General features: G+C 38.5%; 1 protein-coding gene across 1 annotated transcript; it reads left to right on the top strand.

Moving 5' to 3' along the window:
- The first annotated feature begins 25,947 nt into the window (after window positions 1-25,947).
- On the top strand, window positions 25,948-26,286 carry LOC149157778 (uncharacterized). Its single transcript, XM_089433786.1, has one exon. The coding sequence runs from the start codon at window positions 25,948-25,950 to the stop codon at window positions 26,284-26,286; it is 339 nt and encodes a 112-aa protein (XP_089289912.1).
- The last annotated feature ends 45,803 nt before the right edge of the window (window positions 26,287-72,089 follow it).

Here is a 72,089-nt window from a genome sequence, read left to right on the forward strand (position 1 = left end):
AGAGACGGATGCGAATGGAGTGGCAGAGAGTGCTGCAGTGTCGGAGTCTCGAGACAGCGCCAGGCTAGTAGGTTGCAACAGTGCGAGAGGCACGGGAGTGTTGCACCAGTGCAGGATGGCACAGAAAGATGGGCAACGATGTGAGATGTAGGGAGTTGTTGTAGCAACGTAGAGGTCAATAGAGGGAGAACTTGTTAGTGGCAGAGGGAGCTTCAACATCGGGAGTGTTTCTAGCCTGACAGGGATGTCAGAGTTGGGTGGATCAATTACTTACTTATCAGTAACTGAGTTGTAGTGAAGTAGTAGTATGCAGTAGCACGATGCAACATGATGAGAGGAGATGCAGTGTTGGGAGGATGGGCCAGGAGCATCACAGATGCAGAGGGAGTTGTCGTACAGATGTAGCAGTGGCAGTGGCAGGGCCATGGGCAGCAGTACATGATGTAATAGTGCAGAGGATGTTGGGCGAGGAGGCCTTGCATCAGCACAGGGACCGTGCCAGATGATCAGGGTAATGCTTAGTGTGGATTATTACTAGAGCATAGTCCTTGCTAAGAGGGAGTGTTGATTTGGGGTAGCATCGGATGTGCTCTAGCCATGGAAATTGGTGGAGAGGCTAAAGCACATGAGATCTCCAAGATTATAACCAGTTTGGGAGATATTAAAATAATTAATATTTTTAATGGAGTTCCTAAGTATAAACTTAGGAAAAATAAAATATTAATATAAAACTAGAAAAGAAGGCTCCAAAAGTCATGGATCAAGCCAAACCTAATTTTAGCCATTGATTAGAGATTTAATCTCGACCGTTGATGGACCAATGAGAAAATTATAAAAGGAGGCTTGAGGGTCACTTGGAGAACACACTAGGGTGATCAATCATTCATTTTCTAGAGCGGCGTTACTAAGCAAAAGTGAATCAGTGATCAGCAGTGAGGGGTAATGAGTACGAGGCAGAGAGGTAGGGACAATACTAGGAGACCAACACAAAAGCAGAGAGATCTAGAGTAGCAGTCAGTCTAGGCTACAGAAAGCCCAGCAGAGGCAGCGTAGAGCCCAGAGAGACTGTGTCATCCATGCAGAGGGTAGAGGGAGTGACGCAGAGGCTCCCAGAGGCTGCGTAGTGCCTAAGAGGGCTGACACAGAGAGTCTTGGGGCTGACCCACGTCAGTAGGAGGCTGATGTAGAGGCTAGAAGGCCTAGCACTGAGCTTCAGTTGTGTTGGAGAGGGTTTATGTGGGACAAGTGTTCTGAATACCTATTTCTAGATATAGAGGTATTTTTGCCATATATTTTTCTCTGTCAGGTGAGTTGGTTTAGGCACCCAGTTGTACTCTGATAAACTGCATAATAATATAACTCTCTCAATAGCTACACTAGTTTTCCTGTATTGGGTTTTTCTGGGGGCATTGGTCCAAAAATAACGGTGTCACTTGTGTGCTTATTTTCTTTCAGTTGATGATTTGTAGATGTTGATACTGTACTTGTGTTTATTTCAGTATTTACAAGGGAAATAACTTATTAAGTAATTAAAAAAGTAGGAAGAAATAAACTAGATAGTACAAGAAGAATTTCTAACAGGTTAAACTTAGAAATTCCAACAAATTCAATCTTTGACACAAGCCAAGAAACTACGAGATCTATGCAGTATCATCTAAGTACTTCATTAAATATATCAACATGGTATTGAAATATATTAAATAATAACATCACATATATGAAAATAGTGAATTATTTGCATTAATATAATTGGAAGGAGATTACAACCATAAGTAGCAGTTGATCTTATAGAAGAGCTCCTCCAAGTTGTTGACTTGTCCTTTCCTTGTCACAATATGCACCTCCAATCACCCTAAATGCATGAGATGATAACCACTCACCACAACAGCATAAGGGCATAATCACTCTCCAAAAGCCAACCAAAAACTAACTAGGTGCTTGTGGAATGAGGTAAATATATAGGAAGGAGAGGTAGTTCATGAATTCTTATCCATTTACCAATCTAGGCTTGATATCCACCTTTGATGGAGGGATAGGATCAAAGGATAAGTGGTGAAAACTCCAAAGTAGGGAAGGATAGGTTCTGAATGTTTTATCCAAGGTAAGTAGTTATTAAAAACTTCTGGAAACTCCTAGAAAGGGAAGCTTCTGGAATCCCGATCATTCTCCCAGATTTCTAGAACCAACGCAGGTGCAAAAGGGAGAAACTTGCTGGTGACCAATGTAGGGCACAATGGAAAAACATGTAGGTTATCACACCCCAGTAGGCATATAGGGAGCATTGATCCTAAAACTAGCTTAGATGATGCAATTTAGGGCTGAAATTCTAAGGGATTAAGGGAACATGCTTAGGGATTTGTGCAAGATGGTGACAAGGGGGAATAGGTTGTTGATTGATCCCATTAGGAGGCTCACTGATCAGATGTGAAAAAATTACCTATAATATAATGCCCCTTAAAGCGCAAAGTCAAAGATAATGACTGAAGTGCTTTACTTGTGACAAGTCGGGATCAAGGACAATTGACGAGCTTCATCTATTATAATACATTTACAACATGACATCTTTGTTCGTTGAGGGAGGCATACCCATACTCATCTAATAAGCTAACATAACATGTATAATAATCAAAATATGTGTCCATATATACATTTGGTGGACCCATGACTAGATGATTGTCTATATGATCACGACCATCATACATTGTGATCTTTATATAACTCCTGAAATCGCAGCCTGGATGGCAGAAACTAGATCTGGGGTCTTCTATCTCGTTCACATGACCAACCAATATACGAGTCTAACCATGTGAATCAATGAGATCGAGTCGAACATGGTAGACACCATCTAATTACTAGCCAATGATGTAAGTCATTAACAGATGTGAGAGAAACCACCGATGATGTTAATGGATCTCAAGGTACTATAATAAAATCTGTATGGTGTGAATAAATGAGTTGATGTCGAACACCACACGTAATCTTTTGGTCGAAGGAAATTTATGTAAAATTGTTAGAACGAGGAAAATTTCCATTAATGTATGCAAGCACAATGGTACCAAAGGTGTATTTCTAAGTCAACTTCCTCGATGATGTGCTGATGTCGGCAAGAAGTGACCTGTCGTACAAGGGCCTTGATGTATCCCCCATCAATGAAACAAAATGAGTATAATGATTAAGACAAAATGATTAGAATGATGCTGACATGGAACTGGATCACGAAAGACAGACATGAAATGAAGGCCTAAGAGTATTGTAGCAAAGATCAATTGAATGAATTCTCTTGAACACACTGGCGACACTGAATGGAGTTGGCAGCACTGACCCAAATCTAAAATGGACGCTTTGAAAATGGTACGATAAACAAAAGATAAGCAGATTACCCAACCCAATAGCCACAAAGATGAAGTGGAAGAGTGTCGTGTTTAAGAGTGACTCGCTGCCATTAGAAAAATGGAATCCCTTGTTTTCCCAATTTTCCCAACCATATTGGTAAGTACCTCTTTATTTTTTAACAAGCTTGAGGAGGATAACATATGCTTGATTTGTAATTCCATCCTTCGAATTAATCCCTTCGAGTATATTTAATGAACAATGAGAAGGAGAGGTTTGGTCTTGTCATGTTTGATAAGCCCATCATTGTTTGATGTTTTAATGAGTCCAACAAAGGTAAAACTCGACTTCTTTTTCATCTTTAGAGAGTTTGAAAAAGAGGCAAAAAAGAAAACTCCAGATGTCCCTTTTCGTAGATAGTCTCTCAAGTTCGAAAAGGTACAAAAAAATACTCAAGAGATCCTCTTATCCATGTTCGACTAAGGTATTGCTTTTTTTTAGTTAGTGTATCTTAGTGCAGAAAAGGGTTAAACTTATACTAAGTAGATTTCCTTTCATTTACTTTTACGAGTTCGACAATACAAGTGCTCAACAATCTTTTCATATTTTGGGAGTATGAAAAGAGCTGAAAGAAGACTCCACATGGAGGAATGAGTGGTATAAAAGGATAGAAACTGGTTCCGGTCATGATGGAACTGCCCAAAACACACAAAGGTCAAAGATGTTGGCTAACAAGACCACTCATTTTAGCGGTTCCTCAGGAAAGGGTAAAGAACCAAGTGAAAGAGTATGATCGGAAAAGCAGATGGTGACAATGGAATGAGAAAAACAAGGCTCATCTAGAAAAAGACAGGCTGATAAAAATGGAAATCATGAGGGATAGGATGAGAATGGTTTCATTTTTACAGAAGCTTGAAATATGGGAAACTATGCTTGAAATTCATTTCAATTTTACGTAAGCTTGAAACATGGAAACTTGCTTTGAAAGTGGTTTCTTTTTTAAACAAGCTTGAAACATGGGAAAAAATATGCTTGAAATAAGTTTGCATGCTCCTAGCATAATGACTCAATTCTAAGGACATGCCCCAAAGCTTCATTCCATGCACCTAAGTAGACTATGGGGTACTAATAGGTGGATGGAATGAAGGTTCATTTACGAGATCAAGTGAAAGACTCGACTGGGAATTTATGAGATCTAATCAAAGACTCTAACTAAAATGGGATCTGTTTCATTTTTTAATGAGCTTGACATGGGAAAAGAACTCTGCTCATAGGAACCTATTTCATTTTTTAACGAGGTTGGCATAGTAAAAGAACTATCCTCATAAGAGCTTGTTTCATTTTTTAATGAGCTTGACACAAGAAAAGGAACTCTACTCTAAGGACCTTGTTTCATTTTTTAACGAGCTTGGCACAAGAAAAAGAAGTCTACTATGATTTTATCATGGCCTCCAAGAGACCATGGCTTCCAAGAGGTTCTCATCATATGGGAGAACAACGCTTTGAAAGGGATATATATCAAGGGATCCAACGGAAAGTTCAAACTCTAATGCCCCGAGTAAAGGATGCACTACATCATCAACTAGACTATTAGTAGACACGAGCATGGAACAGGTTGCCACATAATTAACCTGTGGCGAGGAAGACACCAGTTGCATATAAGGACCATTTAGGGAAGTTGGATGATTGGGAGTCAAATTAGGACCAAAAAATGATAGTTGGTCAATGGTCACGATTCTTCCTCCACGTGGGAAACAAATCACATGAAAGAGTGAAGAGACAAGAGCTCCCATGACATACACATAGTCACGCCCAAGGACTAAATTAAAATCCAAAGGTCCTTGGACTACCATCACATCGATATAAACAATATTTCCACCCAAAGTAATAGTAAACTTAAGAAGGATCCTTAATGGTTGACTGGTTCCTCTGTTAAAAGCCAACAGATTCTGGGTAATGGGCACAAGCTGTGGAGAACCTAAATCTTTCCAAGTAGTTGAGGAAAAAATACTAACATATGCATCTTCATCTATGATTGTGTTAGGTTCGACCACATTATAAGCTTGTACCATGATATGGAAGGGCATGTAAGGAGGAAGAATATATCCAGTCAGTTGAATCCAATCAAAGGAAGTGACCATACTACTTGGAGCAGGGACTGTAGGAATGGGATGATTGCCCCCTTGTTCCAAGAGAATGGGAGGATTTCCCCCTTGTGCCGAGGGAATGGGAGGATTCCCCCCTGTGCCATTGGAATGGGAGGAATGCCCCCTAGTTAATTGGAATCTGAAGAAACAAGAAGTACCTGAGCGGTACGAAGTTCAATCTCTACGGGAAAGGTAGGATCAACTAAAGGTGGAATCAATTCAACCATTTTCTCAACCAATGGCTATCTAGGAATAGACTCATGGGATTCACGTTCAAAGAGAGTGAGGTTGATTGAGTTTAGATTTGGATCAATCACTTCATCAACTAGTGGAGGATTGGGAGAAAGCTTCTGGTAACCAACTGGAAGTTGTGGTTGAGAAGCTGTAAGGTTTTCCAACATTTTGGAGGCTTCATCCATATAAGGACAAAGGTGAATATGATTATTCCCTTCACATAACTTTTAGGGAAATTTGACTTTACCCTTTTTCCTGTGGACCTTACTATCGTTAGTTGATGGTTTATCGTATGCATGATCTCTAGAGGCCGATGACAAAGGTCGATGTGAGCTTGTAGACCACACTTCTAATACCTTAGGAATACTAGGACAATCTCTAAGAAGGTGGTCACCCTTACATAACATGCAAAGGAATTTAACTTTGCAGGGTTGATTGGAAGGTTTCTCCATACTAGTTGCATTCATAGCAATGGTTGCTTGGTTGCCCCCTTGCTTATTTTGCTTCTTCTTCTTCTTCTTCCTTTTCTTCTTCTTCTTAGCTTCCTAGTTACTAGAATCAAGAATTTCACCAAGCGAAGAGGAAGAAAGGGATGAAGAAACAATAGGTGAAGAAGGAAAAGGGTTAACTTTAGGATCAACATGAGGTTGATGTTGTTCAGGTGGAGGAGAAGTTAGTTGAGAAGTAGTTTGGACATTCAGAACCATAGGGGTCGAAAATAACCAAACTGGTAAACCAATTGTAAATCCAGGAAGGGACAACGTTGCAATATAAGGAGCACCAATATTTATAAAAGAAGGAAAAGGACCAAGATTCACGTCAGAGGGGTTCCGTTGATTAGTAGACTCCAAAAATGTTGCCATTAGTCTCAACCTAAGATCCACGAAGAAGTTGTTCCACAGGGAGAATGTTTTTCCACGGTCAATTAATTGATTTTAGAAATTAGAAACGCAAACAAAATAAAGGGGTAATTAGGCATAAAGTTTTACCAAGCAACTATGAACTGAAATATACACCTTGGTGAACCAAGGACTTAACATATGTGTAGGCAATCTCCACGAATGTTGTGTTCGGTGTATCACAGTATACCAGGCAGTCGACTTGGTTACCTATGGATGGATAGCAACCTTAAGGGACTCCCAAAATATACTCGATGGTACGTGGGAGTGCAGTCCGTAGTAGTGTTGTCTAATGCATAATCGTTCAATGAGAGCGTTCCCATATACTTATCATGTGTGGAGCACCATTCGATATACCCAAAGGTATGCGGAGAACGATCCTATACACTTACGTACATGGAACATGATTTCACCCCCAGGATACAATGCTGATAAACAACGAAAACTCCTACATTTAACGATGCCAAAACACATCTCTAGTCTAGACCTCTATGTGTTCTATTAAGTTTCAAATGCTCCTTAAGTTAATTGAGATGAATTTTAATGTTGATCTTGGATTATGTTTCAGTTTCAAGGCTCAAAAAATCGATGTCACTTGAACATACCTATGATGCAACTGATATGATAAAAAGAACTCCTTTCAATTTCGATGAAAGTTATCTAGTGTAGGGAAGAGGTGCAAACAATGATGTAACAATCGAATATGCACCCAACAAGAGCTTCCTAACTAGATCTTTCAATTTCACTATTCCAATTAAATTCAAAGGATTAAAAGATGCCAAACCATCCAATGTAGTCTATGCACGTTTCCCCTGAAAACTATGAAAATGTAATTTATGCACAATTTCCTTTCCAACTGTGAAAACGAGAATTCTAACTATGCAACTGTGATCAATCTAAGATAATTCATCAAAACAAACGCAAGAAGATTCCAATGAAATCAAACATAATCTTGATTTCATGAATAGAGGACTCAAACTAAAATTGGGTGAAATTTCCAAAAATCAAAAGAGATGTCACTCAAAGGCAATTAACACTCATACACAATTCACCCCCCTGCCCCCCCCCCCCCCACGATTGAAGGGGGATTTTTTTTGCGTCAATGAAAGCAAAATATGAAATTCTGCACTAGGGAATCCCAATTTCACAAAAAAAACCCTAGATGAAAATGCAAGATTTGTTCTTTTCACCACACTTAATTTTCAAAATGAAGAAAAATAAGATTCAAAGTCTAATCACTGATTCAAATGCACTTTTAAGAATGAGGACTAGAACAACAATTAATCTAAGTAATCAACAATCAAACTAAATCAGTTTGCAAGTGGCCAAATGATAAGAAGAAAGAAAAATCAAAACCAGTTCTTACCAAGGCAATCAAACACACATGCAAACCAAATGGAGGCTTTAGAGAGACTACAAGGCACTCAAGACTCAAGGAAGTTCAGCTGGAAGTAGGCTGACCAAAGAGAGGATCAAGAACCAAGGAAAAATCTGTGTAAAAATAGGGACAATCACTGGTGTAGAAGAGGCCCCAGTGCATTGCAACGCTGGTATAGAGTGGGCATGGGTGAGGTGCAACGCTCTATTAGAGGCACATGGGGTGCGTTGGGCCTGGGAAAGAGGATTCTGACACAAAAATTGCAAAAGAGGCTTAATGAAATCACTTCCTAGGTGATGAGCACCAATATCGCAGTAAGAATGTTGCAACTCCTAGGGCTTCCAACTTTACTTCATTAACTGGGGTTCGTATAAACTTGGAGGTGATTTTGTTGTATACACAGTAGATGCAATGGTCCACTCTTGTCACTTTCGACTGCGGCGATAGAACATTAGGGTTTTTCAAACCAGTCTTCTATTGACTAGAAGGAGTCTGACTACCAAATGGCAAGGGGAAAATTATTCTTAATGCAAAAAGGGAAATTTGCATACCCTAGGAAATGAAAGTGCTAAATTGGAAGGTTCTATAAAGTGACATGAAATCATCTAGCTAAGCATCTACACATTTTTCTTGCAAAAGCGGCCTAAATTAACCTTTTATATAACATCTAGTTATATGGACTAACTGAGCATGGAATTTTATCTAATAACTACTATGACTGTTGGATGCATGTGCTAACTTAGAAATTACAGAAAAGACCCTTTTTTATTTTCAGTTTTATGAATGCAAATGCTAATTTAACCAATTTGTTCTTTGGTAGGGGAGACATCTATGGGGGAACAGGTTTGGAATAGTGTCAAGGGTATGGAAGCCAAGTGGAGGCCTAACCTAAGCTCAAATGACCATTTATGCTCAATTTGGGCTTGAATGAAACTACTACAGGGTTTCTTGTAGTACTAAAGGATGTCCTAGTTCTACTACAAGATGCCCTGTTTTACTACAGGAAATAGGATGAAAGCTTATAAGGAGGTAGGAAAGGTAGAATGAAGTGTGGGAAAGGTGTCTAATGGGGAAATAAGGCATAGAGGAGGTGCACACTACCCAAGGCTCAGTCAAATGCTTCAAGATGGTTGGACTTGCTCAAGGAAAATGTCCACTTTGATTACAAAACAAGAATTCAGATTAGGGTTTGGTGGACTTTGGTAGCGTAGGTGGAGAAGAATTGGGTGAGGCAAATGAGATTAGGTCTTCCTGTAGATCAAAATCTCCTACAACAACATACACTCTTTTCTTCATTTATGCACAACTTCATTTATACATGGAAAAGATGAGTTGAATGTAGGAAAAACAAAGTTATTAATAGCTAATGGCTAAGTTTATGAATGGAAGTGCTTCTAAACCATAGAAAACTCAAGAGATCAAAATGAAAATTGCAGATACTTCTAAGAAATTTAGAGACAGTGATCTATTCAACAAGAAATCCTAAGTTATGCAGTGATCACACAATAAATATGTTTTTGGGTTGTGTGAATGGAACCCTCAACCCATGATCCCATAAGGGAGATGAGGCAAAGGCCACTATCACAAGATTTTCTGAAGTGTTTACTGTCACTATTGTACCACTGATATATCTATCCACAAATGGAAGCAAACTAAGTAATCATCCAAATAATTGCAGATTAAACAAAATCAAAATCACTTTAGCAACTCACTACGAAAGTAATCTAAGCATACATGTATAGAAAGAGGAACCTCTCCTGCTAGGGTTGGACCCTAACCCAAGATATTCAACCCTCTGAGTCAACTCAATTCTGAATCAAGGTATTTTTTTTCATTTTCATTAAAATATAAAAAATACATAAGAGTTATCAGTCACAATGTCTTAGCTCGAAAATGCCTCTTGGCTACAACAAAAAAAATCCAAATCCTAATGAGGCTCTAGGCCTTCTTATTTATCCCACTAAAGCTACCAACAAATTAAATTTAGGGAGGCTTGGCTCCCAACTCGAGATCAACTTGTCTTCAACTATCACTAGCTTGGCTAGCAATGACCTCGATGGCTTGGCTACTTGTGTCTCCGAGTTGATGAGATCTGGTGGAGGAATCTTCGAGTAAGTGAGGAGTTAAGGAGGGAGATCCAATCTCCTAAAATACCTCTTGCTTGTCTACTTTGATTTCCTACACTTAAATTAGCCAAAATTGCTCCAAATCTTGCAATTAATGCACATTAGGCCACATGACATAACATCTCATCTTTACCCTTCTCATTAAGAAAAATATAACAAAACATGTAAAGAAATGTGAGAAAAGTTGATTTTAATAAGATGGAGAGTGGCATTAAGGTTGATATAATCTACCTATTGATGAGCCTCATCATCAACCCCCTACTTAAAGTGTTTATCATCCTTTGAGCAACTTAATCTATGTCCATGTCTTTCATTTCTCTTGTGGCCTCTCTAACATTCTAGGCTTTTGTTGATGTATTCTCCTCTTGTGAATAACATCTTGCATGCTTCTCTATTTCCTCCCACTGCTTTCTCTTTTCTTCTTCCTTTCTTCCTTTCTTCCTTCTAACATACCTAAGAGCAATGGTGGACTGTGTTTCAAGCCAATCCAGTTGATTTTGAGCCTCTGTAGTGCCTTCTTATACAGTGGGGTCCTCTCTAGTGCATCCCTCATTCTTTCAAGGGAATGATACTCCCTAATCTTTAGGCTCTATGGTAAGGTGCCCCATCTCCTTTGGCATGCTTGCTAGCTTTCATCCCCTAGCAATATAAAAGTGTCCTCAAAATCAGTGACTGCTTGCTCTTGTGTAGCTAGGTATCTTGGAGCAAGTTGGGGATCATTGGTGATGAGGTTGTGGGAGCTAACGATAGCCATGGAATTCATCTGTTCTGCTCTAATGTAAAGGGGCTCTTTTTCTTCTCTTCCAACACTCTCTTTACTTCCTTAGCCCTGGCCTCCTCATGACTCATCCATGATGCCAAGGCCATTAGTTGTAAGTCCCCCAGATTTGGATTGGGGTCCCACACATTCAAGTCTGTTAAGGCCAAGTTATGTAAGTAGAATTCAGATATCTTGGCCCTATCCTTCAAGGTGCTTTGGTCACAGATCTCAATGAACTGCCTATAGTCTTGGAAAGGCATAGTACCTCATTGTGCTAGGGTATTTATCTGAAATTACAACCATTCATGTTTTAGGTATAAGACATATGATTTTGCTGACATCCTGTACTGGAGTGCTTCCACAGAGAGGCTTGCCATAGTGGCCAATTGACTCTCTTTTTCCTGTACCTGTCTCCTCAGCCATGTGTTCTTAGCCTCTAATTGAGATTTCAGAACTCTTTCCATGTCTCTTATCTCACTCAACTCTTTGCCCATCTTTAGCAGCTTCTCTTCCATATGGCTCACATCCTTTACATTCTTTGATTTAGCAATTTTCATCCAGCGATTTGTCCTTTCTCTCTCCTTTTCAAGCTCAAAGAATAGAGGGATGGTAAATTTCTATCGTATTACTCTCTCTCCCTCAATGAATCTGTAATATGAGCTAAGATTGGGATGTGGGCTAGGTTCTTGCAGCCCTTGGGATTCTCCCTTTACTGTCTTTGGAGTATCTATCTCCTCCTGTAGTTGTGTTGCTGCTTCCTTTCCTTTCCTTTGTACCTTCTATCCTTCCTACTATTTTTTCTGTGTTTCCTATAGGATTCTCTATGTTTCATGTAGGAGGCTTTTCCCTTTTTGAAAATGGGTCAAAGGTTCTTTGATTTTCTTTTCTGAGGTTGACCTAGTGATAGGCCTCTTAACATAGGTGATTGCGACTTTGGGGAACCCTGTTTTGTAGTGCCCTCTTCACATTTCATTTATGGGGAGACTAGTTTTTCTTGTCCTTTTGGTGAGTCTTCAATGATGATAGGAGTCCTAGTAGGTGTTTGTGGTCTCCCCTGTTTTATCCTAGTTCTCCTCCTTGTTTTGAAATATAGGGGAGTCTGCCTCTACCTCTATCACGTTGACTTTATGGGTGTGCTTAGGGAAGTCAAGGCAGCAACTGCCTCTTTCTTTGTGGGTTCAGGAGACACTCTTGGGGATTCGTTCCCTTCCTTAGTATGCGTTTTATGGCTTTCCTCATCCTTTTGTGATTCTTCCCACTGTTATTTTCTCCCTCTATTTTATTTGTCTCTACCTCCTCTTCTTCCTCTGCCTCTTCCTCTTATTCTTCCTCTTCTTCAGGTTCTTCTTCATCTTCTTATTCTAGTTCTTCTTCCTCTTCTTCTTTAAGTTCTTCTTCCTCTTCTTCTTTAAGTTCTTCTTCCTCTTCTTCTTCAGGTTCTTCTTCCTCCTCCTCACCACTAGAGGTTGGGTCTCTTTTATACTCAATTGCTTCAATTACATCCTCCCTATCCATGTCTGTAAATGTGGACCATAGAATATGGACTCTTAATTAGCTTAGGGCATCTTCTAGTAAGAGCTTGATTAGTCCATGATGTGTTAACTACTGATGCTTTCCTTCCTATACATTGACGCTACGATCTATTATTGATTGCTACAAGAAGTAGGGCACACTAAGTCTTCTATTAAGGGGTAACTCTTCTCCAAATCTCAGCTCATGGAGGAGTCTAAACAAGTAACCATAGACTGTACTGAGCCTTCCCTCACAAGAAATATACTTGAGAATGTGATAGCTTACTTCATCCCAAGGATAGGGAATGCTCTCCCTTCTAATCCCAATTTTGTCCTCAATTGGCTCCTCACATTCCAAGAAAAATTTCTTCTTGGCGTAAGTGCTACTAGATTTTTCCTCTTTTCTTCATTGTAAACCTAGAGGAAGTGTAGTGATTTTGCTAATGCTTTCAAGGGTAATTGTTACTGACAATCCTCTCACCATATAAGTGGCACTGACTCTAGATTGAGGTGTGAGTGAAATTGAAAATTCTTGAGCTACATCATCATCATATCGTCTAAGTATCTCAAAGAATCCGAACCATAGTTTCCTTCTGAATATCTCTACCACAAGGGATGGAGATGTATTCTAGATGTTCTTGTGGGCTCCCTTCTATTGAAACCTCCTGTCATTTTCTCTCTCTATCAATCTAATTGTATGTAGTTTGGTGGATTTAGCTTAAGAGATTTCCCAGGTGACTGAGGGTTTAGAGTTTAGGAGGGTGATGACTACAATTCTTCCTTTATCCCCACACAATTTCTCCACACAATTCTGTCTATCTCTATGCACACTGTAATTACTAGGAAAAAAATGAAAATTTCTTTTCCTTTTCTATTTTCTAGCTATCAAGTCAAAACACAAAGGATGTGGGTCACCTATCTTTCACTGTAATGCCATTTTTGAGGATAATTCTTGAATAGCTGGGCCCTAGGCACCCCCTCGTAGAGTTTTTGACAATTCCCACTATTTCCTGTAGTTTTTCTGCGTTTCCTGTAGGTGCTCACTGTAGGATGGTCAAGACTAGATTTCTTCTTTTATGGCTCCTCTAGGTGGTCCCAGTTCTCTAAATCTCAAAATGAATGATGTATGCATGAAATTTAGAGATTTTTTCTATTTATGGTCGATTTCTTGGAGCGTTGTGTTAGCTAGCTGGGTATGTGATTTCTCCTTTTGGACTGTTGGCCCACTATTAGTTGTCATGCAAACCTTTCTCATAATCATCACCCACTCTTGTACAACTTAACTTGACCATTTTTCTGACTTATTTCCTTTGATGTGACCTTGCCACGTGTCCTGCTAATTAGAACTTAACTTTTTGTTTTCGGGTTGAGGGTGGCCAAGTTAACTGGCCACCTTCAGCTTATAAAACCAACTTTTCCATATTCTTACAGTTTTATCATATTCGTACTTATGAGAAAGCGTGGAGGAGGTTCCATACCTGTGGCTTCCTTTGCTCGGTTAATTCTTACTAGAGGGTGGCTCTTCTACGCTTCTTTTGGTTCAGGTACACATTCTCTTTTGCTCTTGTTTTGTTGATTTCACTCGGCTGATAGGTTGGTCTTGTTTGTTGTGATGTGTAGGTGCTGGCCTCTTTTGTTGCCATAGAACTTTGGATAGGTGCCATAGTGCCTAAAGGGGTAGTGATACTCTTCCTCTGCATGGATTATAAAGGAGGATCATGGAGACCATTGCTGTTATAATAGAAGATTTCTTGTAGTACTACAGGAAACCCTGTAGCTGCCTTTGCCTTTCTTTTTTATAGTAGATTTCTTGAGGGACATAGAGGGTGACATGGTCATGAAATGGTGTTGGTTGAGATGTGGTGAGGTCAATGGCCTCCTTTTTCAACCTAAAACAAGCCTGCATCATTATTTCTCAACTGATATTCCATTCTTGTAGATATTTAGGACATCCTGTAGTACTACAAGAAACTCCTGTAGTAACTACAAGAAATCCTGTAGAAGTCAGAAAATTGCATGCAACTTAGTTTTTTGATGGTTAGAGATGAGAATGGATGCTGGAGGCATGGTGGTCGTGGAAGATATGAAATGAATGAAGGAGGAATGGGGTTTTTCTTGGCTTGCTTCCCTCTAAACTTGGTGTCCTTTATTTCCTTGAAAACCTGCAAAAACCACAAACTTTTATTAGTGGGCAGGTTTGAGGTCCATGCCATAAATTTTTGTGTGTGTGTGTTTTTTTAAAGTCACCCAGGTCGCCTTAAAGGAGGTTTTCAGCCTGTTTTCCTATCCTAGGTGCCTCAAGGGAGGCTTTCACCCATGGATCTTTTATTTTTTCTTCCTTTTTTTTCTTTCAGTATTGGGCTTCCTCAAGGAGGTTTTCAACCCAAAAGTGGGCCTTGGGTGCCCCATGAAGGTTTTCACCTAGGTCTCTTATTGTCCTTTTCATTTTTCAGTTTTTCAAAAATTCAATAGTCTTCGAGAATTCTGTGAGGTGGAAGCTGAGACACCTCCAATCACCATCACCGCCTTACTGATACTACTAACAAACTCTTCCTCTGACAGAGGTTTTTTGTAGGCTTTCAATCTATACCCATTGAAAAGGAAGGGGAGACCTTCTTCATCAATGGTTTTTATCTAAACAACCCCATTTTTATAGCACTTTTCTATCACATATAGGCCCAGCCATCTGGTCATCAACTTGGCTTTGAAGTCCTTGAACCTGGAGTCATACAATAGAGCCCAATCACCTTCTTGAAACATTTTGTTTTTGATATTTTTTTCATGCCAAAAGTTTCTTTGTACTTGAGTCACCTATGTGTGTAGGAGGGCCTGCATCATGAATTCATCTAACCCATTGAGTTGGAGCAACCTCTCTTGTTGTGCCCTTGTAACATCCAAATCCAATTTTGCTTCCTTTCTTAAAGTGTTGTACTCAAACTCAATGGAGAGTATATCCCTCTTCCCATAGACAAAATCATAAGGGGTGAAGCCAGTGGTTGTCTTCCAAGTTGTATTATAGGCCCAAGTGGCCTCCACTAGTCTGTCAACCCAATATTTCCTATTGCTGCTCACCACCTTTATGAGAATTCTTTCCAATGCTTTGTTGGTAACCTCTACTTGTCCATTGGCCTGAGGGTGGTAAGGAGTTGATTTCCTGTTCTTGATCTTATGATGGCTTAACAGATTCTCAATCAGGTGTGAGATGAATCGAGTGCCCTGATCAATGACTAGCTCTCTAGGGTATTCGAACTTGTAAAACACGTTCTCCCTCAAGAACTCAACCACTTTCTCTCCTGTGGCTACCTTGACAGCCTTGGTTTCAAACCACTTTGTCAAATAGCCAGTGCACACAATTATGTACTTTTTTTGTCCTGATGGTGGATCAATGGACCCAATGAAATCCATGCCCCACTTGTCAAATGTCTCAAAAGTCACTTGAGGTTGCAAAGGAATTTCATCCCTGGGAGTAGGTTTCCCCATTCTTTGGCACCGGTCACATTGGTTGGTATATCTTCTTGCATCTTGGTGGAGAGTGGGCCAATAAAAGCTAGCTTGTAGTACCTTGAAGGATGTCCTCTTGGCTACAAAGTGACCTCCACAAGGCCCATCATGATAGGACAGAAGGATGTCAAAAACTTCCTCCTCCCTGACACATCTTCTCAGAATTTGATCTGGGCCTAGCTTGAAGAGATTTCCCCCAATCTAGGTGAATGGTGCACTTTTCCTTATAATTCTGCTCTTTTCCTTGGAGGATAGATTTGGAGCGCACAGTGCAACCACTAAGTAGTTGGATATGTCAACAAATCACATAGAGAGAACTGAAATAGAAAATAAATTCTCATCTAGCAATTGATCATCAACTCTTCCTTCCTCACTGGTAGGAAAAGCCAGTATGGACAAAAAATCTGCGACTACATTTTCTCTACTAGGCTTATCAATGATAGTTATATCAAACTATTGTAACAAAAGCAACCATCTAATAATTCAGGCATTCACATCAAGCTTGTTCATCAAATATTTAATAGCAACATGGTCAGTATGTACAAAGGTCTGGTAACAAGTGATGTAATGTCTAAATTTATTCAAGGAATGGACAACAACTAGGAGCTCTTTTTCGATAACAGTATAGTTCAATTAAGCCTTGGAAAGATTTTTGCTGATGAAGTAAATTACTTAAGGAACCTTGTCATCTATCTAGCCTAGAGTTGCTCCTATAGTCAGAGGCATCAACATGGATGTGGAAAGGAAGAGCCCAATTTGGGCGTTAAAGTATAGGTGCAGTGGTCAACTTGTCCTTTAGGGTTTCTAGGGCCTCTTGGCAGATTTTTGACCATAAAAATTCAGAGTTCTTGGCCAATAGTCCAAACAAAGGTGAGGCTACTTTGCTAAATTCTTTTATGAATCTCCTATAGTATCCCGCTAACTCTAAGAAACTTTTGACATCCGTCTACTTCTAAGGAGTAGGGACCCTCTTTATGATAGTTATTTTATTTGGGTCAACTTGCAGTCCTTCCTGGGATATTGAGTGACCTAAAACAGTTCGTGCAGTCATCAAGAACTCACACTTCGTAGGACTAAGGGATAAGTTCATTTAAGTGCATTTGTTTAATACTTTTCCCAAGTTAGAGAGAACTTCTAGGAAATCACACCCATAGGGGGTGAAATCATCCATATAAATTTCCACATAGTCATGGACTAGCTCTACAAAGATGCTCAGGATTGCCCTCTAAAATGTGTAAGGGGCATTGCATAATCCAAAAGGAAGGACCCTATAAGAAAAGGTACCCCAAGGACAACTGAAGGTGGTTTTATCTTGGTCCTCTGGGCTAATCTAGATCTGATTGTAACCACTAAATCCATACAGGAAAGATAAGAACTTCTTTCCTACCAGACCATCTAATACTTGGTCAATGAAAGGTAGGGGACATCCTTGATAGCTTAGAGGAGCAGGATTTTAACACACAAGTTTTTCAATTCACTGAGAAGTTCAGTCTCTTCTGGGGTGTGATGGATAGGATGGATTAATCTCTAAGAAAAATGAGGTGGATTTGCTTGAGGGATACTCTCCTCCTTTTCCTCTTCAAGCTCCTCAGGTGGAAATGGAGGTTGATTATCTGGAAGCACTCTTCCAAACCTGAGGTTGATTTCTTGAATTTCCACAACATAGACAGGGTAAGATGCTTCCCCACTGTAGACCTTTTGTGCCTATCTGTTATTTGGGTTCAGATTTGGTTGAGAAGACATCTGAGGTTGATTAGGTGGAGCAGGGTGAAGGAGTTGTGGTTGAGATGGAGGTGGAGGTAGTAAGGTTGGAGATTGGTTGTATGGGGGACTCCACCCCTAGAATGGTTCATTCCACTGAGGTTGTGGAGGAGTATATGGTTGAAATTGTTGGTTGGCAAGTTGGGAATGGTATTGAGGTGCAAAAGACTAGGGATAAGGTGTGGACCATGAAGGATGAGCAGGAGGGCATTAAGGGGGAATGGATGCATTCTGGTTAGGGTTGTAATATGAATAGGATGCCCCGTGCATGCCTTGCTGGTATGGTCGAGGTCCTTGAGGCTTCCTTTGGTTGATATAGAAGAGTTTTTCAGTCACCCCTTTAGTTCCTTGATACACAACTTTCAATCCAGTCAAAGAAGGAAACTTGTCTGTGGAGTGGTTCTCCAAATAGACCGAGCAAATCTTTATAAGATTCAATGGACATTAATTCATAGGGTGCCTTCTGGTGCATCTAGGGCAGAAGATAGCTAAGGCTCTTTTTGCTTCCTCCTACTTCCTCTTGATCTGCATGGTGTCCATTTATAGAGCAAGGGTATGCAACATTTCACTCTTGAAGTCTTCCAGCATGTTCCCATTTTCACTTTTTATGGATGTGTTGGAGGAGGAAGAACTAGCCAACGCTTGACTAGACCTACCCTTCTTTCTGGCTTCCCTAGAATGATTTTTTAAAAATGTATTGATATCATCATAGGGTAACTGATAGATGTCCCCTCCTAACAGTAAGTTTATGGTTTCAAGGAGATCTTGCATGGTCCCTCTACAAATTACTAGCTTAAGTGTGTTGGGGCCTTCGTTTAATTTTGAAAAGGTTTTCACCAATTTTGGTTGACCGAAGGATGAGAAGGAAACGGGTGGCAGAAACGGTTGGCTGGCAGAACAGGCAGTTGTGGGAGAGTTGCGGCAAGGTGGTAGTGGAAGGCAAAGGGAGTGGAGGGGGTGAGAAGGTGCAAGTGTAGCAGAGGGGAAGAGTAGCCGAACAGGAACTGGCAATCCAGACAGCAGAAAAGAGTATAAAAGGAAAGGGCTAGAAAAAGAGAAGGATTCGGTTGGTTGATGAAGGATGGTAAGGCTGTGGGAGTAGTTATGAGGACATCTAATTGTGGTAGATGGATAACTGAGTGTAGGAGTCTGGTAGGCTTGGGCCTTAAAGCTGAATCAAACCCGTGGAGTTGAGCCAGGTATTCCTTGTAGTTAGTTACGGTGAACACCGAAGTTATATTGTAATGTTTACTATTAAGTTAATATAAAGAACAACTAGACTGGTTGCGAACTATGATGTGTATGAGTCCCTTCTGTGGGATGAATCTCTAAAAATTTTTAATGTTCCATCAAATGCATGTAATTAGTAGCTCTATTATTATCTATGTTATGTTGTTATCTCTGCTTTATGCACAATGAATATATATATGTGATTGAACGAAACTGGCTAATGCTTTCTCGACTCCACGCTGCACCTTTCTCCCTTTCAGTTGTGGCACGCCTCGGGTGAGATTCCTTGCCCTTTTGGGTGAGGTGAAAATGTTAGTGTTGTCCTAGAATAAAACGGACCATTGTTGGCCCTCTGCGCTTGAACCCTCGACCTTTTCCCCCTGATGACTCTTTCGAGCCAACAAATGGTTTCATTGCTGGGACCTAAAGCTACGAGAACTGGTTCAGACCATGGTGTCGAGGATATTCAAGAGAAAGATCAGGGATTGGTGGAATCATAAAGTGCATCAGTTCGTGGCAGAGCAGGCGATTTGGAGAAGTCAACTGATCGACAAAGTGAGTGAGGGGATTTTATATGCCGACGACACCAATGATCAATATGAAATTTTTTGGCGCAAGTTCCTAGAAGACTTGTACAATTGGTTAAGAAGGCTGAAGGGATAGAACCAGCCAGTGGGACCGATGATAGGTCGCCATAGCTGGACTCCGTCGGATATCACACTGCTTCAATAGTTGGATAATGATCTAACCAGAGCAGTCGAATTTTGGGTAAAGACTACGATGGAAGGATACATAGTTGAGTTCTGTCGAGAGTTATCAGTCTTTCTCGAAGGCTGAAGCTGTGTTTGGCTCCAGGCTAAGAGGTAGGTTTATGAGGGAAGTACCAACGTGGATTAAGATGTTTATGGTAGAAGAAGGACTACTGCCTTCGCCCACCACAGGGATGGCAGCGTAAAACCCCAATACTTGGGGAAGGACTTATCAAGGGGAATGCTGCCAATTGAGGGATAGAGATGTTACTGAAGGGATGGATGAGGAAGGATCCAAGAAAGCCAAATATTTCAGAACATGGAGAAGGGCACTACTAGCAGATAAGTGGAAAGCGAGAGCGATTCAGACTTTGGGGAAGAGGAGGATGGGGCCCCACCAAGTAGGAGCCGTTATGGGAAAACCTCGAGTTGAAGAGGAAGGAGAAGAAGGTATTGGGCAAGGAAAGAGTGGTGAGGGGAGACATAAGAGATGGAGAAATGAGGAAGGACCTTCCCTACAGGTTGCAAAAGGAGGATCGCAAGAGCAGAGGCCAAATGGGCACGATGGAGGAAGCAAAGAGGATATGGGCGATGTGATGAGGAGATTATTTAATGAAGGAGAAGCATCTGTTAAGATTCAATAACAATACCCTAGAGACATAGGTGGCATTTTCCCTGATCTTCCCCTGGTACCTTATCACAATCTGAAGGAATTTTTTATCAGCTTAGCCAAGGCAGTACGGGTATATAGCGCAGGGAGAAACACAGAACCAGTTTCAATATTGGGAGCAACACTAGAACCAATAACATTAGTAACTTAGGACTACAGGGATCCGAACAGCCGGGAAGCAAAGGGTTTGTGTTGTTAGCTCATATCTAAGTCAGTATGGCAGGATCTTTTGCCAGATATCTCGAATTTGGGGGAAGGGGAAACTAGGATGTGGAGCAGCACTAGTATCTCTATGAAGCTATTTGGAGAGCCCATCAGACTCCAGACAATGTTAGGGCTGTGCAATTTCAGACCATGCTGAGAGACAGGGCTTTGCGTTAACTTATAAAATGGGCGAAGCAGAACTAGACCCCCACAATAGATGATATTAAGAGAGGATTTTGTGCAGGAATTCAAGGTACCATAGACGGATCAACAGATGCTATCGAAGCTATGGGAAATTAAGTAGAAGGAGGGCGAAATGGCTTGGTAGCTCATGCAAAGGTTTAAGGATTCCATTGCCAAGTTGAGTTACACTCTGGAACCGAATCACCAGCAAGATTGGTTCATCAATTCACTCTTGCATTTAACCAGAACGTCGTTGATGCAACAGAAGATACGAACCCTCCAGGATGCGTTGGAGCAAGCATCATGTATAGAAGCCATGGCGGGTTACCCTCATGAATACCGGGGAGGGACAATTTTGCAAGATTCGTCGATCTTGGGCCTGCATAATCAAATTGCGACTTTGATGAAGCAATTGAAAGATATTCAACCAGCGCATCCAGCTAGACCCAACGTATGGTGCACCCACTGCATGGTGGAAGGGCACGTTGTGATGGAATGCCCAAGGTTGCGAGGAATTAATCATCCAGGAGGGGTCACGGGGTTGTTAGGGGCCCCACCAACCACAAGAGTTGTGATAGTTGGATCACAAGGGGCCTTCCCAGGAAAGAATAATCAAGACTTTTGTGAGATATGTAGGGTATATGGACACCTACCGTGAGTATGCCCCATTATGAAAAAGTACTCTAACGTCCCCAATAACAACTACTGTAAGTTCTGCGCATTAACAATGCATCACACTGATCAATGCTGAGCATTGGATGCTTTAGCAGAAAGACTGGACAGATCCATGTTTAGAATTAATGAGTCAAATCAGGGAGGACAAGGAGGAAACGAGCGAGGAGGAAGAATAGGAGGAAGAGGGCCTGTAAGGTGTTACAACTACGACTAGGAAGGCATGTCACCAGAGAATGCCCGTTCCCGAGGAGACCTTGGTGCTCATAGTGTAGAATTAATACTCATGCAACAGAGGATTATCCGGAACTCATTGCAAAATGGGAAGAAAGGACCAAACAGAGGGGGTCCAACCTGGTAAATGATGAACCACAGACTGATAACAGCCTCCCCATAACCAATATTAATATAGTCACTCGAGGAGGGAAGAAAATAAGGGAGGATCGCTACACAAAGGACCCCCCTTGATCTTTAAAGCGGCGTCCCCATAGAAGGTATATCCGCCCGAATGCCAAAAGCAATACTATCAGGAGGCAGCTAAGCTGTTCAAGGGGGCGACCGAAGAGAGAGACAGTCAAAGACCGCAGGATCACATGCCTAATTACACCCAGCCAATTGGGGAGTGGTTTAAACTATTCCCGGAAATTGTTGAGGATGAAGGCATGTTGAAGGAGTTGTGGAAAATTTTGAAGGCTGCGGTATCCATGGAAGAAGTGGGACTAGAATGACCACGTGCAGATTTTCCAGAGAAAGCTTCGAGAAGAGTGAAATGGAACAAGAGAAGAAGCGACAAGGACTTTGGAATCAATGCATAGGTGGCGAGATTCCAAATAAGGGACACAATGTTAGACTTGGGTTCGGATGTAAACATCCTACCCAAGAAAACTTGGGAGGCAATGGGGAAGCCTTAATTGAAATACTTGCTGATTCAACTAAGAATGGAAAATAAGTACTGCATACTACCCATTGGGAGGTTGGAGAACATGGAAGTTTATGTGGCAGGAGTGAAGACACACATTGAATTCGAGGTAATTGACATCACGGGGGATAAGGATGCGTATCCGACACTCCTGGGGATCAAGTGGGCCTACGAGAACTATGCTGTCATAGACCTAAAGAAAGAACTGATGATTTTTGAAGCAGACAGGCTAAGGGTGATACAAACTTTAGACACCTACCAAGGACCTAGGTTCACAGAACCAGTAGATGACAGGGACGAGCCAACAACATTAGACCAGCTATACATGCTCATAATAGGAAAGAGAGAGGACTACATAAACCATATGGTCGGGGGATTAGTTAGCTGGAGAAGTATCCAAAGCTCAAAGACCGGTTCAGAAGATGCATGGGATGCAAGGCAACAAGGTGGATGTGCACTGACAAATAGACGATGTGTGATGATAAACCGAGTAAACTGGGGAGGAATGGAGGTAAATGGCTATCCGAAGTACTATGGCCTTGAACTGACAGACACCTTCTTGGACAGATTAGACCAGGAAATCATAGAGGATCAAAGGAGTCCCTTTCTCGATATAGCCCTCATGGCAACTCCGATAAGATGGTGGAAGATGCACCACCGTGTACTGAGAGACTAGACGAGCATCACACAGGCCATGAAGGAAAGATTTTCCCAGGAGGAAGAACGTCCACAGAATAAGCGAAGATACAAGGGGGATTCAAATACCGAGGAGCACATAAAATATTGCATAACCAATTGGAAGAGCCAAGGGAATCCTGAAGGATCGATGGGTACACGGATTTATACATACCCTCGGGAATGTCCCTCGAGCTTGGTATGTCCAAGAGGAGTTCCTTCGGCAGACAACAGATTGGGATACCTTGGAGGCACAATTTGTTAGCAAATTTTCATTCAGAGGCAACGAGGAAAAATGACAGAGGCACTCCATGCAATAAAAGGGGTTTTGTTCACCCTAGAGTTGTTGGTTGAAGGAGGGCCTGACAATTTTTTTTTGCAATGTCTGTATGAAATGGAGTCGCCAGGATATGCAAACTGTGACAAGGTGGACACAGAGCCAGAGGTGGATAGGTTGGAGGGACTAAGACACCTAACCTTTAGGGAAACAGAAGGAGAGAGGGACATCCGGGAGAACCCATCAACGAAAGGTACCCACCTTTTACCAATGAAGCTGAGAAAGAAAAATGTTGGGTCAGAGGATAAGCCCAAGATGACATCGGTGGGAGACTACTGGGATGAGCAAACCACCAAAGAAATTTTCAACCTATTAAAAGAATATTAGGACCTGTTCCCAACATCAATGGTAGATATGAATGGGATAAAAGGAAATATTGGGGAAATGAAAATCATTTTGAGATTGGATGCCCGGCTGATAAAACACATACCGTATAGATTAAACCCAAGGGTGAAGGAGAAAGTTAAGAAGGAGACTGAAAAAATGTTAGAAGCAGGAATCATATTTCTAGTAGATGAAGCTGAGTGGATAAGCCCAATAGTCATACAAAACAAGAAGGATGCAACCAAAATCAGAGTGTGTGTTGATTACAGAAGCCTTAACAACACATGCGTGCATGACTTGTTCCCTGTGCTTTTCAGTGATCAAGTCCTAGACAATGTTGTGGGGAACGAAGCATATTCGTTCACAGATGGATTTTCAGGGTACTGCCAAGTGCGAATAGCGGAAGAGGATAAAAGAAAAATAAAATTCACTACTGGGTGGGGGTCCTATGCATACAATGTCATGCCATTCAGACTAAAGAATGCACCAACAGTTTTCTCAAGGATGGTCATAGCCGCATTCCGAGATTATATTCACAAATTTCTAGAAGTCTACATGGATGACTGGATAGTATACAGTCTATTGAAAAAACACACCAGCTTACTAAGAATAATGTTTGAAAGGTGCAAGCAATTGTAGATTTATTTGAACCTCAAGAAATGTATCTTTGTAGTCCCATTTGGGACTCTACTAGACCATATCGTTTGCAAGGATGGAGTATGTGTAGACCCTACAAAGGTTGCGACAATTGTCCACATGGAACCACCACGCAACATAAAACAACTAAGAGCAACTCTGGGTCATACGGGGTACTCCAGGCGGTTCATCAGGAACTATGCATCCATCACAACCCTAATGGAAAAATTGTTCAAAAGAACAGAAGATTTCACTTGGACAACGGATTGTCAGACAACCCTGAATAAATTAAAGGAAAGACTAGTAAGCGCCCCTATACTAGTGTACCCTGATTGGAACAAAATGTTCCATGTGCACATCGATGCGTCAGGGATAGTGTTGGGAGCAGTCTCAGTGCAACCAGGGGAGAAAAACATGGACCATCCAGTGTATTATGCTAGCAGAAAGATGTCTACTGTGGAAAGAAACTATACAACAACCGAGAGAGAAGCCCTGGCAATCGTTTACTCTCTACAAAATTTTAGGCACTATTTACTGGGCGCACCATTCGAATTCTTTACAGACCATTCCGCGCTTAAATACTTGGTAAACAAACCAGAATTAGAAGGAAGGATATGCTGATGACTATTGCTATTCCAGGAATTTACATTCGAGGTGGTCGTAAAGTCCATCAGACTGAACGTGGGACCAGACCACTTTTTGCAACTGGACATAGGGGAGAATGAAGGATCAATGGATGTTCGATTGCCCGATGCTGACTTATTCAGAATAGAGGCAATCCTAGACCACCCGGAAGAGATCACCACATTGTTATCAACTGGTCAATGCTTAGAAGGATACACAGAAGCACAGAGACGACACTTGGTAGTAAGGGCAATAGATTACCAGATGATCGCAGGACACCTCTACAAGATGGGCTTAGATTAAATACTGAGGCACTGCATCCTCCAGCATAAGAGGAATGAGGTCTTATGGGATTGCCATGTAGGGGTTGCAGGAGGCCATGTGGGAGGTAAAGCCACAACAAGAAAAATAATACATGCAAGACTATGGTGGCCAACTCTCCATAAAGACTCTAAAAAATTTGCTAAGACATGTGACATCTATCAAAGGGTTGAAAAGCCTTCGCAACAGGATGAGTTGTCTCTACATCTAGTCCACACAGTGCAAATATTTAGAAAATTGGCAGTAGAATTCATTGGACCCATTTCACCCCTGGCGAGGCAGTCGCAAGCAATATACATAATAACAACAATGGAATACCTCACAAGGTGGGCAGACGCAACACCCAACAAGGACTATATAGCAGAAACAACAACAAGGTTCATTTTTGAGAACATCATTTTAAGGTTTGGATGCCCAAGAAGTATCACAAGAGACCAGGGGACACATTTTCTGAACGAGACCATTGAGACTTTGCTGCAGAATTTCATGATTCAACATAACAAGAGTAGTCCATATCACCCACAAGCTAACAACACAGTAGAAGCATTTAACAAGATATTGGAGAAAGGGCTAACAAAAGTCATATCAGCCAACCGGGACAACTGGGATGAAAGAATACCCACAACTCTATGGGCATGTGGGACAACAGTAAAGAGACTCCACAAGCAAACTCCACTTCAACTTTTATATGGAATGGAAGCAGTGGTACCAACATAATTTATATTACCTAGCATGTTCATATCAAAGACCACAGGAATGACGAACAATATTGCCTTACGGGACAGACTAAGCCAGTTGATGGAGCTTGACGAAACCCGGTTTTTAGCAGAGTTTCATCAATCAGTGCAGCAGAGAAGGCAAAAAGCTTGGAATGATAGGCATATCAAGAGGAAGTCTTTTGAATTTAGGGAACATGTACTCCTATATGATAGCAGGTTCTACAAGTTCCCAGGGAAGCTGCAGATGCACCGGTTGGGTCTGTTTATGGTCACGGAAATCAGAGAGTTGGGAGTGGTAAGGCTCACGCAATTGGATGAAGTCCTATTGCATGGATGGGTGAATGGCGCATGCTTGAAGCCCTTCCACAACACATAAAAAAAAAGGAAAAGGGGGAGGAACAAAAGGTTGCGGCATAAACTTCGCATGCTGCAACCCATTTGTGGTAGGGGGAAGCAGAAAAGGGAGAGTCAGTGTTCACACATGTAATCCTAGTCAACAAGGTACATGTGGGTATGTGCTTTTCCAGAGTTTATGATCACACGAGCACCCGTCCTTTCCGCCGTGTCGGCAGTCATTTCCAAATTAAGTAACTAATAATGCAACTGTCAAGGTAGGAACCACAAAATATTTTCCCATTAAGCTTAAATTTAGTTAATAAGTAACCACATCACGGTAAAATAAATACACCATGCAGCCCACTTTGTACTTTCCCAGTCCACGTCATAGCTGTCACGTCCAAGTTGCCTGGTGGGGGAAAGGTATAGCTAGAACACATGGGAAAGTTACTGGAGTAATTAGTTGCTGAGGCCTAGTCAGTGAGGGGATGTCATGTCAGAGCCAATTACTTAATTCGCAAGAGAATGAAGGGAATTCCAGAATTCCAATTGCAAATAACAAAGGAATTACAGGTTCGCTCTGAAGAATAGGTGCAGAGACAAAGAAGCAGGAACCCTCAAGTGCAAGTCATTTATAGAAGGAGAAAGGAGATGGTGAAATGAATGGTATCAGTCCCACATGACACCTTGGATGCACAAATTGAAGTGGTCAATAATATGTATGGCAAGTATGACAAGGCGAATTTGATTGACAACAACTTTACAAATTGTTTCTAGTTCTCGACCATGAAAAAATAGGTCTATGCAGAAGAATTACAAAAGGAGGATGGCACCAGGACCTTCAGGGTCAGGGAAGAGTTTAAGGGGATACAGAGATCGACATTACTCCATTTTAGGAGTCTACCTGTGTTCGACACTCAATTTGCCGTGATGCAATGTACCAAGCTGTTGGCGAGCAGGATGCACGAAGGATCACTATGGTTGGATAAGGAGTATCCCATCCATGTGGAGGATATCAGTCACCTAACAGGGCTGGCCGAAGGAGGAAACACAGTTAGCACAACATTCCAGACAGGGGCTAAGTGAGGCAAGAAGCAGGTTGAAGATAATATTTATGCTAGATATGGGACTGAGCGGGGCGGGAGAGGAGTGAAGCTAGATATGATTAACAAGGCTGACATCAAATTTTCCTGCTACGTCAGGTAAAATAATCCTGCATTTTACAAAGAACGAATGCACTTTGGACGCAATCTCAATTGCGGAACATTGTTGCTGAGGAGAGGTGCTCAATTGGTCAGCCTTCGTTCTCAATGAGCTATTTGAAGCTTGTGAAGACGTGTACCAGCGGGGTACCAGGTTCGTGTTCAGATACCTTTTGATGTCATTGGAAATGTGGAAATGGAGGCCACTGAAGGAGAGAGAAATGGAACCCATCGTTGAAGGCCTACCACTTACACTCCGTTACGATCCATGGAAGGCATTAGGGGACCCCGACACGAAAGAGATCAATGAAATAGCTTTCAAAGACTGGTATGAGGAGATGCTGGCCACCATAAGGTCAACACAAAGGATACCTAAGGCTCTATTGAATGAATTCTCAGAAGAACTCTGGTTTCGTGCATCCCATGCACACACTTACTTGAGACCACGGTGTGTCCACCCACAAACGTTTAATATGAGACCGCAGTTTTTTTACTAATGGCTGAAGCACTACACCAAGAGGTGGGATCATGCCCAAGAGTAGCCTGTGAGATAATCGACAGGAAGAAAAAGTACCTTTTTGGAGCCTTGATGCCACAAGCACAGGGGGAGATGGGGTGGAGAGAAGTAGGAAGTGACCAGCTGAAGACGAAATCCAACCGATGGTGCTCCAAATGGAGGAGAAGATGTTCGAACTTAGATGAACAATTGCTAGCTTCAAATCAAGTGAGAGCAATTACTTGCCCAATTTCAAGGCTCTACCATGCTCTCCCCTATCATAAAAACACCATTTACCATGAAACTCCCCACAGGAGTAGTCCAAGATCCCTCCCAGCCAACGATCCCCAAACCGAAGAAAAAGCGATTTGTTCGTAGTATGGCTATCAAAAAGTTGAAAATTAGTCCACCATCTCTGATCGTCGTCCTTACTGAAGAGATCAAGAAATCAGTCCTTGCAACCACCATAGTTGAAGAGATTCCCACCACCACCTCCATTGCTTTACATCAATCGCGGGAGTCGTCCCCACACATAGCTTCCACGTCTACCACCTTGTCTGAGACACTCCCACCTGACCATTGAAGGATAACTATGGAAGCAGAAGTTTAGTCAGTTGAGTGGGTAGAAGACACCACTCCTACCAGTGGAACGCAACCAACAAAACTTACATCATCGATGCTCAGGTTGGACCCACCAGAAGGGGGAAATCTACATGCCATTTTGGAGGAGGAGAGGGTTGAACCGTACTTTCCACCTTTCCCTGTAAGGCTCACAATGCTCCCGAACCCTAGCATCATTCTGCCCACTCCACAATTCACCCCACTGTCACAGCAAGCCCATTCGCCGCCTCCCACTCTGAAAAATCCATTTCCAATGGCCTACCTCTACAACAGTAGTTCCCATAACCTAGTACAATGCAAGCCGATACGCTCCAGCGCTGGTCATCGGCACAATTAATTTCATTTATTCAGTAAGCAATGCACAAGGTCGAAAGGATCCATGAGGATCTGGCCAAGGAACATGAACAACAGGTAAGACAGTTACAGGAGGTGACAAAAGAGCATGATCACCTGTGGCAAGCAAATATGAAATTGGAAGCCCAGGTCGATCAAGTCATGCAACGATTCAGGTCACTATGGCCTACCATCATAGATGAAAATGGAGAAGCACCGGTGGACATGGCTACCTGCACCCTGGTCAGCTGCTGCGACCATATCCAGGGGACATGTTCGAACCTGGTAGCTACCAATGCCGAGATGAAGAGGAAGCTGGAGATGGTGAGGTCAACACTACTAGACCTAGTGGAAATCTACACGAGGACGATCAAGGAAAAAGTCATGGAAATGGAAGCAATGAAACAAGCCTTAGCCTATGCCCTTGCTAATGGACATGCTCTAATGAACAAGGTCCATGACTGGTCCGACACTCTGGCGCTGAAGAACCACTTGGTCTAGCCCCTTAGGGAAAAATAAAGACCCTATTTGCTAGCACAAAATATTGTACAAACGTCGCCCAGTTGCAATAGATTAATGAACAAATTGACACCATTCAGGCCCAGGTTGATCATATTGAAGAGGAGTTGGAAAAGATGAAGAAGGTAATCAGAGACTTGCAGCGACCGGTCCAGATGCAGGTGTTGCTTTTCAAGGAAGTATGTGACTCCAGTGGATAGCAATGGAGTGACCTGCAAATCCAGCGGCCAACTGAACTAACATCGAACTCGACTAAAGAATTCACTCAAGATGCTGACGCAGTCCTCGCCCGATGGGACACGACCATTCAAACATACAAAGAATTCAAGCAACAGACCACAGCCACTGTTCCAGAGTTGGGGCCTTCATTTGGAACGGGGGAACCTCAAGGGCAAGAAAGCGTAACAGAGATAGATGCCACTCTGCAAGCAATAATCGAGGTAGAAGAAGCACCAGCACGATATAGTAGAGCAACGCAGTTAATAGTGCATTCCCCACTTGTACAACACATGGAAGTACCAGCAGGAACGACCGAGGTAAAAATGAATTAACTAGGGGACGAGTCAAAGCATTGTGGTCGGGGCCTATTGGGGCCTTCATTTGATTTTGAAAAGGTTTTGACCAATTTTGGCTGACTGAAGGATGAGAAGGAAACAGGTGGCAGCAACGGTTGGCTGGAGGAACAAGCAGTTGCAGGAGAGTTCCGGCAAGGTAGCAGCAGAAGGAAAAGGGAGATGAGGGGGCAGAAAGGTGCAAGAGTAGCCGAGGGGAAGAGCAGCCAAGCAGGAACTGGAAGTCTAGGCAGCAGAAAAGAGTATAAAAGGAAAGGGTAAGGTTGTGGGAGCAGGCGGGAGGACATCTAGTTGCGGTAGATGGATAGCCGAGTGTAGGAGTCTGGTAGGCATGGGCCTTGAAGCTAAACCGAACCCATGGAGCTAAGCCGGGTATTCCTTGTAGCTGGTTACGACGAACACTGAATTTATATTGTAATGTTTACTATTAAGTTAATATAAAGCATGACTAGACTGGTTGCGAACTTGACGTGTATGAGACCCTTCTGTGGGATGAATCTCTAAGTTTTTTAATGTTCCATCAAATGCATGTAATCTATAGTTCTAGTATTATCTCTGTTATGATGTTATATATACTTTATGCATAATGAATATATATCTGTGATCGAATGAAATCGGCTAATGCTTCCTGGACTCCACGCTGAACCTTTCTCCCTTTTGGTCGCGGCATGCCTCGGGTGAGACTCCTTGTCCTTTTGGGTGAGGTGAAAATTCTGGCATTGTCCTAGACTACAACTAACCATTGTTGGCCCTCTATGCCTGAACCCAGGGTCTTTTCCCCTTCATGACTCTTTCGAGCCAAAAAAGTGATTCAGGATCGAGGGTGCACCTAGCCCTTTTGTAGTTGAGTCAGAACCTTTCCTCATAATATTCCAAAGATTCATCATCCCGAGGACATTCTAAAAATTTCCTCTTTGGTATCTTTGGACCTGCAATAGTCCCTATACTTATTGTTGAAGGCTTTATGCATCTGAGCCCAGGCGGTGATGTTGTCCCCAGGTAACCCCATGAACTAGTGTAAGGCTGCATCTTTGAGGGTGTATGGAAACAATTTCAACTTTTGGTCATCAAAGGTGTAATCATAAGTTCGGAATATGACAACAAACTCAAACAAAAAGGTATCTGGGTCCTCTGAAGTCAAGCCATGGAAATGAGGAAGGGAAGAGGGGATTATGTTTTTCATCCTAGCATCTCCATTAGTTTCTCTGATGGGAAAAGTGCCCTCAACTCTATTTTCAACTCCTTCTATGTCTTCAATCCCATTTCTATTTTCAGCCATGGTGTAGGTTGGTGGAATGGTCTCTTCTTCTTCTTCCCCAATAGGCTCTTCAAAGATCTCTAGTTGTTCACCTAATGGGTCCTCTAGCTCACAACCACCAAAGAAGAGGGAATGTTGGCTATTAGATGCCATGGGGTTATTTGGAAAAACATTTCCTAAGTTTTCTCTACTCCTATGAGGCATGAAATGAATTTATTTTTTTCTTTTAGGGTCTTTTTCAGAATGACTTGCAGAATGGAAAGAAAACAAAGTTTTGCAACTATTTTCTGAATGGAACTACTTGCGGAATTGGAAATAAAGAGAATATTGCAACTATTTGTTGAATGGAACTACTTTGCAAAATTGGAAAGAAAGCAAAGATTGCAACTATTTGCTGAATGCAAAAAAAAAGAAAGTAGAAATCACATATACTTAGACACCTCCCCGACAACGGTGCCAAAAAGTGATGAGCACCAGTATTGCAACAGGAATGTTGCAACTTCTAGGGCTACCAAATTTACTTCATCAACCTGGGGTTCGTACAAACTTGGAGGTGACCGTGTTGTATACATAATAGATGTAATGGTCCAATCTTGTCACTTTTAAACTGGGGCAATAGATCACTAGAGTTTTTCAAACCATTCTTCTATTGACTAGAAGGAGTCTGACTACCAAATGGCAAGGGGAAAATTATTCTTAATACAAAAAGGGAAAGCTACCTACTCTAGGAAATGAAAGTGATGAATTGGAAGGTGCTATAAAGTGACATGAAATCATCTAGCTAAGCATCTACACATTTTGCTTGCAAAAGAGACCTAACTTAACCTTGTATATAACCCCGACAACAGTGCCAAAAAGTGATGAGCACCAGTATTGCAACAGGAATGTTGCAACTTCTAGGGCTACCAAATTTACTTCATCAACCTAGGGTTCGTACAATCTTGGAAGTGACCGTGTTGTATACAAAGTTGATGTAATGGTCCAATCTTGTCACTTTTAAACTGGGGCAATAGATCACTAGAGTTTTTCAAACCATTCTTCTATTGACTAAAAGGAGTCTGACTACCAAATGGCAAGGGGAAAATTATTCTTAATACAAAAATGGAAAGCTACCTACTCTAGGAAATGAAAGTGATGAATTGGAAGGTGCTATAAAGTGACATGAAATCATCTAGCTAAGCATCTACACATTTTGCTTGCAAAAGAGACCTAACTTAACCTTGTATATAACATCTAGTTATCTGGACTAACTGAGCATGTAATTTTATCTAAGAACTACTGTGACTACTACATGCATGTGCTAACTTAGAAATTGTAGAAAAAACCCTTTTGATTTTCAGTTTTATGAATGCAAATGCTAATTTAACCAATTTGTTCTTTGGCAGGGGAGACAGGTATGGAGGAACATGTCTAGAATAGTGTCAAGGGTATGGAAACCAGGTGTAGGCATAACCTAAACTCATATGACCATTTCTTCTCAATTCGAGCTTAAATGGGCTGCTACAGGGTTTCCTGTAGTACTATAGGATGTCCTAGTTCTATTACAGGATGCCCTGTTTTACTACAGGAAACAGGCCGAAAGCTTATAAGGAGGTAGGAAAGGTATAATGAAGTATGGGAAATGTGTTTGATGGGAAAATAAGGCATAGAGGAGGTGCACACTACCCAAGGCTCAGTTAAATGCTTCAAGATGGTTGGACTTGCTCAAGGAAAATGTCCACTTTGCTTACAAAACAAGAATTCGGATTAGGGTTTGGTGGAATTTGGCAGCGTAGGTGGAGAAGACTTGGATGAGGTGAATGAGATGAGGTCTCCCTGCAGATTAGAAGCTCCTGCAAAAACATACACTCTTTTCTTCATTTATGCACAACTTCATTTATACATGGACAAGATGAGTTGAATGTAGGAAAAACAGAGTTATTAGTAGCTAATGGCTAAGTTTATGAATGGAACTGCTTCTAAACCATATAAAACTCATGAGATCAAAATTACAATTGCAGATACTTCTAAGAAATTTAGAGACAATGATTTATTCAACAAGAAATCCTAAGTTATGCAGTGCTCACACAATAAATCTATTTTTGGGCTGTGTGAATGGAACCCTCAACCCATGATCCCATAAGGGAGATGAGGCAAACGCCGCTATAACAAGATTTTCTGAAGTGTTTACAGTCACTATTGTACCACTGATTTATCTATCCACAAATGGAAGCAAACTAGCTAATCATCCAAATACTTGCGGATTAAACAAAACCAAAATCACTTCAGTAGCTAACTATGAATGTAATCTAAGCATATATGTACAGAAAGAGGAACCTCTACTACTAGGGTTAGTCCCTAACCTAAGAGATTCATCCCTCTGAGTCAACTTAGTGCTGGATCAAGGGAATGCTTTTCATTTTCATTAAAATATAAAAAATACATAAGAGTTATCAGTCGCAATTTCTTAGCTCGAAAATGCCTCTTAGCTACAACCAAAAAAAAAATTGAATCCTAATGAGGATCTAGGCCTTCTTATTTATACCATTGAAGCTACCAACAAATTCCTTAAATTTAGGGAGGCTTTGCTCCCAACTCGAGATCAACTTGTCTTCAAATATCACTGGCTTGGCTGCTAATGACCTCGGTGGCTTGGCTTCTTGTAAGTCTGAGCTGATGAGATCTGGTGGAGGAATCTTTGAGTGAGTGAGGAGTTAAGGAGGGAGATCTAATCTCATAAAATCAGTCTTTCTTGTCTACTTTGAGTTCCTGCACTTAAATTAGCCAAAATTGCTCCAAATCCTACAATTATTGCACATTAGGCCACATGACATAACATCTCATCTTAACCCTTCTCACTAAGAAAAATATAATAAAACATGTAAAGAAATTTGAGAAAAGTTTATTTTAATAAGATGGAGAGTGGCATTAAGGTCCATGTAATTTACTTATTGATGAGCCTCATCACAAGGTCTATTCTTGGTTGGATGATACAACAAAGGTCTATTAAGGAGGTAATCAAACACAACAGCCAAGGAAACCATAAAGGGAATTCTCCATTTCCCATCGGAGTCGCCAATTTATTATACAAGATTTAGAATTGTGGAAAAAAGTATCTCCCCTAGGTCGGTGGCTAACCTAGAACAACAGAGAGACAAGGAATTGAACGATTTTCCTTAAAATAAATAGATGAAAGAGTGAGGCCTACCTCGAATCCTTCGCACACTTCACTCCTTCTTTAGCTTGGAAGCTCCAATTCCAGCTCCGAACGCCAAAATTAGAACCTTCACAGTAAAACAACACAAGCCAAGAAACTACGAGATCTATGCAGTATCATCTAAGTAGTTCATTCAATAGATCAACATGGTATTGAAATATATTAAATAATAACATCACATATAGGAAAACAATGAATTCTTTGCATTTATATAAATGGAAGGAGATTACAACCATAAGTAGCCATTGATCTTGTAAAATAGCTCCTCCAAGTTGTTGACTTGTCCTTTCCTTCTCACAATTTTCACCTCCAATCACCCTAAATGCATGAGATGATAAGCACTCACCACATCAACATAAGGGCAAAATCACTCTCCAAAAACCAACCAAAATCTAACCAGGTGCTTGTGGAATGAGGTAAATATATAGGAAGGAGAGGTAGTTCTTGAATTCTTATCCATTTACCTTTATAGACTTGAGATCCACCTTTGATGGAGGGATAGGATCAAAGGATAAGTGTTGAAAAATCCAAAGTAGGGAAGGCTAGGATCCGAATGTTTTATCCAAGGTAAGTAGTTAAAACAACTTCCGAAAACTCCTAGAAGAGGAAGCTTTCGAAATCCTGATCATTCTCTCAGATTTCTAAAACTGATCTGTTATTGAATGTTAGTTTTGCTGTGCTAATTTCAATTACAGATTTATAAACAAATACTTGTTTGTTTCTTCCTATGCATAGGTTTCCATAGGTTGCTTGTGAATGTAAACAGGTAATTTTGACCAAGTTTTAATGTGACATTCATGAGCAAAATAGCATAAAAGAACAATGCTGAACAAAAACAACAAAAAGTACAACAAACCATCAATTGAACACTTAACACAGTGTTTTGATGAAGGAGTTCACCCCTCCTAGGGTACATCGCCTTGGTCCATATTCCATGGCTTGGGCACCTGTATAAGCTCAATATGGAAAAAAATTTACAAAGCTATACTACTCCTGATACCTATTCCAGTGTGTTCAGAATATCGAAATTAGTTAGGAACACCTTTTCTTGAGCTCAATTTGGTCGAAAAATGCTCCAGTTATGACTCTTATTGTCTTTCCCTAGAAAAGCTCCTCTAAAACTAGAGGAACTGCAGCTAACTCCACTAAACTGGAGTTTCCACCGAATTAGGGGGCTCTGCCAAAATCACCGCCGAGTTAAACTGAAAGTTTAATTAATGTTAAACTGGTTTAATTAATCAATAATCCGTGATTAACACCAAACCTGCTCAGTTATGGCTAACCGTAACCCCGCCAGATTGGAGGAGCAGATACATGGTGTATTTAATGTTAACAGTCATGGTTTATCACGTTGTCCACCGTTTGGATAAACTACAACCATTTTCTTTCAGAGCGTTCACATGTATGCGGTGAATATTGATGGTTTGGTGTTGTCTGCCAATTGTTAACTTTTAATGTCACCGTTGGCGCATTCACATGGGGAGGGATGGCCCTTCTAACTGCCAACTCCAAAACAATTAAACTATAAATATATATATGGTGCACTATATTGGTTAAGTAACATGTGATGGTGTAGTGGTATGGCATGGAGTTTGTGGAGAGGAGGTCGCGGGTTCAAACCTCGATGCCTCCATAAAATTTTGTTCGATTGCGCCCAGCTTGGTCCTTTGGGGAGGGACACGTGGTAGCCTTTGGGCTTGCCACTTGTCCCCTCCTCATTGGACCACCTTCAACCTATGAAAACACGCTACGTACCAAACTTGATAACCAACCACAACGTGAAACTTGTTGCAACCTTACTAGATGTTGATCGTCCATTGACCTTGTCCAGTCACCTGTGACGTCAGCAGTACAGACTGCTGACTGTGCAGTGACTGGGCATTTTTTTTGCAAAATTTCTTCTATTTGGTAAAGCGAATAGAACTCAATAACTTACTCATATGAACTTGGTTTCTAGTGAAACGAGTTGCGTTAGGATGTTTTTCCCGAGATGGATGTGGTCTTTTAGGTTTTGAGCCATTCTGAGAACTTTTATTTTTGAGTTAAATAATGAGTGATCATTCCTCCCCACTAGAAGCCTTTTGAACCCCAAAGATACTATCAATTGTTCAGCAGGTGAGGGTACAACTCCCTCACCTTCTCGATCTGCAACCATTTGACTTTATAAGGCTTTTGTCCCTTGACTCCCAATCTAAGGTATTCGACATTCACTCTCTTTGAAGTTCTGGTTCTTCTGTCAAGTATGAGAACTTGCTAAAGTTCATCAAGATATTCTGGCGAGAAATCATCTATTGAGGGAAAATGAACATGCTCTCCTTGATCATCAATTAAAGGAGGCTCAAACAATCTCAAATTATCAACATTAACAATAGAGTATATTTGCATATAAGGAGGAAAATCAAGCTTAAATGCATCGTTACCAATCTTTTATAGAATTTTAAAAAGACCATGACAGATTGTCTTAAGATTTTTACCTTCCCCTTGAAGTCTCTCTTTGCTAATATATAACAAAACTTTGTCTCCAACTTGAAATTTGTAATCAATGAGGTGTTTTTCATGCCTTGACTTGTAGCTACTTTGACTCTTCTTAAGTTGTTCCTGCATTGTGTGATGTATCAACTGAATTTTCTCTTTGAACTTCCTTGCCTTATCGATGTCGATGTGACCATTGATGGAGACATCTTTCTCAAAGATGAGTTCCAATGCCAATCTTGGCAAGTAATCAAAACATGCCTCCAAAGGCAATGTGTTTGTGGAAGAATGCTTTGCCCTGTTGTATGCATGCTGTATGCAATGCAACTGTTCATGCCACAACTTGGGATGTTTGCTGCAATATACTCTAAGAAGATGAATCACTGTTTTGTTGACCACCTCGGTTTGTCCATTTGTTTGCGGATGAAAGGTTGTACTCTTCTTCAACTTTGTGTCCATCATGTCCCACAATTTTGACCAAAACTTCCCAACAAATCGAGAATCTCGATCACTTACAATGGAAGTAGGAAGACCAAAATGAACCCAAATGTTTTGGAAGAAAACATGAGCTATTTGTTCAGCTGTAATTTGCTTTTTACATGGTGTTAGTATGCACATTTTGCTGAACCTGTCTACAACTACATACAAGTAATCATGACCTTTCCTTAACAATGGAAGACCTCCTACAAAATCCATTGAAATACTCTCCCATGGACGTGAAGGTACCAGAAGTGGAGTGTACAATCCTAGTTTCCTATTACTAGGCTTACTTGTTGCACGAAAAGAACATCCTCTTATGAAACGAGATACATTATCAAACATGCGTGGCCAATAACAATACCTTTGGAGATTCGCTACTGTCTTACCTACACCAAAGTGTCCAACAATCAATGAAATGTGCACCTCCCTTATGATACTATTTCTTTCTCCCTGTGGAATACATAAATTGCCCAAGTGATACAACAAACTGTTATGTACATGATAATCCAGCTCTTCAATTTGGTTTCCTTGACTCAAGCTTTCATACACATCTTGAAAGTCATTATCATATGCATATTTCTCAATGTAACTTTCATGCAAAACAGAATTATGATTGAGTAAAATAGATGAATTTACTATAAGCCTTGAAAGCATTTCAGCTACCTTATTGTAGATTCCCTTTTTGTACTTGATAACGAAATGAAATTGTTATAGAAAAGCCATCCATCTGAAGTGTCGTGACTGCTGCAACTTTGACTGTGATCGTAAGTACTGCAATGGTTGATGGTCGATATGGATAATGGTCTCCTTCCCCATAAAGAGTGTTTCCATTTTTCGACACTTTGTATCAATGCATAAAGTTCTTTGTCATAAGTGGGATAGTTATTTACAACTCCATTAAAATTTCAAAATGAAATGAAATGAGCTTACCGTGCTGCATAAGAACTGCTCCCATGGCGTAATCACTAGCATCCGTTTGAATCTCAAATGATTGTCTAAGATCCGAAAGAGCCAATACCAGTGCTAAACTGATATTTTGCTTCAAAGCATCAAATTATTTCTATTGTACAACTCCCCAATGGAAGACTTTCTTGACACTAGTCAATGCATGTAATGGAGCTGCAATGGAAGAAAAATTAGCAATAAATTTCCTCCAATATTGTGCTGCCCCTAAAAATCTTCTTATCTTTGTAATTGTATTGGGCTTGGGCCAGTTCAGAATGACCTCAACTTTGGAGGGGTCTATATTCAGTTCACCTCCTCCAACAATATGTCCCAAATGCACTAAAGAAGTCTTTCCAAATTCACACTTCGACATATTTAAAAACAATTGTTCTTTTCTCAAGACATTGTTAGGTCCCTATACTACTAGTGTAACCCCTTATTGTTATTAGTACAACCCTATTATTATATTGTTGTGCCCATGTAGTCCCCATATTGTTATTATTGTTCCCCATAGAAGCCCACTATTATTATTATTGTGCCCTTACATTATTATTATTATGTCGACTCTGATTATATTATGACCCCTTAGACTCCTATATATAGAAAGGAGGTCTTGTCATTTGTATCATCCAAGAATTGTTCATTTGTGTAATGTAAAGGAGGTTTCCCCCTCAAAGAGGCTGATTTCTAAGGCGTTCATCTATCTTTTATATCTTTTTGTGAGCTGGCTTCATAACATTTGGTATCAAAGGTTTGGATTCTAGGGTTTTGCTGCTCCAAACAGGTCATCGTGGCATTTTCACTATAACTTTTCTTTCTGTGACATTTTAGAAGCTAAAAAAAAAAACCCATTTGAGACGAAATCTTGTTGAACCTCGGGTCTGAATTTCAAATCTTTTCTCACTATATTTTAGGATATATAATTTGAGCAAGTTAGGGTTTTTGCAAGCTCTATAATTTCATCTAAAGCAAGCCATCGTGGAATTTTCACTATAACGTTTTTGCTACGAAGTTTCAAAACTTAAAACCAAAACCCATTTGAGAAGAATTCTGTCTGAACCTCGGGTCCGAATTTCAGATCTTGTCTCTCTATATTTTCGGATATATGATCTGAGGAATTTAGAGTTTTTGCAGACTCCCGAATTACATCCTAAACCGGTGACCTTGGGAAAATTGTCATAGCTTTATCTCTAAGTATCTGATTGAAATTTCGTAAGAAGTTACAAAAAGAGGACTGACTGTATTTTGTTTGGGTATAATTTTCAGAACCTAAGGTTGAAATAATGACATGTGGCACGTCGTACAAGTTCACTCTACTGAACTAGTCTATAATTAGGTCATCGCGGGATATTGGGAATAAATCTTTCTTCATGAATCCAATTGCAATTAGACTTGCGGAGTTAGAAAGAGGACTCAGAGTGCTTTTACAGACCACAATTTCAGAACTTAAATATCTAAAAGTACAGAGTTACACTCGATTCAAGATCAAGCGCCTAAAATCAAGAAAAAGTGAGATGAGGAAGTTTGATGGCAAGGATCCGGTAAATTGGATACTATAGATGGAGAAATATTTTGATCTACATGGTGTACCACTATTAAAAAAGGTACGTATTGCATCTAATTATTTAGAATTGAATCAATTTTTATGGTATAAAGGGCTTTGTTCTCATAAACCACTTGTCACATGGTCAATTTTCACGGAGGAAATGATAACACATTATGAGGATACAAAGAGAAACACCTTCTTTAGCTAATTGATAGATCTAAAAAAAAAGGGTTCAATGGAAGAGCATATTGAGGACTTCCAAAAATTGAATATAAGGGTAAATGATATTCTAGATAAGAAAATGGTTGATGTCTTCATAGGGACTTTAAAGGATAACACTCAACACGAGGTTCGTCTTTGGGAACCTGATTCATTGGAGAAGGCATTCAGGTTGGCAAGAAAAATTGAAAGTGAAATTATGGAAACAAGGAATCCCACCACTCATGACAATAATTATGGAAGTGTTTGTTCTCCTAGCCTTCCACAACCTACAAGGTTTACACCACAACAATTGGAAGAAAAAAGAGAAAAAGGGCTTTGTTACAATTGTGATAGAAAATACACTAAAGGTCATAAGTGTGCTAAGAAGAAATTATTTTACATAGATTATGGAGAGGAGGAAGAAAAGGACCAAGAAGCATCAAAATAAGAGGATATACACTAGAAACCCACCCTAGAGAAAGAAGAAATGAATCCGACCATATCTTGTAAAGCATTGGAAAGAATTACCACTCCTCAAACTCTCAAGATAGAAGGACATATCAAGAAGAAAAAGGTTCAAGAAGTGAAAGATCACATCGATAAAGAAGAAATGAATCTGACCATATCTTGTAATGCACTGGCCAGAATTACCACTCCTCAAATTATCAATATAGAAGGACATATCAAGAAGAAAAATGTTCAAGAAGTGAAAGATCACATCAAGCATCAAGAAATGAATCCGACCATATCTTGTAATGCATTGGAAGAAATTACCACTCCTCAAACTATCAAGATATAAGGATATATCAAGAAGAAAAAGGTAATAGTGTTGATTGATTCGGGCAGTACCCATAATTTTATTTATTGTAAGATAACCAAGGAATTGAATTGCTTCCTATATATAGCACCAGAATGTCAGGTGATGGTTGCAAGTGGAGGAACCATAAATTGCTCTGGAAAGTGCCATAATATCAAGCTATCCATGGGAGAATATGTATTGAATAACCCAATGCTTTCCATTCCAATGGGTGGTGCTGATGTTTTACTAGGAGTCCAATGGCTACAATCTTTGGGTACGATAACTTTTAATTTTCAATAACTTTTCTTGAAATTTTTTTGGGAAGGAAAGGAAGTTGAATTGAGGGGTATCAAAGGGAAACTGAGAAAGATATCAACTCTAATAGCATGAAAAAACTTCTAAATAAAGAACAACAAGGCGTAATTTCACAATTATGTTCACTAGAGGATCCCACATCAAAATCATGTATTTCTCCAGATCTCAAAAACGTTTTGAACAATCATTCCAAGGTATTTGAGACTCCCAAAGGCCTCCCACCTATTTGTGATCATGATCATTCTATTCATTTGATTCCAGGAAGTGTTCCTCCAAACATCAGGCCTTAAAAATATCCATATGCCCAAAGGAGTGGGAACTCATTCAAAAGTTGCAGAAGATCCCAGTTCAAACAATATTGTGAGAACTTGACAAGGAAGGAAAAATCATAATGGAACCTAAAGTAGTCACAGAACTAAGAAATCGAAAGCTACGAAATAGATCAATTTCAGAGCATCTCATCAAGTGGAAGAAATTACCCGCTGAAGATTCCACATGGGAGGACAAGAATTTATACAGAAGCATGAAGAACTACTCAAGCGTTGAGGAAAACACTTTTTGAAGGAGAGGGGCATGTTAGGTTCCTATACTACTAGTGTAACCCCTTATTGTTATTAGTACAACCCCCTTATTATATTGTTGTGCCCATGTAGTCCCCATATTGTTATTATTGTGCCCCATAGAAGCCCACTATTGTTATTATTGTGCCCTTACATTATTATTATTATATCGACTATGATTACATTATGACCCCTTAGACTCCTATATATAGAAAGGAGGTCTTGTCATTTGTATCATCCAAGAATTGTTCATTTGTGTAATGTAAAGGAAGTTCGCCCCTCGAAGAGGCTGATTTCTAAGGTGTTCATATATCTTTTCTATCTTTTTGTGAGGTGGTTTCATAACAGACATCAAGTACTTTGTTTACATGCATGACATGTTCATATATGGACTTGCTGAATATGAGAATATCATCTAAGTAAACAATGACAAAGTCATCTAGAAATGGTCTCAATACATCATTCTTAACTCTCATGAAAGTAGTTGGAGCATTTGTAAGGCAAAAAGGCATAACAAGCCACTCAAACAATCCTTGTTTAGTTTTAAATGTTGTTTTCCAAATATCCTCTTCAACTATTCTAACTTGATCATAACCACTTCAAAAGTCCAACTTAGTGAAATAATTTGCATACCTCAATTGATCAAGAAAATTATCAATTCTTGGGAGTGGATAACGATTGTTTACCGCGATTTTGTTTAGTGCATGAAAATCCACACACATGTGCCAAGTCCCATCCTTCTTTGGCACCAAAACAATGAGGAAACCACATGGTGAAGTAGATGGGCGTATGATACCTTTTTTAAACAATTATTGAATTTGCTTCTTGATTTCCATGCTATTCAAAATCGACATGTGATACATGCCAATGTTTGGAAGTGGAAAATTCTACTGCAGCCGTATCTCATGCTGAATTCCCCTCTTGGGAGGTAACCCCTTTTGTTCCTGAAACATCTCTCCATGCTTTCTTACCACATCAAACAGATTAGATTTCAATTTGTCATAACAACCTTCAAAATATTCATAATCAATATCATTATTTTTCTTGATCATGACACAAAATTTTTACTTGCATTTAATAGTCTCTTCATCTGCCCTGCATTAACCAAAGAAATGTTCAGCTTTTTGTGATGGGCTCTCACAGTGTACTCCATCCCATTCTTGAGCAATAAGTATTTGTTTTCATGGCGATAAAATAATGCTTTCCTATCATACAAATAAGGACTACCCAAAATGATTCCTGATATGTCAAGTGGAACTACATCTAACTCAACTTCATCAATGAACTCGTCAGTAATGGCGAACTTGAATAAGCACTTCCTTGTAACCTGTAAATTTGCATTATTGACTATCCAATCCAATGGATATGGCTTATGATGATGTATAGTTTCAAGGTTAAGATTTTTGACCAAGTCTTCTGAAATTAAGTTTGATTGTGACCCACTATCGAATAATGCATCAATATTTGTATGATTTGAAATTACCCTTACATGAAACAACTCTATTCTTGATTCTTCATTTGGAGTGTTGTTTTGACTGTGTGAGGAACTAGTTCTTACAACAAATTCTTTTCCTTTTGTAACCATGGCTGAAATCTTTGTCTCATCACCAAAATCTGATCCAAGGTCATGTTGTGTGGCAGCGTTTGTCTTTTATTTTCCCTTATTGTTTTGTTTCTTAGGCCTTAGTTCAGGATGCAATTTCCAACAATGGGCTTCATCATGCACAACTTTGGAACAATGTTGGCATATGGTTTTCTCCCCTTCTTTCTTCAGACTTGCTTTATTCTTTCCCTTCCATTTTCCTCGCTTCTCTTTCTCCTTACCCTTGAAAGGCTTCTTCTTACTACCCTCTTCCTAAATGTTCTTTCCCCTTGCTTCAAGGTGCGTGGCTTGCACACATACCTCATCCAAATTGCTTGGATTGAACATAAGGATAATATGTTTCAAATAGGAATGTAGACCCCCAATATATTTCAATAGTGTATCTTGGGAATTAAAATTTACTGCTAATAACAAAGCCCTCTTTCTAAACTCCTGGGTATAATCTTGGACCATTTGGACTTTGAGTTACCTAAAATTATACCAACTCATAATGGATTTTTGCATATAGGCTAAAGGGTAAATTTGTCTTTTAATTGCATAAACAAATTCAACCCAAGAAATGGATACCTTACCATGAATTCACATTTCCTCTTGAGTCTTTTCCAGACTAATGCTTCTCCTTCTAGCCTCAATGAAGCCAACTAGATCTTTATATCATCTTCTTGAAGGTTCTGAATTCTGCAGTATACCTCCAATTGTTGAATCCAATTGTCTAACTTTTCTGCATTCACCTCACCATTGTACATGGAAAGTTCAAACCTAATGTCCAATATGAGTAAGGGAGTTTTTCTTTTGGGGTTTGGGAACGAGTATGGACAATTTTGGTGGTGGAAGTGGAAGATGTTGTTGTTTGAGATGTCAAGGATGATGAAGATGATGAAGAAGATGAAGATGGTGGCTCTCCTCCAATACCCTTTGAATCCTTCTTATCATCTTTTTTATCTCCTGAGCTTCCTTCTACATGTGGAGGCTTAGAACTCTCTCCATCCATTGTAGTGTTCCTCTCTTCATAGAGGACTCTAACCATATCAGTCAAGTCATAGAAAGATTTCTTGAATGCTTCCTCTTCTGAAAGACCTTTAGTCTCTCTTGCTCTTGACATGATGGCTATTGATTCAGGCTCAGTTTCTGATATTGCTTGTACCTCTTCAATCTCAATTGAAGGCAAAACTTGAGGTGTTTCAAGTGCAGCTGGAATTGGAACTTTGGGTGGAGATTGTGGCCTAGTGGCTCTTCTTCTTCTAGGCATTAACTCAGGAGTTGCAACCAACAATTTCCCTTCTCCTCTATTCAACTTTAACCTTGTAAGAATCACAATTTTGCAACCATTAAAACCCCACTTGCACAAAACTCAAGCACTCAAGAAAATAAACCTTTGATCTGATACCGACTTGATGTGTTATTGAATGTTAGTTTTACTGTGCTAATTTCAATTACATATTTATAAACAAATACTTGTCCATTTCTTCCGGTGCATAGATTTCCTTAGGTTGTTTACGAATGTAAACATGTAATTTTGATCAAGTTTTAATGTGAAATTCATGATAAAAATAGCATAAAAGAACAATGTTGAACAATAACAACAAAAAGTACAGAAAACCATCAGTTGAACACTTAAGTGTTTTGATGAAGGAGTTTACCCCTCCTGGGCTACATCTCCTTGGTCTAGCTTCCATTGCTTGGGCCTTTGTATTAGATCAATATGGAAAAAAAATGATGTTTACAAAGCTCTACTACTCTTGATACCTATTCCAATGTGATCATAATGTCGAAATTAGTTAGGAACACATTTTCCTGAGATCAATTTGGTCGAAAAATGCTCCAGTTATGACTCTAATTGTCTTTCCCTAGAAAAGCTCCTCTAAAATTGGAGGAACTCGAAGAAACTCCACTAAACTGGAGTTTCCATTAAATTAGGGGGCTCTTCCAAAATCACTGCCGAGTTAAACTGGTTTAATTAATCAGTAGTCCATGATTAGTGCTAAACCTGCGCAGTTATGGCTAACCGTAACCCCGACGGATCGGAGGAGCGGACACATGGTGGATTTAATGTTAACGGTCATGGTTTATCATGTTGTCCGCCATTTAGATAAACCTAAACCATTTTAGGTCAAAGTGTTCACATGTATGTGGTGAATTTTAATGGTTTGGTGTTGTTTGCCAGTTGTTAATGTTTTAATGTCACTGTTGGCACATTCACACAGGGAGGGTTGGCCCTCCTAACCACCAGCTCCAAAACAATTAAACAAAAAACATATATGGTGCACTATACCGGTTAAGTAACATGCGATGGTGTAGTGGTATGTCACGGAGTTTGTGGAGAGGAGGTTGCAGGGTTGAACCCTGATGCCTCCATAAAATTTTTCCATTTTGCCAAGCCCGGTCCTTTGGGGAGGGACATGTGGCAGCCTTTGGGCTTTCCACTTGTCCCCTCCTCATTGGACCACCTTCAACCTATGAAAACACACCATGTATCAAACTTGATAACCAACCACAATGTGACACTTGTCGCAACATTACTGGATGTTGACTATCCTTTGACCCTGCCTAGTCACCTACCACGTCAGCAGTATAAACTACTGACTGTGCAGTGACTCGGCATTTTTTTTGTAAAATTTCTTCTGTTTGGCAAAATAGACAAAACTTAATAACTTCCTCATACGAACTCAATTTTTAGTGAAACGAATTACGTTGGGATCATTTTTCTGAGATGGACGCGATCGTTTAGGTTTCAAGGCATTCTAAGAACTTTGATTTTTGAGATAAATACTAAGTGCCTGATCAAGAACCAATGCAAGTGCAAAGGGGAGCAACCTGCTGATGACCAACGCATGCAACAGTGGAGCAACTTGTAGGTGATCGCACCCCAGTAGGCATACAGGGAATGTTGGTCCTAAAATTGGCTCAGATGATGTAGTTTAAGGTTGAAATTATGGGGGATGAAGGGAACATGCTTAGGGATTTGTGCAAGATGGTGACAATGGGGAATAAGATGTTGATTGATCCCATTAGGAGGCTCACTGATCGCATGTGAAAAAATGGCCTAAAACAATACTCATTACACTTTATTTTTATGTTTTCAGATGGAACATGATCAAGAAGATGAAAATAATCGATGCAATCAACACAACATTTCTCCAAATAAACAATTCATGGAATAAGCTCGAGAACTGACAATAATTCCAACGAAGAATGATGATATATTTGTATATCAATGAAACCTGTTGTATTTTTTGAAATAATTGTCTGTGAAAATTAGACATTTTGTTTGATGTAGTGGATATAGTGTCCCAATTGAAAGACAAAGGGTTACCAATAAAAATCCCATTTTGTATGACAAAGAGCCTCTTATTGATATATAATAAAACACATTTTAATTTATTCTATTGTGTTATCCAATGTCACTATGTAATGCTATACCACTGATTAAATATATGGATGATTAAATATTATAATGAGGAGATGCGAAAAATGATAATATAAAAAATTAATCCAAACATCATATACAAATGCACTAATCAAATTTTAATTTAAATGAATATTGTTATAAGATATGTTGATTTTTCGATGAATAAAAGATTTTAAAAATTACAATAATTGCATTGTCACTGGTCAATGTTTTCAAAAAAAAGAAAATCTCATACAAAAAGTTTATGCATCCATAACATAAAAATGAACCGGTGCGTTATGTTATATAAAAGCACCATGATGGAATCATTTTGAATGACCGATTCCTTTTCGGAAAACGATAGAATCGAGGTGTTTATCTCTTCAAGCACTCCTATTGTTTGCAATCAACGCTCCTGTGCATTGTAATTCTTGTAGAAATCAGGTTGTAGATTCAAAACTTCTCAAGAAAATTACTAAATCACAAGACTCAAAGCTACTCTACTGCTCTGTGGACATTAATTAGCAATCTAGAACACAAATCATAGACATGCAAAATGAAACATCACACATGCACAAAGATTTATCTAGGGGAAAGCAACTGCTCAAAACCCCTTCCTATATGTATTGCATTAATCAAAGAATAAAGATGAATACATATGCTTGCTCAAGCCTGAGCACAACCTACAAGTGTATAATCTATCTCTCTACCTGACTGACTGACTCTGGCCAACACTTTGCCAATTTTCAAGCCATCCCAACTTCTATTTCCTTTAGGAAATTAGCCCCTATTATTTAGGAAATTCCCTCAATTAAATTGTGCAATTCCTATAGGTTCTTCCTTTGACTGCATGCACCACCTGTACACTTCAGAATAGTCTACAACTGATAGTACACTACCTTGGAATCTCCATCTCAACTAGGTAACTAGAATTCTATGCATGCATTAATTATTTTGGTATGATTTATTAGTTAACTGGTTGATCACTAAATATGGTTGAATTTACACTTCCATAACTTGACCTTCCACTAGTTTGTCCAACAGTTAGAACTAGTTTAACTGACCACAACTCAATTTAACTAAAATATATTGCTACAAATTAGCGATCAATCATATTGAATTGTACTCAAGCTTTCCCAACTCAAATTAATTGAGTTAACTGAGTGACAAGTGTGATGTCACCTCACTTAACTACCTCCAAGGTTTCTGCTGAAAAGGAAATTCAAATTTTCTCTAATTTGACCAAGGCAAAGTCAAAATGAGATTTTCTTGCTGCATTTTCAACACTCCCTCTCAGCAAGAAAGGGATTATCAACCACCCCTATCCTACACCTTTGGAACTCGAACTTCCCTCTTGACAAGACCTTTGCCAAAATGTCAACATCTTCTTTCTCTTTCAGAATCCACAACAAAAAATTATTCGCCTATGCACACAATCCCATAGATGGTGATACCAAATATCTATATGCTTGGATTAATTGTGAAAAACATTATTTTAAAAGATCTTGATGAAATTCTCATTATCATAGTAGATCATAGTTGGATCCATCATTGACCAAATTATCTAGCAAGTATATTTCTCATCTAGGTCACCTCACATGATGCTTGACTTGAAGCCATATATTCTACTTCTGCTGAGTTGATTACCACATATCTTTACTTCATGCTATACCAAGAAACTGCTGTGAACCCAACACTAAAAATTCCACGCAATGTACTCTTGCAGTTTCATGGATTGCCTGCCCAATCTACATCTATGAAGCCACACAACTTCACTCCCTCTGTCCATTTGTACCAAATTCCAAACTGAGTCACGCCTCTGAGGTATAGTAGAACATGATTTGCTTCCCTCCAAAATAATTTGGTTAGCCTAACCATAGCTTGGCTCAGTTGGTTTACTGCATAACATATATCTAGTTGTGTGTTCAAAAGATACATTGGTGAACCCACCAACTTCTCGTAAACATTAGCATCCACTTCCTCACCTGAAGTGGACTTATTTCCTCTAGTTTGTCACTAGAGGTGTCTCCATGGGTTTGGAACTATCCATGCGGAACCTTTGTAGTATCTAGTTGGCACACTTTCCCTAAGAGACAAATAGTTCCCCATCACCTTGCCATACTTCAAATCCGAGGAAGTAGTGCATGAGACCCATGTCCTTTATTTCAAGCTCTCTTGCAAGGTCCTCCTTGCAAGAGTTGATGAACTGCTCATCACCAATTAAAATCAAGTCATTAACATATAATACAATAATCAACAATTCACCTTCTACCAAAATATGATAGAGGTTTTCACCCGCTTCACTTGTGGTGAAGCCCAAACTAGTGAGATAGATATCGATCTTGGTGTACTAAGAACGTGGTGGTTGCTTGAGACCATACAACGCTCGCTTGAGTCTGCACACATGAGAATCCCTATCAAAAGTCTTAAAGCCTTCTGGTAGCTCGATATACACCTCCTCCTCAATAACTCCATTGAGGAATGATGTTTTCACATCCATCTGGTGGATATTCCACTCCATCTGTGTAGCCAAAGAAAGGATTGATTTGATGGATGAGTACCTTGCTACAACCTGCAAGTGTATAATCTATATCTCTACTTGACTGACTAACTTTAGCCAACACTTAACCAATTTTTAAGCCCTCCCAACTCCTATTTCCTTGCACTGTTCCTTGAGGAAATTAACCCCTGTCATTTAGGAAATTCCCTCATTTGGATTGTGAAATTCCTCTAGGTTCTTCCTCTGTCTGCATGCATCACCTATACACTTCGGAATAATCTACAAATGACAGTACACTACCTTAGAATCTCCATCTCAACTTGGTAACTCAAATTCTCTACATGCATCAATTATTCCGGGATGATTGATTAGTTAACTAGTTGGTCGCTGAGTGTGGTTGAAGTCACACTTCCACCACATGACCTTCCACTAGTTCCTCCAATAGTTAGAACTAGTTTAACTGACCATAACTCAATTTAACTAAAATAGATTGCTAAATATTAGAATCAATCTTGCTGAACTAAACTCAATCTTTCCCAACTCAAACTAACTGAGTTAACTGAGTGACAAGTTCCATGTCACCTCAGTTAACTACCTCCAAGATTTCCGTTGAAATGGAAATTCAAATTTTCTTTAGTTTGACCTAGGCAAAGTCAAATTGAGATTTTCTTGCTGCATTTTCAAGAATTCTTAATGCACTAGTGCTTGCAAAAAACTAACACCCTGGTCCTACAAAATATTATTTCTAGCCCTAGTGCATTATTAAAATTAACAACACTGGTCCTTCTATATAACAAACGAACCAATGCATTTATACAAACGATACACATTGGCACTATGAGTTTAAACAAAAGCACTAGAACTGCAATTTTCTTTTGTGTGCCCCGGTGTCATTCCTTACACGAATGGCTCGAGGATTTTTTATATATTAGAACCGATGCATTATTAAACATAAGAACATTAGTCCGTTTATATCACTAACGCACTAAGGCGTTTATACAAACTATATGCATCGAAACTGCAAGTTTCAACAAAAGCACCGACACAACAATTATTTTTTGTGTGCCCGAGTGTCGTTCATTACCGGTTTACTTTGGATTCAATGCCTCAGTGCTTTTATTTATGTATGTAGTCCGATTCATTTATATATGTAGCGCACCAGTGCTACTTTTTCCATGAAACACACTTAAAAAAAAAAAAAAACATCTGCTAAAACATTCGGCCACCCATATTTTTTCAGTTGTGATGAAGTTCCATTAAAATCTCCACTAAAACATCCGCTATTGCAAACTAATGTTTTAGTAGATGTTTTTTTGAAATTTTTTGCCAATTTTATAACACTAAAAACCTCCATTATGACCTCTGCTAGAAGGTAGTTTCCTTGTGGTGATACTCATATCTTGTACAAATAAACTAGTATTCTATGGTTTCTTATGATAGATGCTTCATTAATGTTTAACCTATTATTAGCCTTAATGTTTATTAGTGGTTAGTTAAATGATTAGCCCTTAATATTGATTAATGATTTGGATTTACTTGTGATCTAATTTAATATTTAAATTAATAAAGATTCTTATGAATCCACTGATGTAACCAAATTTTAAAAAATTTATTATTCTATATTCCATTTATTAAATGGTGGGTGAATGAATTGAATACCTGAGGCATTTACTAGAGGCAATGGGGTAGGTGGGAGAGATAATGTGGGGGATGGGCTTGTGAGTTTATTAAATTGAGTTAGATGGAAATAATGAGGAGGATATTTGTGAGTTCATGGAAAGGGTAAGTACGGGGGGAAGAGCATTAGAGGGGAGTTTTATTTTTATTTTTTAGTTTTGGGGTTCATTTTTTTATATGGGAGTTGTTTTCTTAGAGGGAAGAAGGCCAAGAGAAGGGGAAGAAAATTCAACAATGGATTTTGAGAGTTGGACTTCCAAAAGGAGTTTGGCACCTAAAACTTGGACACGCTACTATTGTGGCTTTGGACTTGGGTTCAAATGGCTAGAGAAGTTGTGGAGTTTCCATGGGCTAGGAAGCCAGATAGGTTTTTCACAGTTGACAGGGCAACATATTTAGTCGAGTGGTTTTGAAGGTATTGGGAGGAGCACCACTCAAGGGAAACAACCATAACCCAAATCAATTATTTTTCATGTTATTTGTCAAATTATTTGAATTGTCCCATGAAACAAATTTTCAACATTTAAATATGTTGTGGAAATGAATGTGAAAAGAATAATTATGCAATTGTAGTAAACATTTTATTTTAAAGCTAATTAGAGAAGAAACAAATCTTTTTTTTTTTACAAGCTTAAGTCCCCATGAAGGCAACCTGACACATGGTATCAGAGCCAAGTTCAAAATCTGGACCCTACTAACCCGCTTGCAAACATCAATACACCTGTCCCAACCCCGCAACACATGTAGGAGATTTTTACTTGTAAGCCAAAATAGATCAATAACAAACTATAAAACTAATGATTAGTTAAGATAAAGAAAATAGTTATCAAAGCAATGAGAACCACCAAGTCGTTATTGCTAAAGTCCAACCAAGTGTATATGTTATGCCAAATTATTAGCCTACTTGTTTTGAGATTGATTTTTGTGATAGATATTTATTAGTATTCTTAGTATATGTCTAAGGTATTTGTATGGTAGCTACATACCTGCACCTTACACAAATACACTAGTATTCTATGTTCTATTATGTTATAACATTGTTTAATGAGTAAGTTTTGATTAGTCTTCAACTTGATTAATGATTAAGGTTATGATTATCCTTAAGTTTGATTAATAATTAAGCTTCATTAGCAGTTAATTAAATTATTAGCCCTTAATCATGATTAATAATTGATTAATGTTTTAGATTTTGTTATGATTTAATATAGTATTTAAATTAATTACGATTTTTATGAATCAATTGATTAAACCGCCTTTAAAAAATATATTATTTCATATTCCATTTATTAAATGGTGGGTGAATAAACCAACTACTTTAGGAATTTATACATTAGGGTAGGTGGGAGAGATAAGGTGGGGGTGGGCTTCACCGTTTAATAAATTGAGTTAGGTGGCAATAATGCGGCATATATTCGGGAGTTCATAGAAAGGATATGTATGGGGGGAGAGTCTTTGAGAGGAGTTTTTTTTTGGATTTTGGGGATCATTTTATTATATGGGACTCGATTTTTATAGGGGAGAATGCCAAGAGAAGGGGAAGAAAACTTGACAGTGGATTTTAGGAGTTGGACATCGAGAAGGATTTTGGAACCTATAACTTGGACACATTATGGTTGTGGTTCTAGACTTGGGCTTGGAGGGCTATGGAACATATGGAGGTTTCTTAGGCTATGAAGTTGGATATATTGTTCCTAGTTTTCAAGGTAAGATATTCATTTAGTGGTCTCAAAGGTTTTGAGAGGAGCACAACCCAAATAAAATCTTTTCTTGTTATTTGCCAAATTTATTGGAATTTCCCCATGAAACAAATTCTCTACATTTAAAATATGCTATAGAAATGAACATGAAAGGAATAATGATGCGGTTGTAATAAACATTGTTTTTAAAGTTGATTAGAGAAGAAATAAATATTTTTTTTACAAGCTTGAGGGCCTATGAAGGAGAACTTGCATGTGGTTTTAAAACCTAGATTCGAAATTTGGCCCCTAAGACCCACTTGCACACACCAACACTCTTGTCCCAACCTTTGTGCACCTATAGAAAATCCTTACCTGTAAGTCAAAAGAGGTTAGTAACATATTGCAAAAATAATGAGTATTTAAATAAATAAAATAGTTAGCAAAACAATTAGAACCACCAATTCACTCTTGCTAAAGTCCAACTAAGTGCATTAAAGGTGTGTTCCATTTACCCTTTGTTGGTCATCCTTTGGATCATGATTGTAGTAATGTCCATTTACACTAGCATAGTTCACTCATCTAAACATGACTCTAATATGCACCTTGATGCTGACTATCTTGAACTTCTATAAGTAATTGAGAAAATGTTACTAGGAAAGGGAAACAAATTGGAAAAAATTAATAGAGAGAGAAAGAATGGGTCTAGAGGGCTATGGGTGGTAAGAAAATTCAACCCCCTCCTAGCATATAAAATTGATTAAATATATTACAAATGCAAAGTTCATCTGGGAATGGGAACTACAACAAAAATAGGTCTATTGGACATATTTATGGTATGCATTTTCATTGCACCTTAACACACGAAAAATGCAACAGTGATGGAACCTCTACCCCTACTTGGGAATTTTAAAACATAAAGTATATACATATATAGAGAGTAATAATTACCTACAACATTTCAAACACAAAAATTACAATTATGATGCTTCAATGTTGGCTATACACAACTCCTTTAGAGCATCTCCCCATATGAAGGCCAATGGCCCAACCGATCAATCCAAGAACATAGCTTGTAGTTTGAAAAAATGCTTGCAGATAGAACTAGGTAGGATTTGTAGATTCAAATTTCCATAGATACCCAACAAACATTATCCCAATTGGAAGCAATATGACCCAACCAATTACATATTCAAAATATAAACACCCCATCTCTCTGTAATTTAGAATATCAAGAACGACGCGCTAAAATACAATGCTAGTAGTTGAGAACAATAAAACTTAAATAACATCTTCAATACCAAAAGACTCAAAGAAAAAATAACAATAAATATAAACAACATAGAACAAAGAATACTATAATAATACACCCCCCCCCCCGAAAAAAAAATAAAAAATTGATTTACAGGCCAATATTAATGTAAAAGGAAATGACATTATGATATTACATAGATAACAATTTCAATTGCATCCATTCCATAAATCATTCCCTCTTGATAGTCCTCAGAACTAGATTTTTTCGCTTGTTAAGGAATACTAAAGAACTTCTAGAATTTACATGGTCATCTTTCCTTCCATTATAGCTAAATTGGCATGGGTGGAATGAAGCTTAGCTATCATCCTCATGATTTCAATTTCAATTTCTTGGAACTCTAGATCATTTGAAGCTTTTGTGAACTTTAAAAAAAAAATCTACCTTATGAATAACCTTGCAAGCTTGTACATCACTAATCCATGTAAGATCAGATAATGATGTATCAAGTTTTTCACTAACAATTAAGCATAGATTCATAAAGTTTTGTAGGTGTTGAATGGCATATTGGACCTCTTGTTGTTTTAGTTTAGCAAGGTATGAAATTGATGACTTTGAAATTGAAAAAATTGAAATGTGAATACAATATACAATCTAGAAAGAAGGAGAAGAAACTGATGACCATCATCAATTGATTTGCTAGTATTGAAATGGTATTAAATTTATAATACATCTAAAAGAACACATTATATTCAAACACCAGATTCTTTTTAAATAGTACCAAAACAATGCGCCGGTCTCATACTCACATGACACTAGGGTTCATTCTGGTTGATACCACTATACCCCTCGGGCCTACAACCTATCCTCCTCTTTGGGGTATTTGAACCTTCAATCTCTCAGTTTACATAGTACTTCATATCATGACGATCGCTAACTAAGTTGCACCCCAAGGACACACAACATTCCTTCCAATAGTGTTAAGATATGATTAACTTATCTCCTGATGTTCATCTATTGAGAAGGCAATAAAAGCATAGGAATATTTAGGTCATTCTAGCAATGCAACCTTCACAATTAGTTTATCAATGACCACATCATTGAATGGATATGTAAAAGTAATATTAAGATAACAGATACCATCAACTACTTGGAAGAAAAAATCTTATAGAGGTAAACCATAACCTATTGTGAAAGTGGCTTTCCATCCTCCAAACATAGGATATTGAGGTTCAATTTCTAGTTCTATTTTTTTATTGTCACCCCTTAATTTTTTTTTTTTTTCTTTTTTATGTGGTTAATGGACCCGAAGATCAGTGATGACTACATCCAACTGAGGGATCACTTCCTGTTAGATCAACCATGGAGCCTGAACTTCAGAGTGTTGAGAGAATTCAACATGTGGCCTCTCAATAGAAAAGGTGATTTAACGACGGGGACTCAACCAATTGAACTAACCCTCGAGGCTTAAAGTCACCCCTCAAATGTAGGTAAAACTGTTCTCAATGTCATCCCAGTAATAAATTGAATGTGCTCAAGGTGACAATCTCACCACTATAATTTTAAAATAAGATACACCTCTACATGGGGTATTTCTTGGTATTCAATCCCTAATACCACCTTTGATTCAAGCACCACCATGAAAAGGTGATAATTTTTAGTTACTTGGACATTTCCCCAATGTGAAATTTCCATTTCTCGCACTACCTCCACAAATGCAAAATGGTTGGTTATCTTCCAAGTAAATAATAAAGGGTGAAACTGAAAATGCAGCAAGATTCCTGTATGGATAATACTTAAGTTTTGTATCCACCATTTTTGTGGAATCAAATTTGGAGCATGATTCTATTCTACCCATGAGGTGTAGATCAATTGGTTTGTATAGGGTTTAGTCCCCACTAAGTCATAGGTTCAAATCTCATGGGGAGGGGTTGAGGAAGGGAGTCACCTTTGGGGGAATAAAACTATCCCAAGGGGTGTCCAAGCTTGATCAAGCTTCATAGAATCTTGGTGATAGCATCCCACTGGTGAGAAAATCATTCAGGTTCAACCTCGTTCGAGAAAAAAAAAAGATTATATTCCAGGAAAATATTGGTGATAGCATCCCATTGGTGTGCAGATCATTTAGGCTCAACCTAGTTCTAAAATAAGAAGAATATTATATTTTAGGAATTGTAGTTTCGATGGTATTAATTTTCACTTTCACTAGATAAGGATAAAGAAAGTAGGCACTATCACAATAAAGAACAAGTTGAGTTTGTGGCTGAGAGATCTCTTTAGGGAAAGGATTCAATGAACACGTGAAGACTGAAAACAGTTCTATAGTTACAATCTCAACCTTCTTTCATGCCTTCAACAAAGAGAATGAAAATAAAACTATACCACAATGTGCTTCCTCTGATTGAGAAGGGCTTATTATAAGTGGAAATGAAAACCTTATTTTTTATTCTTTCCTTTAACAACATTTTCTTTCACATATGAAAATTTTTCAGCTTGGTCAGGAGGAAGGGTGAGAAGGACTTTTGAATTCGTACCCAACCCAATGTTTTCAACCTTCGTGGATGTAAAAACCGATATAATGGAACTGAGAGAGTATTCCATAGCTTGTGTGAAGCAGTGTTTGATAAGTTGAAAACTATAGTGGGAATGCAAGATTGCATTATTTTAGGTATTTTACTATTATTTCCCCTCATACTTCAGTCATTGGTTCATAATTATTTGATTTATTGATATTTATATATGATCTCTCTTATTTATGGCATAACTGGGTGTATTAGATTTGGAACCATGGCTTATTCCTGATCATTCCCTTGAGACATAGTATTGAATTATATGTGAATATAGTTTTCTTTCCATTTCATAGGGGGAAAGAGAAGGTTATTTTTAGTCAAAGTAGGAATGTAGTTGTGTTCTTACCAGCCTTTGGAACCCTCATATCTCTTGCATGATAGGTGATCTCTCTATCATGGCCTCTGTTTGAGCATAGGACTTGGCAATGACAAAACCTGATCAAAAGGAGTACGGTGAGGTGGGAGGGTTAGATGTGGCTTGTATAAGCGTTGGTAAAGGGAGTGAATGATATGTTGACCTCATGCAAGGCCCAGGACTACATGAGGTCTAGGTGCCTACAATTTTTGATCATTTTTAGTATTTTTTATTTATTTAATATTTTTATATAGATACTTTGTGTATTCATTTATTTATTTAATTAATTCTCTCTCTCTCGATCTCTCTCGATATATATATATATATATATAGTTAGTTAGTTAGTTAGTTAGATTGTTTTTTTATTTTAATAAAATTTTATTACTTTAATAATTAAGATTCATACTAATTAAATAAAGTTGGTTATAATTGACTAATCAAGTTTATTGATGTATTAAAATCAATTAAAGGCTAATGATGACTAGTTTAAGGTTAATAAAGTTAACTAAATGAAGGTTATTTTATTATGTTAAATACCATAGGGTTAATGTTCTACTCAATTAATTAAGGTCTGTTAGAGGGGAAAAATTTGATGCTAGGAAGATGTGTGACGGTTACTAGTAGTGCATCATAGTGTCCACTTAGTTAGTGATGGTATGCGATTAAATAGATCCATAAGGATATGCTCGATATTAATAATGCTTATTTACAAGAAAATTTAAAAGAAAACTTACACTTAACCTTATGTATGTGTGTGTGGGTCAAAGAAGTGTTGTAAATGTCTTGAGCTAAACTGATGAGCCTTGTACGCCATGCAAATGTGAGAACACATGGGAATAGAGGTTAGGGAGGGTCATTGTGAGGGCCACCTCCACTAGAACCACCATTGACATACTAAAGTTGGCACTCATCTTGCGCTCCCTAGAGGCAAATAATGAAACCTTAAGAGTTACCATGCAACCAAAGTGGAAGTACAACACCCTTCATCAAGGGTAGGAAACTCTAAGGGATCAAGGGACTCTGGTCGAGGACCTTCAACCAATGATATTACTAGGGAGCTCTAGAATATTAAGCTCTTAGAGTTTGTTATAGGTTGTGCCAGTGAACATGCAAAAACTTAACTGGAAGGAATGACAAGATGTTTTGCACTAAGAGAGTATACTTCTAGTTCATATGCTAAGATAACATCTTCCAACTCAGATATAGTGCCTTCAATTAGTGGGTAACTTGGAGCGATAACTGCACCCCATTCTTGAAATTGTCACTTGGGAAGGAAAAGATAGCTTACCAACATACTATGAAGAAAAACAAGTAGGAGCTTTCTATGCTTTGGTTTAGAGAAAATTAATATTAGAGGAATATAAGATCGGATTCATGGAATTGGTCAAGTATGTCTCATATAAGGACACTGATCAATGTCAGGAAAACCATTTTGTTTATGGATTGAACCCTACGACCAGGTTGTTGGTAGCATGGTGTTGGAATTAATGTCAATAGACAAGTCAACTTGTGTTGGCATTGATGTCAATATTTGTGGGTGTTTTTACATGGCTTTCGATATATGACTAAGGTGTTTTGGTGTTGCAGGTGGTTGGCATGATGTATTCATATATTATGATGTAGGTATTGGCATATCTCTTAGATTTCAGTGGAGTAAATTGAAAAAATACTGATTTTATAATCTATACACTATTGTTGTGTGAGCAATATGCATACATATGTAGGTGTCATTTAGGTAGAGTGCATATATCATCCTGTGTGCACAAAAGGAAAAACCATAGGAATTTCCACATTTTTTCCCATGGAAATTGCTCAAGGTATTCACATCACCTTGATATAGTCCACAAGATTGACTGAATAAAACAAGAATTCGTCAATGCAATTAATTAGGAGCGTAATGTTTGATTTGGTCAAAATATTGGGGTTTTGGTACATTTGAGTAGACAAGGTAAAGTTTATAGAAAATAAACTACATCAGAGGAGGTGTGCCCTCCAACATAATGCTTGTGTAACGAATAACCTGCGTATGGAGAGAAAAGAGTATGACGGATCAAATTTACCTATGAAATTGGAAGAGTGTGGGATCGAGTTTGATTTTTGGCATTTAGCAACAAGATAATTGCACAACTAGTGAGCGTGCATATGTAATGAAACAGAGGATTCCAGATCAAAGTGCGAGTGGCAGCCTACACATTGAGAAGTGAAAAATCATATCGAGTGAAAAAAATAATATGGATGTATGGCAATTAGAATACACCTGTAGCATATAGTTTATGGTTGTTAAATGATTCAGTCATAGTGATCTAATGCATAGATGGGCTGCATAGTGAGACATGGATGCATTGGATCAATAGTATGTAATGTGAAATCATATGGAAACCTTTTGTGTGGGTTTAAGCTGAGATTGAAATGTGAAAAGGTGTTTCATACGTGATCTAATGCATATGCAATGGTTTGAGTTTAGACACAGTGTGATTAACTGAATAAAGGGGATGAATTTATACACAGTGCATGTGATCTAAGCGTCTAATAGTCAAATCAGAGATTGTGGGAGCTGATCACAATGGTTATCGATGTTCAAGCTTGATTATATCCTAATTGATAGAGGATTGATCAGAGTTATGCTTGTTTCCACCGCTAATGTTGGGTTGAAGTGATTGGTATGAATATCATTGTTACAGTGGACAAAGTTGAATAGAGTTTTTTTTGTGGTTAACACTGTTGTTTTTGTAGGGGTTAATTACTTGGAGTTGTGGCACTATAATTGCAGAATGTTTATATTGATGCTATTGATATATGTTGTTGTGTTTTGAGAGTTTTGCTAAGTGCATTGTTGCTGACATATTTCTCATATGAGCTTTGTATTTCCATTTCTATTGTTCAATATGCTTACTAAGGTTATGACAATGTGGGTTGTTGTTGAGTCAAAGGTTGTATTTATGTTGTAGTTGAGAGTATGGTTGAGTACATTATGTTTTTGGTGAGGTAAGAGTATGCTGCTAGGGTTGGTCAATGAGAGTATATGTTGTTGTTGGTGTTAGACATGGATTATCCTTTGGGCTTGTGACCAGAGTCATGTATGTATGGTGTTGCTATGATTTGACAATGAGTATATTTGTTGAGTAGAGAGAGTGTGTCTTGTAGTACTATAGAGTGCGTTGAGTCAATAGAGGTGTTTTTATATATTATTGTTTGAGCATAGATACTTTGTGGATCCAATGTGAAAATGTATGAAATTGTGGTCCACAATGGTTGTTGAAGGTTGGGGCCTTCAGGGCAAGTAGTGGCATGCTAATTAAGGAGTAGTGGCTTCCTTCAGGTGGTGGCTTGAGAAAATATTTGGGGGATGGTGCCTCTAGTAGATGGGTGTCTGCATAATTGTGGAAGTGGGTGATTTCATCAAGTAGTGGTCTGGAACAAGGGGGTGCTCACATATCTCGCAAGTTGGTGCTTGCATGTTGGTGGGTGCCAGGTATATGATGTAAAATAAGAATGAATATAAAGAAGAAGAAGACAAATTTTCATTGTTTTTTTTCTCTCGAAAGGGTTTCCATCTAAATTTTGATGTCCCTATGTGCTTTGATGTTTTATGTTCCTTGTGTTATATATGTTTTACTGCTCACATGATCTTATGTTTTGTATGCATGAGTTATTTTCTGATTTAATATTATGCTGGTAATTATTGATGATCAGGGAATTGTAAAGAAAAGGAAAAAGTTATAATTGGTGATCCATTGAGCATAATGCTGGTTCACCCCTCTCTCAGTATTTTTAAGCTCCTAACAATTGGTATCAGAGCATGTACCTTTGAGGGAAACCTGATCGCTGGAAGGAAAATCTGATAATTTTTTTTTATATTTTCTCATGGATCATCAAAGTATGTCTCTACCTAGTGTTGCACACTATCAAGTGTGGAGAGAAAAGTTGAAGACTGAGTTGTTGGTCTGTTGATATGATATCTAGAAACTGATGTGTGAAGGTTATGGTAAATATTACCCATCAAAGCAAATGAAACAACAAAATTCCCAAGGAAAATGTGTAATCTACAACAATCTACACAATGTTAATCTTGAGAAGTTAATGGATATCAAATCTGCAAAAGATATATGGGACAAGTTGCAGGTCCTATATAAAGAAGACATAAATAGCTGCAATGGAGAGAAGGAGAAGAAGAAAGGAAAGAAGAAGAAAGTATCTCAGAAGAAAGATTCTCATCCCAGTTAGATCCATCTCCTTAGAGCGAATGTAACTGATCATCAAGAGGAGAAATTAGAAAATGAAGGCATAGGAGAACCATATGTGATGTAGGAAGGTAGATCGAAAGGTAAGGCGTCCATCTACTGGGATGATTGTGAGATGTTTCTTAGATGTGAATTAGATGGTTCAAATGGTAGCCATTCTAAATTGAATAATTAAGATAACGATGAATGTGACAAAATGATGGTTCTTGAAGCTAAGCTTGATTTAACCTTGGATGTGATAGAAAAACTAATTGTTGAAATAAAAAGGCTAACAATTGTGAACATAGATTAAGAAAAATTATTGTAGATCTTTGATGTCAAGAAGTTTGAGCTGAAAGAAGAAATCATTAGCTTGAAGACCTAGTTAGAATAAGCATGAAGAGTTGAAGATGTGATGGCTAGTCAAATAGAAGAGAGGAACAATCATTGTGAGAGTTTAGAGGATGAGGTTGTCTCCATGAGAAATGATCTAGAAAATAAGATCAATCAACTAAAATTTCAAAATAACACAAAAATCTTGGGCAATATTCTCAGTTGCCAAAGATCTCCCTCAGTTAAATCTGGTCTTGGTTTTCAAAAGGGAGAACCTATCTCATAGGCATGTGCAAACAATAATACAACACCTCAAAAGTTGGCATTAGCAAAAAATAGCAGCATGCGCAACAAGAGAGGAGGCCAACAACAAAACCAAAATCTAAGGAGTGAGTCAAAGAAAGTATCTTTTGCAAGAAAGTCATTTTTTCCTAGAATCAAAGTTAGAAGATCTGCAAGGTTTCAAAGGAAAAATAAAAATTCCTTTTCTCCCTTAATGCATGATGTTGAGTACTATATCTACCATAATTTTGGCCATGTTGTAGCTAACTATAGAGGTAGATTGATCAAAACCTACTAGTAGTATGAGCAACGTAAAAGGAATTCTCAAGCACACAACCAAGAAATAAAACTCACCACAAGTTATACCAATTACTTTTATGGCTATTGTTTTGTATGCAATATCTTTGGTCATAACGCTGTAGATTGTAGATCTATTGCGCGAAATAGGAATATAATAAATGTAGGTAAAATATTTAATATGAGCAGTAGAATATATGATCCTATTTCCTCATTCCTTGGACATATAAGATGCTATATCTATGAAAATATTGGACACATGGCTAGAGATTGACAACTGATTAACTCAAGGAAAATTAGGAAAGATGAAGAGCTTACCAAGAGTAGGCATAGCAGAAAGATAGAGGAGAATGTGCATACCAGAAAGCAACCTACCAAAATGTGGAAGAAGAAAGAGGAGCAACAAGTGGAGTGTGGTCTCGCTCTTTACACGTTTGATGAAGATGATCAATGTTTCATAGACATAAAATGTTCCCATCATATGTCAAGAGACAAGAGCAGGTTCCTCTCCCTGAAAAAAACCAAAGATGGCTATGTTATTCTCGGAGATAATGCATTAACTAAGGTGTTAGGCAAAGGTAAGTCCAACCCTGGTGATAAGAAAACAAATGCAACTGATGTGTTGCTAGTTGAAAGTTTGAAGCATAATATCTTGAGCATGAGTCAGATGGATGATAGAGGAAAATAAGGCACCTTCAATTCCAAAGGTTGCAACATTTGAAATGAAGGCTCAAAGAGGTTGATAACAAGAGGAATTAGAAACCCATACAATGTGTATGTGCTAAAAGGAAGAGTAGGAAAAAGTAAGAGGGTGAAAACAATTTCCTCCTCTTCAGATTCTGAGTAATTGAAGCAAAGTCCCACTACAATCCATTGTTACCTAGTGTATATTCAGAAAATACTATAGAAGAGCAATGTGGGGTGCATAGTCTAGTGGAAACATATAGAAGCAACATGGGAATCATGAAAAAGTGATGAATATGAGTTAAATCAGAAGCATGGTATGACCAAGAGCTTAAAATCAAGATTAGGTCCACATGATAAGCATGAAGGTTGGAAAGTGCGTGAGCTTTGGGGGAGTTGTACATGGAGTTGTGGTATCAAGGGTTGCATATTATATTTCAAGTTGCTTTGACTTCATTTTTGTAGCAGATAATATATTGTAGTCATGAGTGAAAAGCATTTGAATCATTCATGTAAGTTCATGATTATCATTTGGAAAATTGGTTAAGTAGCAGTTGTTTTAGGCATGCATAGAAGGAGGTCTTTTGGTTCAGCCATGTATGCACTAAGTCTAGCCTTGTACTACCATTATTTGGCCTTGTACCATCATTGTTTATCATTTGTAATGGTTTTTTGTGAAGTCCTTGGTTTGGTAGGAGAAGCCTCTTACACGTTGCAAGGAGGCTTGGAGAAGAGCAACAACAAATTGCTTGTACAATAGCCTAGGAGAGTTGATGACGATTGTGAATAACAATATCATATGTTCAGGGGGAGAATGTTCAACAAGCGAAAGAAGATTTTCGAATTCTACAAGAAGATCATTGTTGGCATGGTTGACATTGATGTCTTATTGTTTGCAGATTCCACAAGAATGAGCATGATTTTTCTTTTGTAATGTTATTTTGCTAGTGTGTTGTAGATGACTATAGTTGTCAAGTGCTTCATCAAAAAAGTATTGTCAACATGGTGTTCAAAGGGAGGTTTAGCTACAATTTACCATTGATTTCAAAAGGGGAGAATGAAACTAGCCAACCAGTGGAGAATGGAACCTAGTGGAGAGTGAGAACGTGTTGGTGATTGATGGGCCTCTAAATTAGACATAAATTAAGGCCCATGCCTCTAAATTAAACATAAATCAAGGCCCATCTGACCATCCTTCAGAATATTAAACCTCTCTTTTTGCATTAGGTAATGTATTTTTAACTTTAATACATTCATTAGGAAGGTTTATGAGTAATTGCATATTTGTGCCTAATATTATTTATTTTTGTGGAATATTATGAGTATATTGGGAAAATTATGAAGATTTGGAGTAGGATATAATTTAGGGACTTGATCCCTACTATAGGAGGATCAATATTAAATAATAAATCAACAATATATTATGGAATTATGGTACATATTGTGGAACTCCAATGATTGAGAAAATCTAGGAATATGTTCCCTACCATTTAGTGCAGATTCCTAGTATTAGGAATCAGATCCACTAATCAAGGGATTTTGGTGGGGAAAGCTTCCTCCTTTCATGGGGAATGATTCCTAATCATTTTGTATAAATACCAAGTCAAATTTTCCTTGAGATTTTTTAGTCTTCTTGTGGAGAGAACTCATATTTTTGCAGCTCCATTGTATTTTCTTGCAGGGATGTAATTGTATTGATGAAAATAATGAAGATTGGGGTCATGTTCAACTTCTAAATCTTGTTCTCCTCCATAGATCTATGATTTTCCTTGGTCTTGGCCATCCTACGAGCCTCAGAGCCCTTTTTGTATCATTTTCGTTCCTTATTTTCACTTCTTATTCACATGCATCTCTTGTTTTTGTTTCTTTCTATTTCTGCGTTTAGTATTAATGATTTCTTGTCGTAGGATTGGGTTAAATGGTTGATGTAAGTTCTTTTGTAGGATCAAAAGCATAATTTCATCATTGGAAAATCTTTGGAAGTTCATAGTAATCATTGAGCTACTTGGATTAGTCTTCTTATTCCCAAATCTAGATTTACGGAAGTCCTTTTTAGCAAAGAACAATAAATTTATGCTATTTTTTAGAGCATGCTAACGAGCTTCATTCGAGTTGGTTCCACTTGCATTAGATCACAAAAAAATTCTATTTAATAAAAAAATTCACCCCATTGCATTTGCACTTGATTAGGTTACGCGATAGATTTACTAGCTCACTCGTTCTCGAATTTCTGATTTTTAGACTAAGTAATTTTCTGTTATTTAATAAATCTTTCCTATGTATAGATGAATTTGTGGATAGATGCAGACAATAATGTGTGTTTTTGTAGGATCTTCTACATTGCAGGGAGATCTCATCCCATTCGCCTCATCCACCCATGTCACCAAAGCAAAAAATTTCCATTTCCATTGAGCAAATCTACCTATCTTGAATCCCTTGCTTGAGTTCTGGGTAGTGTCCACCACCTCCATGCCTTATTCTTCCATTATCCACCTTTTCCAAGCTCCATTACACCTTCTAGACCACTTCCTAATCTTTTGGCCTTATTTTTGTAATAAAATAGGGGATCTTGTAGGCATCTTGTAGGAACTAGTACTCCCTGTAGACATCCTATAGGAAAATCCGTGGTGGCCTGTTTTGAGCCCGAATTGAAAAAAATCATCACTACAAGACATGATTAGGCCCCTAATTTCCCTCCAAGCCATCTGAACCATTGTACTCCTTTTCCTCCACACCTGTCTCCCCTACCAAAGAACCAAGCAAGATTAGCATTTTTCAAGCAAAAATATAAAAAGGAAAAAGTTATTTTATATTCATCATGCACACATCAACTAGCACTCTCTAGATCAGATTCCATGCTTAGTTAGTTTAAATCATCACATGTGATAAATAGGGTTAAGTTAGGTTTCTTTTACATTTAGTTCATGATCTTTATGCAATTAGAATATGTTTCTTTCCTTGTACTTTATTTCTTGCAATAGGTTAGGGTTTCCATTTCAGTTCATTTTTTGCAATTAGTTTAGGGTTTGATTTCAGTACATGCACTCCATTACATCATGACAACAAAGAAAGGACACATTGTATGATGCACATATAGTGCCAATACCTCTTAAGTTTGTACGAACCCTGGGTTGATAATTAAAAGTCAGTAGTCTTGGGAGTTAAAGCATTCTTGTTACAATACCGAGGCCCATCAGTGATGTGGTTGTGGTGTTTCCATCAATGCCAAAGTTCGGGGGAGGGGGTTGTTGGCAACATGGTGTTGGCATTGATGTAAATAGATGAGTTATCTTGTGTTGGCAATGATGTCAACAACTATGGGTGCTTGTACATGATTTTTGATGTATAAATGAGGTGTTCTAGTGTTGTAGGTGGTTGGAATGATGTATTCAAATATTATGATGTCAGTGTTGGGATATCTCTTAAATATAGGTGGAACAGATTGAAAAAAGACTGATTTTGCAATCTATACGCTATTGTTGTGTGACCAATCTACGTACATATGCAAGTGTCCTTCAGGAAGAGTGTGTATAACATCATGTACACACAAAAGAAAAAACACATCAGAATTTCCATAGTTTTTCCCATGGAAATTACCCGGGGTATTCACGTCATCTTGATCTAGTCCACAAGATTGAATTAGTAAACTAAGAATTCATTAATGTAATGAATGAGGAGCGTGATTTTTTATTTGGTCAAAAGATTGGGAGTTTGGTGCATCTAAGCAGATGAGGTAAAGTTTAGAGAAAATAACATGCATTAGAGGAGGTGTGCGCTCTAGTGTAATGCCCGTGTAAAGAATAACCTACGTATGGAGAGAGATAAGGTGATGGATTAAGTTTACTTGTGAAATTGGCAATGTGTGGGATTGAGTTTGATGTTGGGTGTTTAGCAACAAGATAATGGCATGATCTAGTGAGCTAGTGTATGTAGTGAAAGAAAGGATTGTGGATTGAAGTGTGAGTGCCAGCTAATGCATTGAGAAATGAAAAAATAGATCGAGTGAAATAGAGACTATGGATGTAGGGTGATTAGCATGCATATGTGGCATATAGTTTGTGGATGTTAAATGACTTAGTCATAGTGATATAGTGCATAGATGGTCCGCATAATGAGACATGGATGTGTTGGATCAATAGTCTGGAATGTTCAATCATATGGAAACCTTATGAATGGCTTTAACCTATGATTGGAATGCGTAGATGTGTTCTATCTGTTATTTGATGCATATGCAATGGTATGAGTTTAGACATAGTGTGATTAGTTGAGTAAATGGGCCAAATTCATACACCAACGTATGTGATGTAAGTATGTAATGGTCAAAGCAGAGACCGAAGGAGCTAATCACAATGGTTGTGCGATGTTCAAGCTTGATTATAGCCTTGTCGACAAAGGATTGATCCTGCTACTAGTGTTAGGTTTAAGTGGTTGGTCTGCATATCATTGTTACAATGGACAAAATTGCCTAGAGTTTGTTATGTGGTTAACATTGTTGTTGTTTTAGGGGTTAATGATTTGGAGTTGTAGCATTATGATTTCATAATGTTTATATTGGTGCTATTGATATATTCTACTATGTTTTAAGAGTTTTGTTGAGTGCATTTTTGTTGATGTATTTTCTATATGAGTTTTGTATTGCCATTGTTATTGTTGAGTATGCTTGTCGAGGTTATGAAAATGTGAGTTGTTGTTGATTCAAAGGTTGTATTGATCATGTAGTTAAGAGTATGGTTGCGTATGTTGTGTTGTTGGTGAGGTCAGAGTATGTTGCTAGGGTTTGTAAGTGAGAGTATATGTTGATGATGGTGTTAGATAAAGATTGTCCTTTGGGATTATGATCAGAGTCATGTATGTATGTTGTTGCTATGATTTTACAATGAGTATATTTGCTGAGATGAGAGGGTGTGGCTTGTAACACTGCTTATTATGTTGAGTTAGCAAAGGTGTTTTTATGTATTATTATTTGAGTAGAGATAATTTTTGGATATAGTGTAAACAAGTATGAAATCATGATACTTATTGGATATAGTGTAAAAATGTATGAAATCATGATCCACAATGGTTATTGAAGGTTGTGGCGTTCAGGGAAAGTGGTGGATTTCTTATTAGGGAGTAGTGGCTTCCCTTAGGTGGTGGCGTGAGAAACTATTTGGGGGTCAATTCCTCTAGCAGATGGGTGTCTGCATATAGTTTCATAAGTGGGTGCTTCCATCAAGTAGTGGCCTAAAGCGAGTGGGTGCTCTCATATCTTGCAAGTTAGTGCTTGCATGCTGGTGGGCGCTAGTATATGCTATAAAATAGGATTGAACATAAAGAAGAAGAAGACAAATTTTTGGTGGTTTTTCTCCTAGAAGGGTTTCCACCTAATAACTGGTGTCCTTATATGCCTTGATGTTTTATGTTCCTTTTGTTCTATATGTTTTATTGCTCACATGATCTTATGTTTTGTATGCATGGATTATCTACTAATTCAATATTATTTTGGTAATTATTGATGATCAATAAATTATAAAGAAAAGGAAAAAAGTTGTAATTGGTGATCCATTAAGAACAATGCTAATTCACCCCCCTGCTTAGTATTATCAAGCTCCAACACAGGTAAATGGTATGTAGGTTGAAACCATCCTCAGTTGCTAAAGTTGTTGAAAATCCTCACTATGTAGAAGAGGACTTAGACATAAAAGGGGGAACAAGAGCCACATTTCCACAATAGCCAATATTTGTGGGGAATGCCCCTTATAACTTCTCCAAGGGAGGAAGTTATAGGCAACAACAATATGGAAACAAGGTTGTACCCAAAACAATGGCAATAGTGATTTCATGGCTACTAGTATAACTTCACCAACAACTTAAGGGACTCATGCAAGTTTAGGACATACACGTGGAGCTACAAGTAGAGGTAGAGGTTCCACGGAAAGGAGCTCATTCCCAATGGCTCCATATCACTCTATTTAGAATATACCTTGTACCACTTGTTGGGGATTCACCTGATTACTAGTTTGATTTCTATGAGTCACAACTTGGTACCACCAGTAGAGAAGGAAAAGGAACTAATGGGAAGAGTAGGAAACCACCATTAGATTTATGTAGCGACTGATAACCAACAAGTTGAAAACCAATCCGGTATGGTGGAAACCTCAAGTATGAAAAATCTTGTGAAAGTTAAAGTTTTTTTTACTATGGGGCTATAAATAGTTTCATTTCACCATTTTCATTAGAGAAATATGGGTTGAAAGCCTATGAGCATGATGGCTTTAAATAAATCAAGATGGGTTCTGGAATACAACAAGAATTAAGACATAGTGTAGGCCAATGTTTGGTAAACCTTGGGGTGTATACAACTAGGTTGAAGGCATATGCCATTGTTGTGGGAATGTACGATGTAATCATCATAACATAATGGCTAGAAACTCATCAAGATTCATTATAACCATATTTGACACTTTATTTTAGTGGGAGAGGCCCTAGTTCAACTTACCTTATTTGTTGTCCACGATGTATCCACTTTCACCCTTGTTTATTTTTCTTTTTCTTTTTAAATAAGTGTTAAAATAAGGTTAGATATAAAATATCAGTGGTAGATATAGCTAAAAAATAATGTAGAAGAGATATAAATCAATACATAATCAATAAAAAATAAACAAAAGCAAGGGATATTGAAAAGAGAAGGAGAACATAAACCTTAAGGATTTCTCCACAGTATGGTTTCCAATTATATTTATTTGATTTATGCTCAAAACAAAGGGACTTTTGTCCCACAGATCTTACCTCAAGATCTGCTAGATAATGGTAAATACAAATGCAAAGAGTTCCTAGATCTAGTAGTGATCAACCTTTTACATGGAATGGAAATAGTTGAGGTAGGGATGCACCTTACACTCTATGCATGTTGATGAAGATCACAAAACTATTGTAGCACCTGGAAGTTTTTTTCATGACCAAAGATCCCATTCCAACTCTTTAGTCCTGGCATATGCACACATACATAACCAAAAAAAGACGATGCCTTTCCATTTCCAAAAGGAAAATTAAACTACAAACTAGATCTAATCATGTGAGAAATAAACATAATCTCATAAACCTTAAAACTTAGAGAGAGAAATCAACTTTAAATTCATATAAAACAACATTACAATCGATAAATATGCCTTCTAGTTTTGAGTACTCCTCCAATCCCTTGCTCTGTAGTCTCCCTTGTCTCACACGTAAATTGGGCTCATTCATGCAACACTCGGGGGCCTAGTTTGGCATTTTTGCAGCATAAGTTGCTCTCTCTATCTTCTCCTTTTCCTTCATACCCGAGAGAGTCTCACTATAAACATTTCTAGATTTGGGAGGATGTATATGGACACTCAAGGCTATGAAAAGTTATGCTTGATGACATGTGAATTAGGTGAATACCATTCATGGATAGATTTGATGACGTGTGAACCAAGAAATTACAAGTCATGCACATTTTTCATGCCCAATTATAAGCTTTTCACAACTCACTAAGAACCACCTTCTCAATTATGAAATAATTTTCATTTCATAATTATGAAATTATAACAAAATAATTACAAGAAATTACTTAATTATGTAATTTCATCTCTATAACATCTAATAACATTCCTATAAAACTCCATATGAGAAAAATAAGGGTGAAAGGGGATGCATTCTAGATAACAACAGAGACAAGTAGAACTAGGTTCTCTCTCATTGAAATGAAGTACAAAATAGGGTTATAACAAGCTTTGGTGGATTGTTTAAAAAATAATGCGATGTATTTAGATTATGAAGGCAGATCAATTCTAATATATGGTATCAAGAGGGAAGTGTCCCTACAATTAATCTCAGCAATGGAGGTTAAGTGTTGCCTCAGGAAGGGCGATAAATTGTATGTGATCAAGGCCATAAGTGATAAGAAGGGACCCTCCCTAGATAAACACCTAGTTCTATTATAATTCAAGGATGTTTTCTCCACATAGTTGCCATGGTTACATCCTAAAAGCGTGATTAATTTCACAATAAAACTAAAACCTGATGCAAAGCCAATATCCAAGACACCATATAGGATGACGGTTCAAGAACTAGGTTGTAGATGTAGTTAAAGGATCTATTAGATTTGGGACTTACTAAACCCAATATTTCACCTTGGGGTGCTCCAATATTTTTTTTCAAGAAGAAGGATGGTTCCTTAATACGGTGCATATATTAAAGGGATTTGAATCGAGCCATAGTAAAGAATAGGTACCCAATAGTTAGAATAAATGACCTCTTTGATTAAATGAAGGGAGTGACCTTTTTCTCAACAATCAATCTCTGATTGGGATATCACCAATTAAGGATTAAGGAAGGTGACATCCCAAAAAACATCTTTCAAACTCATTTTGGGAACTATGAGTTCACAATAGTGCCATTTGGTTTGACCAATGCACCAACAATGTTCACGAGTCTCATGAATGGTGTGTTATGGAAGTATCTAGACCACCTTGTGCAATTCTTTCTAGAAAATATTCTTGTGTATTCCAAGAATGAAAAGGAACATGAAGAGAACTTAAGGATTGTGTTGACATGCTTAAGGGAAAATACATTGTATGGAAAATTGTCAAAATTCTCTCTCTTTTAGAAGGAGATTCATTACCTTGACCACATCATTTCAAGAGAGGGGATTTCGATGGAACGAGAAAAGGTTAATGCTACTATGGATTGGCTAGTGCTGAAAAATGCTCATAAGATGCATAAATTCGTGGGGCTATCAGGTTATTATCAGATAATTATGGAATTTTTAAAGATTTCGAATCTAATCTCCACATTGTAGTCCAAAGGAGATAGGTATGAATGGAAAGATGAAAGGCAACACTACATTCATTGAGTTGAAGAGATTACTAACTAGTGAAAAGATCCTTTGAGTACTTGACATGGAGAAAGGCTTTATATTTTGCACGGATGCTTAATAAAAATGACTATGCATTGTGTTAATGAAAGAAGGGGGAGTAATAGGTTATGCATCCAGGAAGTTGAAGAAAAGTGAATAGTTTTATGCTACCCATGGCAACGGTGATGCTAGCTTTGAAACTTTAGAGGCATTACCTCATCGAGAGAAGCTTTGAACTAAAGACTGATCATGAGAGCTTAAAGTATCTCTTCACTCAAAGGGATCTGAATGCTAGACAAAGATGATGGAGTGGATTCATGAATGAATAAAAATTTGGGATTTCATACATCAAGGGAAAGGAGAATGCAGTGGCTAATGTATTAAGTAGAAGACCCCAAATCTTCTCCCTGGTACCCTTGAGGTCAATTTAAGGGAGTGTGTGATAGAAAAACTATTTGGAGAGAGTTGGTATCTAAAGTTTACATCAATGCTCAAAAGTGCGGAGAAAATATAACCAAACTTTGAGGCTTATGTCCTCTAACCGGATGGATTGTTGAAATTTTTAAGGAAGGATATATATATCCTTAAGTAGGGAAATATAAGAAAAACCATCCTCGAGGAGTCATATAGAGCA

The sequence above is a fragment of the Pinus tabuliformis genome, chromosome 5_2 (assembly GCF_031772625.1).
Source record: "Pinus tabuliformis cultivar Carrire ecotype Pingquan chromosome 5_2, CPIR1, whole genome shotgun sequence".
Lineage (NCBI taxonomy): Eukaryota > Viridiplantae > Streptophyta > Pinopsida > Pinales > Pinaceae > Pinus > Pinus tabuliformis.

Coding starts and splice junctions, on each gene's coding strand:
- LOC149157778 (XM_089433786.1), top strand. CDS start 25,948: ATGACGAACAATATTGCCTTACGGGACAGACTAAGCCAGTTGATGGAG.